Below are 72,089 nucleotides of genomic sequence, written 5' to 3'. Positions count from 1 at the left end.
ATAATGTTGTCAACATAATTTCAATAATTGCCTTTGGAGGAATGCACTACATTATATGTCGTCAATACAATCTAGGTCATACATAGTCATTTAATATCATACATTAATATTATCATGCAAACACTTCTTAGTTTAATGTAATTACCATCTATGATTCTCTTAAAGGTAGATACTAAATCATTCTATCATAATAATTAATGCATCAATCACCCTTCAAAAAAATGAAATGTCATAAAATCATCAATGTGGGTTTTTTTCTAAGGACATATAAATTTATTATTCAATATGGTCTAGATACATCAACCGAACATTATCAAATAGGAGATGTAATCATGGAAATAGATGAAAAGCTATATTAGTATCAAATAAGTTCCCACAACTTATCCATTGTTGTAGGAAAGACATACAAGAAATCTTAGAAATATTCTCAATGACATCCCTATAAGAATTTTCCACTTAAAGAACAATATATGATTCACAATAATATTCTCAAGGAAAACCATCACCTATCTCTCACATGCAATGTCTCATCTCACATACTTTTCCTTTTAACTCTTCTAATAGGGGCATGTTTGCTAAATTAGGCTTTTATTGAGTGCATAAGAGGAGGAGCATTACATCCTCCACCCCTTGGTCTCAACTTCCTCCTGGAAGTTGGTGTACCCCTCATTCTAGGTTATTACCTATACTTAGTTGGATCTTAATATTATTGGTTTGAAATTTCAAATCATCAATCATTTATGCATCCATACTCGATCGAGATGTAGTTCCTAACGTTTAGTCTTTCACAAATCCTTGGGGGAGGTATAATACAATGGAGTGTGTCTCCAATGGAACATGTTTTCAATATACAATATAATTGTTTCATAATAAATTATAATCGTATCACATAAACTTAATTCCCTATTTTCAGAATCATCTCTTATAAGAATTATTCATCCCAATATTATATCCTTCCTATTCAATTTACCATTCTTCAATGTACTAAAAATAACTAAATAACTCACCTTTGAACCATAATCGTATTATTTTAACTAAACTTCCTTTCGTTTTCAAAATTCTCTTATGCATCATATTCATCACAACATAATATCTATCCAAATCAATTAATCATAATGAAATTTCTAAAAGCATCTAATTACCATCAAGAGATAACACATAACAATACAAGGCACATAACCATAAAGTCATTTAAGTTATCAAATCGAGATGTATCAATAATGTTGTCAACATAAGTTCAATAATTTGCCCTTACCCTCGGAGGAATGACAGTCTAGGTCATACATGGTCATTTAATATCATACATTAATATTAGCATGCAAACACTTCTTAGTTTAATGTGATTTCCATCTATGATTCTCTTAAAGGTATATACTGAATCATTCTATCATAATAAGTATATGCATCAATCACCCTTGAAAAATAATGAAATGTCATAAAATCATCAGCGTGAGTTTTGTTCTAAGGACATATAAATTTATTAGTCAATATGATCTAGACACATCAACCTGACATTATCAAATAGGAGATCTAATTATGGAAATAGATGAAAAACTACATCAATATCAGATAAGTTCCCACAATTTATCCATTGATGAAGGAAAGACATGCAAGAAATCCTAGAAATATTCTTAGTGACATCCCTATAAGAATTTTCCACTTAAAGAACAATATATGATTCACAATAATATTCTCAAGGAAAACCATCACCTATCTCTCACATGCAATGTCTCATCTCACATACTTAATCTTTTAACTCCCTTATAGAGACACATTTGTAAAATTAGGGTTTTATTGAGTGCATAAGAGGAGGGACCTTACACTCTTTCAGTTTTCTTTTTAGCTTTAAGTCTCAATTGTTGAGGCCTCCACACAGTCAAAAAGATCATTTTGAACTCTTTCAAGTTCAAATTGCCTTACAGTTGGTGTAGATACCTTAAAAAGTCCTCTTGAAATCAACAAAATTCATGTATTAAGTAAATAAACATTTATGTTTACTTAACCAATTCATTACCCTATTCAACCATTATTTACATAAATATCCCTATTAATTTAAATAATCATAAGCCTTTTCTATCTTAAAAATGAAATAAAGGCCTATTTATTTAATTAATCCATTTTCCATTTCTTAATTCTACCATTTTTGGAAGAAACACTTTTGCTTATTTTATAAATCTCTACATCATCTTCTTTTCATTTTCACCAATCACCAACAATCACATGGATAAACTCCTAAATTTTTACTTTGTGTCACTTGTTGCATTTTTCTTTATTGACATCTTGTGGCTAAATTCAACCCCTTTCTTACCTGCCACTTAATCCCAACCACTCATTTCCCATTGCCTCCGAGTCTCATTGACTCCTAACAAAACTCTACCTACTATTCAATTTCCTTTTTAATCTCCTAGCAATTCTTAATCTCAACATCTAGTTTTCACAAGGTTATAAATACATCTTCTCCTTGTTTTGGTCATTTTAACTTATCACACTATCTAGCAACTTCATTATCTTAAGAGATCTTCAAGATCTTAGGTTGTTATGATCTTGAACTATCTTGTGTCCTCGTTATCTTTGATAGTGCATTACCATTCATATTATAATATATTGTCATAGCTTTGTTACATCTACCATCACACTCGATTAATCAACCATCTCCACCCTCCATAACCTATTGTGCTCCGTACTACAAAATTGACAGCACCTACATTCCATCCATACAAGATCTTGGAAGATAGGAGGATAAGGGAGTTAAGCATTTTATGAAGGTATTTGGTTTCATTTAGTTTTTATCTAACATGCATTTTTAACTTGAAGAAGAGTTCTCTTTATATGATGGTTGAATGTTTTGTGATTTCCTTGCTCGTGGTTGGGATGGATTAGATTTCCATATGTTATTTGCATTGTTCATTTTAATCATTGTTAGTTAGAGATTGGTTTACACAAATCCTCTCTTCACTAGCAAGTCCTCGTGTGGGTCGTCTCATGTTCGATGATCTATCTAACACTATCAAGATCTCTTGCTCTGATACCATTTGAAGCAAGTGTTAGAAAGTAAAGTCCACAAAGACAACAAAAAGGAGGGGGTAGATCAGTTATCAGATAAATATAAATTTTATTAACCTTGATAAACCTTGAACATGTGAGCAATATAATCAACAACCATAAGAAGATACACATACACAAGAAAACCAAATATGTTAATTAGGGAAAACCCCAATGGGGATGGTACCCACAAAATGTTGTACTATTATAAAAGTTCATTGTAAGAGGATGGACTCTGTTAGAAGCCAATGAAATACATTCAGTACATATCAGTCCCAATTAGGAGACTTTGAATCCCTGTGAGGAGATTTCAACCATGTCAAGAGTTGTAGAAGGCAGATGGACCCACTCTCCAAACAACTTCAAGTGAAAGACCATTGAACTCATTGTCCAATTGGCCTCTATATTATTCCTTTTAGAATAATAGAAATGCAACTAATCTGCACAACTTGTACTCTTTTTTTGTCCTCTTACCGTGCCAATACCGCACCAAATACTTCTCAAATCTCAATACCGAATCTTCAAATTTGCATCACACTGATCCCTTTGATTGCTTACTCACATTTACCAACTTCGCATATCACTTGTGTTTTCACACAATCACACACTTACTCACAATCACTTGCTTCTTTCATCACAAGGAAAATAACTATCCTTTTGTTGATCTCAGATTGGTTTTGATAAGTGAGTGTCAACACACTTAAGTTATTTACTTAGTTCATGCCGAACAAGTAGTACATGTCGACCACAATATGTATATTATAGAGCATGTCGAGTCCATGGTGAGTGTCGAGTCATTCAAGTGTTGAACAAATAGTGTATGCCAAGTGATACGGGAGCCGAGTAGAAAGTGGATGTCGAGTGATATAGATGCCGAGTCACAATATAAAGATTAGTGTATGCTGAGCATCAGAGACTTCAGGTGTTGAGTAAGACAGTTTTGACATAATTGTTTGTAATAGCACAAACAACTATGTAAACCACTTTTGAGCCGACTTAAGGATGAATTATGATATTTTGGAGATAAGGACAAATCTTAAGTTGGATTCCCAATGCAATTACATGCAACCAATCAAAAAATGGGAAGGATTAAGCAACAAAATAGATGAATCTCAACCGTAGATTCATACCTAACCCAAAGTCACCAAAGTCTTCTTAAGGAGGATAAACCCTAAACTCTCTAGTGTGTGTAAGGTGTTGAAGCATAGTATAGAGAAGTTTGCATGTGCAAATACAATATTTGTGGTGGCTAAGGAGTTATGATATGAGACTACATTGTAGAATTAGTTAGAGCATAATAGAGGAAAGAATATAGTATACAACAAAGAGACATCTAATCAAGAAGGATCAAGAAGAAATTAGTTTAGAGGTGATATGTTATCAAGCAAACAAGTGCTAACTACAAGATCAATGCTGAGACGTTTTAATAGGTGATTTCAGTCAAAATCTCTTAACAGAGTATTCTTAATAGGCTGTATTGAAATCCTCTAACAAGGTGCTTACTTAATTGTGGGTTAAAGTCCTTTAGCAAGGCACACTTTTAACAGGGTATTGAAATCCTTTAACAGGGTGAGACCTAATAGTCTTTGTAAGCCTTTACCAGGGCAGACCTTTCACAAGGTAGATCATGTTTCATGATCAAAACATTGTAACCTTCATTTGATACACTTTATTACTACAGTAGTGAAGATCTGTGGGTGTCATCCCCACCCTAGTTTTACCTTCTCACTTGGAGGGTTTATGGGTAATCATATCTGGTGTCATATGTGTGTGAATGTTTACTTGCTTACATGTTTTAGATATACATGCTTTGCATGTTATTTCAATTTATACATTGAATGTATGAGATGGATGTGTGGTGAAAGTTTTATGGGTCCAAGTTTAAACTACTGATTCAACCCCCCCGCCTTAGAAGTTTACCTTTCCTATTGTAATTCCAACACCTTTATATCGTGTCCTCAAAAAAATTCTTTGAGTTGGCCTTGAGGTTTTCTCAATTAATTATAATAGAACCTTATTAAGACAATACAATTCATTACAACTTTTCAAAATCACAAAACATTGTCGGCTCACAATCTTCACAACTTTCACACGTGTGACCGCGAACCTTGCACACTCATTGATGTCATCATTAGGCTATCTAATGTCACCATCTAACTTCACTTATCACGATTCTATCCTTGTTAAGAGATATAATCTGAACACTAGAAATCATTTCTTAGGTACCCTGTCTGCAAATTGTCTTTTGTAAATCACAAATAAATTTCACATGCCTTTGACTTTTTGTATGCACACTTGTCCACATCATCAAGACATATTATAAAACATATCCTCAACTGCACTTGACCTCATCACTAATACTCAGTCTATACGACTTCATTCTTTGTTTGCTGCTCTGCCAATCTTTACAGAAATAATATTATGTTGACATCAATGACAAGCACAATCATGAATGCAACATGTTAATCTCCCAAATGTTCCAACAATGCTTAGGATACTCCCCCAAAGGAATACCATCAACATTCATGCTAACATCAAGATGGTAATCCCCCCTTTCGAAACCCACAAATTCAAAACAAATAGGCATTGAACCAAACAATGAATACTTTTCATTTTAATTAATCTCTAGATTGCATCAAGAAACATAACTATGTTCTTATTAAATGTACAAACATATTAAAATATACATATGCAATAGCTTCTGAATTCAACTATCTATATATTACTTCCTTTGTTCTATGCATGCCTTTATCATTATTGGCCCATGGTCTCCTTGAGCACAACCACACCACATTTTCTTCTTCCCTTGACTACTCACTCCACCCCATCTTCTCTCTATGATCATTCATACCTCTTGGCTGATACACCCACACCTTTCCTCACTTTACTCTCCTTCCATCCACTACTCCTTATGCATGAATCACTTGTCCTTACATTGCCTCTATTTTTTCATTCAACACCTCTACCCTCGAGGTCCCCCTTTGGCCCAAGTCCATTAAGCAACTAGATGGTGTTCAATTCAAATCTCTCCAAATATTAAAATATAAAATGTTAAAGCGATTTCAAATAATATTATATTATGATTTTTCATGGTGCAGTTATTTTTTAGTAATGAGAGATTAAGTTTTAAACACAATTTACAACAAAAATAAAAAGGATGTAAGAGCACTTGGTGAAATCCAACATATAAGACCCAAAAGTTTTTATAATTTAGAAACACTTTAATTCTCGTAAAGCAAATAAAGAAATAAAAATAAATAGACAAGTAAACATTAATATTGATCTATTAAGAAATAATTTAATAATAATAATAACCTTTTAAGATTTAATGAATGAATAGTAATAGCCTAAGAGAACAAGTTTAAAAACATGATAATATTTACCAAGATATTAGAAATCTCTCCTATCAATTTGAACACTTCTATTGATGAAGGGTGCTCCCCTTAATACTATAAACCATAATAGAAGACAAAGAAACAACAACAAATGTGAGAACAAAATATGGGCTTCTTACTTGCACTGTAAATACAGAACTATAGAATTCACGAGTACAATATGTTGACCCACATGGCCGCCTTCATTACAGTAATCTGAAAGACTATGCTACATACTACCACCTAGAGCTGTCCTAGACAATGTTTGGGCCTTTCTTAAATAAACAATTTTATGCTGCTCGAGAAGGTTCTAGACAATGAAATTTAATACTTAGCGCCAGCAGACCCTAACAATACATATAGAGTCGGCCAAATACATCTTTGACAATTATTTTAGATATTTTAGGTAGCCCAACTTCAGAAGGTCTTAACTCTCAAACCGTTGCTTCAATTGGCTATTATAACCACTTTTCGAAAACGTCAACTTCTAATCTATAGACTTTGAACAATGCAAGTGCCCTTTCATCGAATTTTCGGACCTCATCTGGGCAATCTAAGGCCTCCAATGGTGAACCTGAAGATTTTTCTATAAATTTTTCCACCGAAAAATCTGCAATAACTTCCCCAATACTTGAGATGGAGCAATGAGATTTTTATGGTAGGCTTATAACTCTAAAATGAACCTTCATGTAGAAAATCAGAACATTCTGAGCTCGTATGACAAACTTACTAAAAATAACAAGTTCCCATAAATAGTAACCACCTTATCTACTAGTCCTTATTAAAATAGAAAAGGCTAGAATGAAAATATTTTTGGGTGATGCAAGATTGCTCTTACACCCAGGATGCTCCTGCATCAGACACTTGGGGTAATTTGAGAAGTGACTCTGTCACGTCTCAGGTGTTCAGAGGAAAACCAAGATGGTTAACCTCCTCCTTTCTAGCCATGATGAATCCTTTACTAGCCTTCCTTTTCATTTAACCATATATTCCTCATAAGTTTTTTTCTTGGTACTTTTTCCAACATGATTGTCCAATATCTCCTCAATCTCCTTTGTTGCCAAACTAGCTACTAGAATACTCCACTGCACTTTTGCAACTTCATCTCCATCACCTCCTTTATAATACTCTATCAAATCTGAAATATTAAATACTAGTGAAATATTCAATTAAGTAGGTAACTCCACTTCATAAGCATTTTCATAATCATGCCTTTTCACTATCTTGCATGGTCCAAACTTCTTCATCTTCAGCTTATTATATGTACCCATTAGAAAATGCTCTTTTAAAAAAAATAAACCATGACTTCATCTCCAACCTGAAATTCCTTATGCATCCTTTTCACATCTGCTTTAGCCTTGTACTGTGTATTCATCTTTATGATGTGCTTCCCCACCTCCTTATGGATGTTCTTCAAATATTCAACAAATTCTTCTACTTCAACACTACTTATCTCTCCTTTATCCAGCTGCCTCAATTCAGAAGCATTTATGGGACTACTCCTATATACATTTTGGAATGGTGACTTACTAGTACTCCTATTGACATAATTATTATATGCAAATTCTACCTATAGTAAAATCAGATCCCATCGTTTTGGCTTGTCTCCAACCAAACATCTCAGCAAGTTTCCCAAACTGCGATTCACAACTTTTGTCTATCCATCAGTTTGTGGATGATGTGATGAACTGAACTTCAACTCTGTCTTCAATTTCTTCCACAATGTATGCTATAAATATCCAACAAATTTGGCATCTCGATCTGAAATTATACTCTTTGGAAGACCATGGAGTCTCACCACTTCTCTGAAAAATAACTCTACCACATGAACAACATCACTAGTCCTTTTGCAAGGAATAAAATGTGCCATTTTTGAAAACCTGTCAACCACCACAAAAATAGAATCATGCTCGCATTGTGTCCTCAGTAATCCAAGAACAAAATCCATGCTGACATCCTCCCACGATTTCTCTGGTACACGTAATGGCTAATACAACCCCGTTTTCTGCATCACTCCTTTCATCATTTAACATACTCTACAACTCTATACAAACTTCTTCACATCTTGTTGCAACTGTGGCCAATAATAATTCTCAGCAACTAAAGCAATGGTCTTATCTCTGCCAAAATGTCCAACCAATCCTCCACTATGCTTCTCCTTGATGAGATTCTCTCTCATTGAACTTCTAGGAATGCACAACTAGCTTCCTTTGAACAACATACTATCCTAGATTATGAAATCCAACCACTTTGTCCTGTCAAATGTAACAGGTTCTATACAAGCCTTCCACGCTTCACCAAAATTAGGATCATCTAGATACAAAGTACTGAGTTCCTTGAACTCAACCACCTCTATCTACATTTCTGTCAGCAAAAGTTGTCTTATACTAAGAGCATTTGCAACCCTGTTAGACTTCTCACTACAGTGTTTCAAAACAAATGTATAACTCTATAAAAACTCAACCCACTTTAAATACCTTTGGTTCAATTTTCCTTGACTATTCAAATATTGCAAAGTTTGATGATCAGTAACAAACTCCTTAGGAAGATGATAGTGTCTCCACTTTTTCAATGCTTGAACTATAGCATAAAATTCCTGATCATAAACATAATATTTTATTTTTGCATCATTCAATTTCTCACTAAAATAAGCAACAAGTCTACCTTCTTGGCTCAAAACAACTCCTATTGCAGTACCATTGACATCACAGTCTAATTGAAACACCGTGTTAAAATCAGGAAGTGCTAAACACAGGCTGCTTGGTAACTTTTAGTTTCAACAGATTAAAACTCTTATCTGCTCCTACAGTCCACTTAAATTATTTTCTATCCCCTCTCATTGTTTCAGTCAAGGGTCCACAAATACTGCTAAAACCTCTTATGAACTTTCTGTAAAACTAGCTAGTCCTTGAAAAGATCTTACCTCTGTCGCACTCTTTGGAGTAGGCCTTTCAAGGATAGTCTTCAATGCTAAGACTACAGATCCCAGGTACACCAACTCCTTGTTTACAAAACTACCTTCTTCAAGTTTATCAACAACTTTTCTTTCCTCAACTTATCAAACACCTTGCAAATATGGATCAAATGCTCCTCCAATGTCTTACTAAAGACCAAAATATCATCTAGGTAAACAATGACAAACTTACCTAGAAACTCCTTCAATACCTCTTTCATGAGTCTCATGAAAGTGCTTAGTGCATGGGTCAACCCAAACGATATGACTAACCACTCGTACAATCCTCTTGTCTTGAAAATAGTCTTCCACTCATCACCTTCTCTAATATGAATCTAATGGTACCCACTCTTCAGATCTATCTTTGTGAAATACTTAGCCCCGCTCAAACAATCCATGATATCATCCATCCTTGGCAATGAAAATCTGTACTTGATTGTGATCTTGTTGATAGTGCAAGAATTGATGCACATCCTCTATTCTCCATTCTTCTTTGGTGCTAATACGGCTGGTACAGGACATGGACTCAAACTCTCTCGAATCAACCCCTTCTACAATAGCTCATGAACTTGCTTGTTCAACTCTTCACTTTTTGCTAGTGTCATACTGTGCATTGCCTTGTTTGGCAAATTGGATCCTGAAACCAAATCCATTTGGTGACTAATCTTCCTCATTGGGGGCAATCCATCAGGTACATTATCTGATACAATATCAGAAAACTCTCCCAATATATCTGTAACTTCTACAGGCACCTCCTCTACTTCTTTTTACTATCTTTTGGAATTATAGCAAAACACATATATGCTCATGCTTCATACCTTTGATAAACTCTCTTCCATCAACAAAACATATTCTGGCAACAATACATACCTTTTCTTCTTTATCTTTTAATGGCTTCAACTTATGTTTCACTCCATCCTTGGTTAGAGTGTAGGTATTTGCTCGCCCATCGTGTACAACATACCTATCAAATTGCCACAGCCTACCAACAACATATGACATATGTCCATAGGTATAATATCACATAATACCTCATCCTGGTAGCTTGCAATCTTGAACTTCACTGAGCACTGCTCATTGACCATGACCTTGTGGTCATCTTGCACCCAAGCAATATGGTATGGACGTGGGTGTTTCTGCCTCTTCAGCTTCAACTTGGTGACCATTGTTTCTGACACCAGATTGTCAGTACTTCTGCCACCAATGATCACATCACAACACTTATTTTCACATCTGCACCTTGTGCGAAACAAGCTCCTTCTTTGGTCAGGTTCATTCTCACCACTTAGCAGGACTCTTTTGTTAACTAGGACTTCTCCTCTTTCAACATCTTCAGAATGTGATGACTTGACATCTTCATCAACATGTGCAACTCTGGCCTGACCTTTTGTTCTTCGATCTATCCTTCCTTCGCACTAGGAACATTCAAATGCTCTATGACCTTCTTCTTGGCAGTGAAAACATTTCCCATGGAAGCCTCCTCTTCCAGATCCTTGTCCTCTGCCTCTTCCCCTTTGATCTCTATTGTTTTGAACTTAGAAATGATTATTTCCCCTCTAGTTTTGATTACTACTTCCACCGTCATTATTGTTCTTTTGATCATCATTATGACCTCCATAAGATTGCCCACTAGATCTTCCACTACGACCTCTTCTACTATTCTTGTTGTCAAACTTCTTGCTTAGTTTTTCCTCAACTCTTAGGGAAAATTGGCTTGCCTCCTCAATACTGTTCATTTGAACCAGACTCAACTCATCTTGAATACTTGGCCTCAAACCATGAAGATAATAGGCCACTTTCTCTTTATTACCTTCTGCATGGTTGGTTCTAATGAGAACTCGGTAGAACTCTTCGATATACTCTTGAACAGATTTTTCCACTTGCTTCAACCCTTGCATCTTCTTTAATAGATCAAGCTCATAATGAATTGTTGCTTCAATTTAGCTATCGTCCACTCCCATCTGATGATTTTGTCCTTTCCCTTTCTACTTCGCTCCAACTAAACCTCCTGCCACCAGATCTTCACATGTCCTTTCAGTTTTGCCTTCACAAACTTGACCCTATCAAAATCTTCAATATCTTCATACTCAAAGTACTCCAGTTCATTGATCTAATCGATCAGCTCCTCTGGGTTAAGATTTCCTAAAAATGTGTGAACTTCAAACTTAGGTCCTTTTCCAATCTTGGAGATGATTCTAAAAAGCCTCTCTTCCTCTAGGTTTAGAACTACCTCTACTTCAACATTTTCTTCTACTTCCTCCCCATCCTCACTTTCATCTCTTATAGGGAGATTTATTCCTCTATGCATTTGTTCTTCCAATGCTTGCATTTGTCTTTGGAGGGCTCAAAAACCCCTAGGTGTAACACCTATAGCTCTCCCGCCATGCTCTCTTCGTGGAAGCATTTTTGTGCTTCCACTAAAACCCTAGTGCAAACTACCTTACAACCGATGATCTGTCTACATGCTTAGCCCAAACCGTGGTCTTGGTGCAAACTGCCTCACAGTCGATGATCTATCCGCACACTCAAGAACTCTAGCTCTAATACCATTTGATGAAGGGTGCTCCCCTTAATACCATAAACCATAATAGAAGACAAAGAAATAACAAGAAATGCGAGAACAAAATATGGACTTCTTATTTGTGCTGCAAATGCAAAATTACAGAATTCACAAGTACAATATGTTCACCCACATGGACACCTTCGTTACAGTAATCTGGAAGACTATGCTGCATACTACCACCCAAAGCTGTCCTAGACAATAGTCGAGCCTTTCTTAAATAGACAATTTTATGCTGCTCGAGAAAGTTCTAGACAATGAAACTTAATACCTAGGGCCGACAGACCCTAACAATACATATCGAGTTGGCTAAATACATCTTTAACAATTATTTTAGATATTTCGGGTAACCCAACTTCGGAAGGCCATAACTCTCGAATTGTTGCTCCAATTGGCTATTATAACCACTTTTCAAAAATGCCAGCTCTTGATCTACAAGCTCAAAATGATGCAAGCGCCTTTTTGTCGAGTTTTCAAACCTCATCTAGGCACTCTGAGGCCTCCAATGGCGAGCCTGAAGATTTTTCTACAAAATTTTCTACCAAAAATCTGCAATAACTTCCTCGATACTTAAGCTAGAGTGATGAGATTTTTGTGGTAGACTTATAACTCTAAAACGAACCTTCATGTAGAAAATCAAAACATTCTGAACTCGTATGACAAACTTACTAAAGATAGCATGTTCCCATAAATAGTAACCACCATGTCTACTAGTCCTTATTAAAATAGAAAAGACTGAAATGAAAATATTTTTGGAGCATGCAAGATTGCTCTTACACCCAGGATGCTACTGTATCATCTATTTATTGTGATATTGCTACCACAATTCTCCATTTTCATTTTCATGAGTAGTGGTTCATACTAATCTAGCATTACATGTTTAATTTTGATGAATAATTAATTTTGATATTGCTTGAGGTTCTTTATCAACTCCATGTTTAATTTTGATGAATAATTAATATTGTATACTTCCAAACATAGACCATATGAGTTTCCCATCTTGTATCCCAAACTTTTATACATGTTTTAGATTTTACATATTATTATTATTATTTGATAGAGGGTTTTGGGACTTGATAGAGACCCACGATGCACCTCTTCACCGTACAACCAAAGATTGAGAGTCATCCACACTATAAAAATCATGTGGGGATCTCAATTTGATCTCATTGTGAGCTATTCAACTTCCTAGTAAACCAAGAACACATTGACATTTTTATAAATAATCTTTGTACCATCATTCTTACCAATAACTGCTATTTTTGTTTATTGAATAGAAATACCAACTTTCCTCTTACCAATTTTCCAACTCGTCTATCTTTCCATATCTTCTACATAGATTTTATTTATAAAATATAAGCACTAAATATTAATCTTTATATTGCTTAAAATCCGCTCCCATATAGAGAAATCGAACAGTCATCGCACGCCAGCGAATTGTGAGCAAGCGAGCAAATAAAAGCGAGAGCATCATTTTTCTCTTCCGTAAACAAAAAAATAATTATCCGTCCTCCACGCTGCCCTTCAAGATAAGCAAAACACTGATATCACACCAGAGAACGAAATCATACCATCAAAATTTTTGGGCAAGCGTTCGAATTTGGGGATTTCCAGAGAAAGAAATTATGGCGGACAGGGGAGAAGGGCAAAGATACTGGTGCCATCAGTGTGATACAATGGTAGCTCCCCTGCCAGGAGCAGAGGAGGAGGTCAAATGTGCACAGTGTCATGGGGGTTTCATGGAAGAAATGGAAAGCTCTCTTCCGTCTCCGCTCCCACCAATAAACAGCGCTGCAGAAGGAGATAATCCGCACATAACAATCGGAGATGGACGAATTGGCGACTTCTTTAATCGGATGATGGAACGCCACATCGGTGCTGCCTTTGGTGCTCCCGATTCGGCGATGGCTACAGGAGGCTCTGGTTTCAATCACACGATGTTCATGCCAGGCGGCGGGAGCATACAGATAGTGTTTGATCATGGCGGCCGAGGAGGGGGCGGAGGAGGAGGAGGGATGAGGTTTCCTGCTACAATCGGTGATTATTATCTAGGCGGCGGCCTGGAGCAGCTCATTCAGCAATTGGCCGAGAACGATCCGAATCGGTACGGTACCCCGCCGGCGTCGAAGGCCGCGGTGGAAGCTATGCCGGTGATCAAAATAACGCAAGAGCATCTCAATTCGGACGCCGGACAGTGCGCCGTTTGTAAAGATATCTTTGAAGAAGGATCCGAGGCGCGGCAGATGCCCTGTAAGCACATATACCATCCTGACTGCATTTTACCCTGGCTCGAAATGCACTCCACTTGTCCAGTATGCCGCCATGAAATGCCTCACGAGGAATCGTCAAATCCTAGTGGGGGTTTGAATTCGAGACAGGGCGATACAGCTGGTGGCACTGGTGGTGGTGGTGGTGGTGGTGGCGGTGGCGGTCGGAGGTTCATGTTTCAGTTTCCATTGCGCTCTCGAGACGCTGCCCCCGGCGGGAGTAGCTCCGGCCAAGGCAGTACGATGCCGCCGCGGAATGGTAATGATAATGATAATAGTGGCGGGGATCAGTCAATGTCAGATGCAAGGCTTGAAGATCTAGATTGAACATGTATTGGCAGCTTTTGACTGGTAGGTAGCTCAATTCTTATCTCGAGAAATTTTTAATGCCATCCCGAGTTTCTTTGAAGAAACGTCCAGGATTTTAAATTCTTCGATTTCGCAACGAGTTTCTTTCCGGGGCTGCAAATTCTTTGTATTTACTTGTGTGGAAATTTGATAAAGTTTGAGTTGATTCTCTGTTATGTTATTGAAGCGTGTGGGTAGATATTCTTTTTACTGGGCATCTTATGCAGAATTTGCGAGTTACTGTAATCATTATGACTTATTATTCGACGTATTGAATAACATTGAAATTATTACTTATTTGTTTAGGCAAAAAGAGATTTCTTATGGACACGACTGGCATTTCTGTTCATGTTCATTAAAACTGGGTTTATAATTCTTTGTAATGTGACATCTTACCCAGAATATGTGGATTCTTGCAATCAGTATGCTTTCCGTTGTTAAATTTACTCAATTGAGGTATTAGAAAAAAAATCAAAATAATTACTTATTTGAGAGAAAGGCATGAATTTGATTGATTTTTTTGCTAAGACCCTTACATTTGAACCGAAACTATGCGTTCACACAATCATTAACGTCAATGCTTTTGAAGAAACTTTGTCAGGCCATAATTTCAATAGCTTTTTTATTGATCAAAGGATTTGCAGGTATTCTATATTTCTAGCAAGAGAAGATTAGATATGCTCATGGGTTTTTATTTAAATTTAGGGATAGAAATTCTGTGTTTACCTCTGTTCTGTTCCACACGAATGTGTCCGCCCTTATGCCACCATATGGCTACCCCACCCCCAACAAAAAGAAAGGGTTTGCATTGGGGGTTTGGGAAGTCCCTGGGAAGCGGGGACATGGAGCAATGTTCCCTTGCCTCTGTCACTAGAGTGGCCGTTTCTGGGATGCTCCCCTTGGACATTGAGGGGTTACCAGGAAGTCCTTGAGATGGTGCAGAAACATTATTAAGTCCGTTCACTGCCTTGAAAACTCCATGACGTCAAAAGGTCATTTTAAGAAAACATTTATTTGAAAATCTAATTTTGTAACGCAGACCATAAAATGCTAACAGGCCACAGTCACACCCCAAACTCTCAGAAAATAACTACAAACATGCATATCTAGTGTCTACCCTCAATCCAAATGATCACTTACTCTGGCATTGCAGTCAGCAAGTTCGATTGGCAATGACTTCAATTGTCTTCATCGGGGAACCACTGAAAGCATATATCAAGTCTACAAAGGTTAGGCTATACAAATTATGAAATCCACCTTTTGATTTTGACATTACGTGTTCTCCTTCAGTGATCATTGTTTCAACTTTTTATTTTTCACTTCAAATATTCAATAAATACGTTTTTTTCTTGATATACCTTGGGTTAAGCACCCAAGAGCTGCTAAAGACTTATTATCCAAGTGTGGAGTTTGGTAACTTCTGGATCAGTAATTGAGTTAAAAAAAAAAATCAATTATCCATCTGCATCTTTATCAAACTGAGAAGTCAAATTACGAGAATCAGGGTTATACTTGACAATACTTTATCTTGCAATAATTGCTTCTTGATCTGAAACGTATCTGTGCTTTGCCAAAAAAGGATCTTAAACTGTGAAAATTCCCACAGATTTCAGCTCCTTTATTGAGGAATGAACCTTGTTGTAACTGCATGCCTAAAACCCCACAGGACTGGATTCATACCAACTACTAAAAGACACATTAAAATAATACAACTTTTCCTATCCATACATACATCCAGTTTTTTAGACTCATACATAGTGTCAGCTTGTCTATGTCTTTGACAAACATCAGGGCCCAGATTGAAGGGAGCAAGAAAAAAAACCATACTGCTACTAGCAAATTGCAAAATGTACAACTATTTCCAACAATATAAGGTTAAATTGCCATTGAGGTGTAGAGCTATACATACACATAAACCGTTCATCCAAGGGATAAGCAATATCATCATCACATAGGAAGGCTTGTATGTTCTTTTTGGTAGAACTAGCATACCTTCATCATCCTCTTTCACTCATATGATTACACCAATGTTTGTATTTGTTCTTTATATATGTAAATTGAAATTATTTGTAGGTTTTAGAAATTGTTTAATGATGTTTTAGTTTGTTATTTTATAATTTAGGAGTTTTATAACAACAATTGTTAGGATTGTCTTAAATGTTTAGTATTTTGGGAGTTCAAATTTATTTATAATCTATGTTGAAATGCTTATTTACAAGTTGGCATAATGGTATAGCTGACCTTTTGTATTTCTATTTGTCTTTTGCATATTGTTTGCTTCTATGTCTTGTGCAATTTGAAGTATTAACTAAGGATCTCTTAAATATGCCACCAAAATAGAAGTGAAAAAATTGGCACGTTGTTGGGCATGGCTAGGCTATGGAGATGCCCTATTTGTGATTTTGAATTACAAGGTAGCAGTAGCATTACTAGGATTAATGTGCATCTTGTTCTCATCTTAGGCAAATGTATGGGGTATATGTTTAGTTGTCACTTAAATATAGGGCATTATGATGGCTTCACCAAAGCCTACTTTCTAAAATTCGGAGCTCTCTTTGTATCAGAATACCCTATACAAAACTTATCCCTTAAAAGCAAAACTCCTCAAAAAGACTTTCTTTAAAAAACATATGTAATCCAACCCAAAAATTCTACTACACTTCTAGAAGACATCCAAAACAAAATCATCAAGGGCTCGTTTGGTTGCAAGCATAGGAATAGAAAATTAGAATGCGTATGTGGAATAGGAATGGAAATGAGGAATGGGAATGGAAGGAGTAATCCCATTCTTGTTTGGTTTGCCTAGTATTTGACTGGGAATATGTTACTCTCCTGTTTGGTTGAGAGAAATTGGAATTGGAATACAGTTAAGTTTCTTCTGTAATTCAGTAACAACCTTCTCTGTGGAAAGTATCAGTGAGAATGGAGGTGTTCGTGGTGATGCTGTTACTGTTTTCAGTCATTAATGCTGAACCAGAATGCCCTATGAATCTCGACTACGTTACTATAATTCAATGGAGCCCATCAAATTGTCATTCAATTTAGACCTCCGAAGACCTTGAAATGTGCAGTAACACAATGAGAGGTTTGTTGGGAGTTGGCCTTGCTCAGCTACTCCGAGATGAATCCATCTTTTATCTCCCCGACAACGCCTCCGCCATTGCATGCCTCAGAGATTTTCAGAAACAGATGAGCTTTATGGGTCTTCCATCAAATCTGGTTTCTCTATGATTTAGTGATATATCAGAGTTTGTATCAAGCCCTCGTCTTTGCGGCGGCTTAAAAAGCAAAAGAGACTGAATGGAGAAGCAGGGGCTGACTCCATTAATGGACGCAGCCTGCAGAGGAGATCTCTCTGTGTCATCTGCTTGCAGTGTATGCCATAACAGCAGACAAGTGGTGTTGAAGAGATTGGTGGGGAGAATAAAAAATGCCACAGCTGAAACAAATATGTAATGCAAGTCTCTGGCAGTCCTGTATGATATTGGCATAGCCAATGAATTTGGACCCATGAGCCAAAAAGCCTCAAGCTGTATTCTCGGCCTTCCCTTTCATCCCAACAAGTGGAGAGTTTGTTTGGAGATGGTTTTATTTTAGGTCTCGAATAAAATTGATCTGGTGATAGATTGGAGAATGCGCGAGAGGGAATTAGCAGTGAAATCGCTGTGGAGCCCGAAAAAACCCTGCTGATAAAATCCTGCCAAAATGCACACATATTCGCTCATGGACCCTGCCCTTATGGGCTCGCTCACGGACCTGAAAAATTATTAAATTTGGGATAATAGGATTGAGAATAGGAATGGCTTATTCTAATAACATGTTTTTTTGGCATAGACTTATGCTTGTTTTAGGGGTCAAATTGGGATACGAAACCCTATTCTCTATTCCAATTTGGTCAACCAAACGGAGAACTGAAAACATATTCCGGAATGTCTATTCCTATTCCTGTAACCAAACGGGCCCTAAGGGTCTGTTTGGTTGCTGGAATACAGTTGGACTAGGAATGGAAAATTGGAATTCATTTTGTATTCTTTGTTTGGTTCCCAGAATGGGAATGGAGAATAGGAATATGTATTCCCATTTTAGCCCCAAAACGAGGATATATCCATTCCCAAAAATACCTGTTATTGGGATGGAGAATAGGAATATTTCACTGTTATTCTTCCTTGTACCCCTAAAACTCTTCTCTCTGCCCGCCCATAGAATAAATTTCTTGGCATTCTGCCCCTGAATCTGCTGCTCAGAGAAATGAAGAACAAATCTGGAGGGAAATGGAGGATAAACACAGGATTTAGCTTGAGGAGGAAGAGCTGGCAGGAGAAAGAGGCTCAAGTTTACCCTCTCATCCCCCAGCATCTCTCATTTGCACGTCAGATGGCCAGGCCCTACAGGCCTTCTCTTGTGCTCAATCTGGAGACCATTAAGGAGGAAGATCCCTAAAAAATGCCTTCTTTGCAGTACGAACACCATGGAGATCTTGATCCGACTAAGACGCCCCTGTATTTTCCCAAGGGCAAGAACAGATCTCACACATTTCGTTTTCAACGCTCTACGAAATTGACGTGGAAGGTGCATGCCAGGAAATTCCAGGTCAAGCTTAATTGTGCGCTGCGATTCTTCTGGAAAAAGAGGCATTCTTCATGATTTGGCTTTGTTGATGTGTATACGAGGTCCTTGGTTCGAACTTCGTTGGTAACATGCTGTAAATTCAAAGGCGAGCTGGTTGATGTAGCATCGTTGAAAATTAAAACAAATCCCTAATTAAATTTTAGGGGAACCAAACAGGACTGAGATTGCTAGTTTCCCATTCCCATTCCCCATTCTCATTCCTATTCCAATTTTCCATTCTAATTTCCTATTCCTATGCTTGTAACCAGACGGGCCCTAAAAGGAAAGAACTCCTCTCCCCTCTACCATGTGTTACTAAACAACATGATGTAGACAAGGACAAAGGGTTCTCAACGAGATCGGTCCAACCATGCAACAAGAGTAACACAAGGAAGCAACAAGAAGAAGATTTAGGGCCTGTTTGGTTGCTGGAATATGATTTAGGAATTGGAATTTGAAATTCTGGAACTTGAAATCCAGATTATAGTTTGTTTCAAATCCAAAAATATTTGATATTCCAAATTTTGTTATTCTGAAACAGTTTGGTTCAAAAACAAAAATCTAACATATATACAGAACTATTGAATCTATGGGAGACCTACAATTTTTGCAAATCTATAGCTGTCGTTCACTTTGTTCCATTTTGCATTAGTTGAACAAATATTACACTTAATTTCCTACCCTTATTGTGTCCGAATGAGCCTTGTGCTGACTAAAGTCTCACTGTCTAACTAATTTTGACCTTTCAAGTTTACAACAAATTATAAAAACATTCATGTACTCTTACATATTTTGGCTGATTATACTCTACAGATTTTACTGTCTATAATCATAAGCTTAAATATTGCCAAACTTCCATGGTTACTGGTGTGTTAGAAAGCAAGGAAAATTTGTTGTCAGTTTTGTCACATCCTTTAGAGCAATTCAATGGATTTCAACAATTCTATTACATCCAATGGAGATATTCAAAGGGAATCAACAATTCTGACATATATAAGTACCACAATAAGTAGAATTACTTGGATAAAACTGTTACACTGGAAAAATCATCTTAAGGCAGTGTGGTTGTGCCTGAGCTGGACACCAAACAACTCCATGCAAAGTGACATAACAATACTCATCACTGCATTGCATGGTATTGCCAGACACATACACAACTATAGGCATGTTCAGTGGAATACAAGGCAACGAGGCTTCAAATCTTAAACCCTATAAAGGACAACATTGATCTTTACAGCTCTGACGTGCTAATGCTTGAGATTTTGAGCGGAAGGAAACACAAGCTCAGTGTTGTGATCTTTGAGCAGAGGGAAAATGTGATCAAATTATGTAAAACTTTTTCATTTCAATTTATATATAATCCAAGTTTTTGGCAAATTGGAATTAAAATGGGAATTGGAGCAATCCCACCTATAGATCGAAGACCAAATCTTGGATTTGAGGGTAATTGGGGATATCGAATTTTATTTTATTTTTTTCCAATTTCGATTTTCTGCACTTAAACAAGGGTCCGTTTGGTTGCTGGAATATGATTTCAGAATTGGCCTCCAGAATCCTTGATTTGGGATCTAGAACTTGAAATCTAGGTTTTGGTTTTGGGAATTTGATTTGGGCCTGTTTGGTTCACCAATTTAGACGACAATGAAGATTGAGGCTTCTCAAAAACTTGGCAAGTATCTGTCTCAATGAACCTCACAAAATGTATGGAATGGGTATCAGAAAATTTGGGACGTTTCTAAAAGCTGTCTCATACCCCTCATTGTACACGTGGGTTGAAAGTTTTTGTGTGTTTTATAGTTCCGCCCACAACAAGATTTAGGAAATTTAAATCATATATAAGAAAGCCCATCTAACGTACTCTGCAACCAGTCTCAGTTCTCGCTGTTGGAAAACATTGTCATTACAGTAATGCTCAATTAAATCGAACCGCTTTTTCGTTTAAAGACATTTGAAATTCAAATCAACTATGGAAGGAGGATAAATTCATGGCAGCTCACCCAGAGTTCTCACCGTTTCTAGAAAAGAAGGGTTCAAGTTTGCAAAGAAATGGTATGGAACCCATTGAGAAAGCCCTACCCGCTGATGAAGATTGCAATCAAACTAACTCGCGTCCTCACCTCTGCTGTAAACCTTTGCAACGTGAAGAAAATGATGAATCGTACGGAGAAATGGAGAAGTAGAAGCCTTAGCGCAAAAAACGCAAACACATACCTGGTCGAGCAAATCGAACAATGGCAACGGATACTTTCGAGCGGGAAATGAAATAGCTCCTAGCGGATGTGAAAAATTCTCACTTTCAACAAATATTGTATGCCCATTTTAATAAAAATTGGAATTAAAACGAGTTTATCGTCAATTCCAAGTATTTCGATGGAAGACGAAATCCACGAAATGTAGTATAATTGAGGATACGAAATGCCATTTTTATGAAATTCTAATTCATGTTTTGCACACCCAAACAGTGGATTGAAAAGTTTTTAGAATACGGAATTCTAATTCCACCTCAAATCCACGATCCAAACGGGAAAGGATTATAATTTTTTAGGAATTACAAATGCCAATTCTTGTCTAATACCAGCAACCAAATGGGCCCTTAATTCACTTCCAATTCCCAATGTAGGGGTTAGAATAGATTTTTACTCCGTATTGTTTTGTACTTGCACTTTAATTGTCTCCTTATTAACTTCCAATTCCCAATGTAGGGGTTAGAATAGATTTTTACTCGGTATTGTTTTTTACTTGCACTTTAATTGTCTCCTTATTCACTTCTGTTAGTACTCCCTTCTCTTATTAAGGTTTGTTAATTATTGAATTCCCGAACACCCATTCGAATCTTTCTATATATTATGCTATAATATGGGAGGTGACAACTTATACTAATATTCCTTGTACTTTTTCAGATATTCAAATGTTATAATCCCCTTTCCTTATTTTGAACTTCCCCCCTTAATACCTTTTCTCGTCTTATATCCTCATTTGAATTAAGTGCCTTTATGCCTTCAAATGGCTTCTGTTTGCTCCTTTTTTGTCTTATTAATTGCTTCCAGTTCCTTTATAATCTTGACCTCCTTTATTGAGTTTTGATGCAAATGTGGCTAAGGGACGTCTTTTTATATTTTTTTCGTTGCCGCTTTTTTTTAAATCTCCTCTGATGTTCTATACCCCTATAAATTTGATGGGTGGTGTATATGGTAGTACTAACTGCTTCCTTATTCATGGGGGCCCCTGACCAAAAGGGTGGCAATAAGTAGTTTGAAATATAAATAAGGGTTATTGTTAGTTTTAAATATTGGTTAGTTATATGGATTATTTATTTTTAATTAATATTGCAAATATGGATTATTACTAATTGAGTTGATATGAATATTTTGATCAATTGAATATATTCTATTATTTACATAGTGAGATGTAATATGTGTGTGTGTGTGTGTATACTCATTCCTTGTATATTTTTTTATTAATATGATGAGCATATTGTATATAATTTTCATATAAATAATGCATGAAGCAATTTTTTGAAATTATATTGCCTTTTTAAATCTTATTTCAAATCGAGGATATCATAAACCTACCCTCCCTAAAATTGCTTGTCCTCAAGCAATTACATGTTTTCTTAGCATTTTTGTAACATTTTTTTCTTTTCTAGAAATGATTTTAGGTCAACTTGTTGCCATTGGAATGATCCCAAAGTCCTGAAATGTATTCTAAATAAACTTAGTAGAATAGATATGATGAAATAGGTCCTTGTTGATTAGTGCATGTTTGTCCATTTCAGTTCTAATTTTGCATTTACATTGAATTTCCTTAATCAAATTACATTGAATGAAAGAGGCCTTGCTTGTGTACTTCCTTGGTATAACTTGGGTTTAATGTTGACATCCCTTTATCATACTTGGATTTTTCTAATCAAGTCTAGGTCATATTGAGAGTTATGCTTGGAAGCCCCTCTTTCTCTTGTATTGAATGGCTCAGGTAGAAAGTGTTAAACATGTCTACCCCTTTAAGATATATGCATGAATATGTAAAGACACGAAGTCGACACGAAACATACACATTGATGCATGGAGACACATAGTAGACACAAATCACACTCAAAAGATGCTCGTTTGATTTACAAAATTATCTTTTCGATCATGAATCTTGCAACCACAAAGTGAACATCATTACACACACATTTATATATATAAACTTCAAAGTAAAATTGAGTCATGATAATTTAGCCCAAGCTAATCCCATGCAAAGCCCATCAATAGAATTGTGGTTACCTTGGCCTTAGTGACAAGTGTTAGACATCCACACAAGGTGGTCTACTTATTGGAATGCTTGGTTTACTTATCTATTTATGTCTCATATCCTCTATTAGAGGGGTTCTTACAAAAGGTTCCCTTAGTGTCTTTCCTTTAACTAGTACTACAATAGGGTCTCTTAGCGGTTCTTCCTTTTGTAGATTCTGTAGGAAAGCTTCTTGCATTAGTGTGCCCTTTAGTTATCTTTCCCTTACCTAGTACTACAATAGGGTTCCAAGCGGTTTCCCCTTGATTGCAGGCTCCTTAGGAAAGCTATTTGCAGTAGGTTGCCCTTATTGTCTTTCCCTTAATTAGTATTGCAATAGGGTGCTCTAGCAATTCTCCTTAAGTGCACACTCCATAGAAATGTATTTGTAATAGCGTGCCCTAGCCATTCGTCCTTAATAGCATAGCAATAGGGTGCCTTTATAGCAGTTGTCACTTAACTATTACCACAATAAGGTGCCCTAGTGATTCTCTCTTAATTGTGAAGTTTGATAGAAAATCTATTTGCAATAAGGTGCCCTATCCATTCTCCCTTAATTGCGAAGGAAGAGGGTGCCCACTTAGCATTTCTCCCTTAACTGTCACTACAATAGGGCGCCTTGTCGATTCTCCCTTGATTACAACTTTTTTTTTTCAATTGATTCAGTTCGTAAAAATCACATTATAGATTACATAATTATGTTCTTAGTACATTACCAATTAAAGATTGTCGTTACATCTAGGGTTGAACTTCCTTGAATCTCCATTGGTTTTTCTCTTCGTTTGTTGATTAAAGGTTATGAAGATTCCGTTGATCACATCTTATTTTCTTTGGTCAAGTATTTCTTTTATTGTATGAACTTGAACCCTCTTCATGCACTTACGTTCTGGTTCCCATGATTCTTTACATTGGAAACATAAAATTTTCTTTCTTAACTCTTCTTGTTGTTTTCGAGCTTTCTCATCTTGGCATATATGTGCGTGTTCAAAGTTCTCATTGCAGTGGAACTACTTTCTTTTTGGATATTCATGCTTATGCGTTTCATGTAACCATGTAATTTCTTGTGTGGTTGCTTGAGGATCTATTGTTTGCTGATGAAGTTTCTAATTTCAAGTTTTGTCAAAGGCATCTTCAAGAGATACTTGTTTTGAAGCATTTACCAATCCTCTTTGTGGTTCTTTCAACCCTTCCGTAAATAGATAAGTAAGTCAATCTTCATTTACTCTTGTTACTTGTACCGAGATTCTTTGGAGCTCATTGATATAACTTTCGATTGCCCCTTGTTGCTTAATACAAGTCAACCTTTTGAAGTCTTCTTGGGATGTTTCCTATCAAACATTTTGATGACCTTGGGTGTGGGTTTCATGGTACCACCATTCATGTGCATCTTCCTCTGTGATGGGACTAATGGTGAGGTCAATGTTTAATGTTTAATTTTGTGACCTTTCTAGATCCATCAAAATTTGGAATGTTTACTTTGTGTTTAAGATCCTTGTTTGGGTTTGACCTTTTCCTTTTTTATACTTCTTGTCTTTGGATTTCACAAAATTTGCTAAATGATATAAGTTCTTTGATTTCTTGTTCCAAACTAGCATAGGTTCTAACATTCTACACTGTGCTATTTGTAGGTTGTTCAAACCGTCTTCCTCTCTAATATTTCATTCCTTGGTTAAAAGGGAGGTTTGGGAACTTCGGTCAATTAATGTCCATTATGATTCTTAGAGTGATGAGAGTTCATGTCTCTCCCATGTTAATGTGTTAGTTCTATCAGGATGATATTATTATTGAAAATATAAATATGTTTGTGTAATATATTATGATAATATTTTCAATATATATATATTACTAAAGTGTTATGTTATACATCTCATATTAAACACCGATTGACCAAAATGCTAGTTTGACCGGCTATGTGAATTAGCGACTGAGTTGGTCAACGTTTATGTTTTAAGGAAATTTTGTTGGTAAAACTAACACCGAGACATGATGGGACGTGAATCCACAGTGGAATCACTCCCATCAGGGACATGACTCCCTGTTTTCATACATATTTTGCTCACCGAACGTTGCAAACAAAGTACTGACAGATAACTAGATTAGTCTTCTACCTATCCGCAGTGCTTGGGCATCAACATCAAGACATATAAGTTGTCTGTATATCTGCAACTTTCAGGCATTCTCAGTCTTGGACAAATCTGCTATTCTTCTGCTGAGATTGACCAAGTCTTAGGCCTCTGTGTATTACATTAACTCAATCAAATTGGGATTGCAATCACCTTGATTAGTTTGCTGAATATATAATTTGTGATCGCAGTCACCCAGTTCAGTCTGCTGAAAATGTAAATCTTTTATTACTCTGTTTATCATCAAGCATTCACCATTTCATCTATTTGAATATATATTCCTTCTTTCTAGATTAAGGTAAGAATATATTTCTCAGATAAATCTGAAAACTTAATATGGTATCAGAGCTAGTCTAAGAGACGATTCTGATCAGATCTATTTAGTGCACTCAAATATTCTTAATTCCTTATCTATCAAAATGGTAAGCGGTATGAAGGTAGAGGATAGACTCGACATTGACCTAAATTACATAGGGTGGAAATTACAAATGAAGTTAACCCTGAAAGAGAATGACCGAAAGCAATTTATTGAAAAGGCGACCAACCACCAAAGGGAAGTGATGAATTGAATAAGTGGGAGAAGGATAACACTAGAGCCATTGGAGTAGAGACCCCGAAATTATATAAAAAATGTGTTACTTAAAAGTGCACAAAGCCGCCACTCTCCACCAATACAACCTAAGGCTCCACAATGGTTCCCAAAACCCACACTACCTAGACTAGATCCAATTCAAAGTCTAGATCACCTCTTCAAGGCATAACAAGACACAAACTCAAGACCAAATGTTTCAGGGATGGAATATGGTCTTCTTCAACACTAAATTGCGATTCCCAAATGTTTGAAACACAAACTCCCTAATATTTGCTTTAGAAAATCAATCTACACACTTAAACCTCCACATAGGGCTACAAGGAGAAATCTTGGATTTATGAAGGCAACCTTCTTGGAACTCCACCACAGAAAGCCTTAATCACCTTCAGACACTTCAATCCATTAATCAACAACTCTCACCAAGTTAGGACCCTTGACCAATCACCTAACTCAAGTTGTTCACAAATCTCTCCTAGGCCAAATAAGGCTAATTAGGTCACTTTTACAAAGCAAGTACTAGGAAGTTAATTCATCTTCCAACCAAACCTATTGGATGACTTTAGGAATATGTCCAAATTTCTAAATCCAAGGATTTAGGTTTCGACTCCACCCCTAGGCCAAGTTGTGCCTCAAGAACCCAAAATTGGACAGTCACATGTAGATGCCTGTCCAAAGGGTTTAGTATTTACTCTCCACATCTTTTGCCTTTTGGTCTAAGACCCAAAAAGTCTTAAAGTACACCCTCCCCCCTTTCTTTCCACCAAAGCTTATATTTTTCCGATGGTGGAATTTTTGGGAAAAAGAGATCTTCTCTCGAAACCCTAGTTAGGGCCTTCCTGTGACCAGCAAGCACACAAAAATGGATTTCTCCTATTCAATCTAACTTGAAGTTGTCAAACCACTTGCAAATCCTTCATAAGAAATTCACTCAACTTTTCCAATCCCTCAGAGGTTCACATGCATCTGTACAATTCCGTACAATCAAGTTTTCAGACAGTTTTTGTACAAAAACAACAGATTTTATTGATTTCAATGCAAATTATACATTAGATTCTTCTCTTTTGTGTTGAGAAAGGCTTCTCAACCTTATTTATAATACTCCCAATCAGTTCCAACCGATAAAGATGGTTGTGAATGTTGGGATTTAAATCTTGCATTTTTGCACAAAAGTTGCATTATGCAACATTGACAACATTAATGTCATTAAACTCATCTAAACTTTAATCCTAGACCCTACCTAGGAACTTAGAAAGGTTATGATCATAATACAATCATTATTCAACCTTCTAAACTACCTTTTCCTATTTCTACTTAGAAATTGCCCATAAAATGAGTAAGGTAGACAATTTGGTTTATAACACACCTAATGTCTCTATGTCTTACAACTTGGACATTATTTCTATCATTGGATTCTAGATCCAACTACTACCCCAACCCTTTGTTTTTGATCCTCCTAATGTGCTTGCAATGGATGGAATTGAAGGTGCTCCTGCACCAGCCATGAAATTGATTGTGGATGTTAAGGATCATCTACTTCCTATTATTTCTAAATTAGACATAACACATGAAATGTTTAAAGAACTTCAAGAAATGTTTGAGATAAACAATACCACTAGAATTTTAACTTTGAATGATAATGTCTCCAACATTAAGATGAACAAAGGAGAATCTGTTACTTCATATTTCATGTGGATAACAGAACTAAGGAACCAACTTTCTACGATTGGTCACATCTATGAGAATTAGCCATGATTACTCTAAAGGGGCTGCCACCATCATGGAAAACTTTTAGACAAGGAGTATGCACTTGTTCCAAGCTTCCTCAACTTGCTCGACTAAAGGTTGATTGTATAAAAGAGGAGGGCATGTTAATGTCTCAAGATGATACTTTTACTAGAGGTGATGTTCAAGCTCTCACAACCCAAGTTGATAAAAGGAAGAAGCCTAATTTCAAAGGGAAATGGAAACATATAGATTACTCCAAAATACAATGCTTTAGATGTGACAACTATGGTCACTTAGCATCTTAATGCCCCGATAGATTGAAACATCAAGCATTTTTTGCCAAAGTAAGCAATCCGATTATAGATTCATGGAGATGTCTATTATTAAAGAACTTCAAAATATCCATAACATGTGTGAAATATTGGATTAAGAGGGAGTTCTCGATTTTTCTTATCATCTTCATCAAAATGTGAAATAAATGTGAAACGCTTTCAAAGTGAACTTGGCATAATCACAATTGCTGAGATAGTCTCAGAATACCAAATTATTGCAATATATTTCTTATAAATATAACTTTAAAATTACATTTATTTGTTTGTATTTTCAATACATACTATAAGAGTTATGCACTTTTATTTTTTCTTCTGAGAATGATATTGCAAGAAGAGGGAGTCTGATAGTTCTTCAAAGGCAAACTTGAATGAGGAGCTTAGAGAATTGATGTTCAAAAGGAAGTTCAAAAATCTTTCTGAGTGACTATGATGTTAATGGGCCTACCTCCTATGTACATCATTAGGGAGTGACAACTTCCAAATGATGTCACTTGTATTTGCAAAAGTTATTGAAAGTTGTGTTGATGCGAGTTTTGTATCACTTACATAACATATTAGGATTTGAACATTCGATATGGGATATCAAACATGCAACTCCTCTCTTGAAAAGTTAATGCTCATGAGACATGAGTATAACTCTAATGTTCCTTACACCGTTTTATCGATGTGATTCACTAGTAATCGCGTAGCTGGCCTTATGCAAATTGTTGAGGATGACTTGGACTTTGATGAGATGAAGGTGATGGTGGCTCGGTTTGTGAAATGTGCGGAGGCAGATAATGTTGATGGTGATGATGATGTAGGATGTGTCTGCCAATGATGATGTTGATGGGAATGCAGTGGTGGTGGAAGGTGAATGGATGTGTTCTAATACTTGACTAACTTCTCTAACTTCCTTCTCTAAGCTTTGACTACCCAGCTACTCACTATTTTACTCCTACTCCTATGAATGGAAGGTTAGCAAATGGACGGGGATCGAACCTAATAAGAGTTGACCAGCGGCCTCACTTCCACAGGTGCAATGATTCAAAGGAAAAATACACTAGTTTACCACACAAAGCTTTCCAACCAGCCGCTAGGATAGTAGTGGTCTAGTATTGATCCCTATCAAACATTTACCAATGTTACCATACAACTATCCATCCATTTTACTCTCACTTAAACAACTTGAAATGAAATTTGCTTCAACAACTTGAAAGGAAATCTAACTAAGTGGAAGTAGAAAACATGCAATAATACCCAATGTTCTTAATCAACATGCAAATCACAACAATGAAAAAGAGAGCAATTTTGGTATTATCTTCGCAACAATTTATCCAACAACTTTACAAATGAGAGCAAATGGCCTTATATAGGGGCCAAAAATACAACAGATGATGGAGATCAAAACAAGATCAACGATCCAGATTGGATCCTCAAAACCCTAATTAGGGTTGCCACCCCATCGGCCAATGAGAAGATGCCACCTCATCAATGGACCAATGAAAAAGGTGCAAAAAGTGGCAACCAATGAGAAGGCACCAAAATGGCGGCCAATCAAAAATAGACACTTGTCCTATTTTAAAAGAAAGAGAGAAATTTGCCACTTGGGCTTACATCAAATGATCTTCTAATATAACTCTTCCTTTTTCTATAATTTACTTAGCTAAGGCAATGAACTTAGCTAGCCTCTTGTTAACTTCTTCCATAGGAGGATAAGGTGTGTGCTTCACCCTGAGTTCTGCTGACTTCACCACGCCGCTTGCTGCTTGTAGTATCCTTTCGTGATCCTTCTCATATTCCTTTGCAAATCCAATAAAAGCACTGAGAGAGGAAAGGGTGCCCAAATGCTTTTTCTTGATAGCGACCTTTCCCAACTCATCCAACCTCGATCCAAAATCTGTCTCATTGATATCCTCTTCTCTGATATCCTCAAAATCAAGTGCCACCCCAACATCGCTCATCATGGTTGAAATAGAAGTGTCAATGCTTGGGCTGTGTCGTGCAATCTCATTATGTATTTCTTCAAGTGTTCTAAATCTGGTAGTCAATGCAACAAACCAAGATTCAATTATCCTCAATCCTCTTTCATCAACCAACTTGCCCCTTTGCAAATATGCCTCTGGTAGCCCAATGAACGTTTGTAGCCTAGGAATAGCCAAATCATTGATGGGAAAGAAATCTTTCCACTCCTCTTCGAATAATTTGAACCTGTCTCTAACAGCCACTAATGACTGGAATGTCGAGATGAAGGAAGGCAGCTTGGATTGTATCATGGATCCAATCCCTGACTTTATGTGGCTGAGCTGATATCTCTTCTGAATTGCTCTCGCTATCTTGAGGAAGGGTTGCCTGGTGCAGCTGTTGGATGGGTTGGCAATCTCTCCAATATTTGTTCTCTTCCTCCAACTTTACTATTATTTCATTTGCCTTCCTTAACCTTTCTCTAATTGATGCTATACCTTCCTGGACCTCCTCACACTCCATATCATCTGTATTCCTTCCTAAATTATGTTCCACTATCTCATATTCCTGGGCCACAATCTCATCCACTGCCTTGTTGATTGTTGGAACAGCAATTTGAACATTTCGGTGACCATCATTGTCGCTTTTGATTACCCTTGCCATTGTTTTTGCTATTTGTTTTTGGTTCTCGCTATCACCCTTTTCCATTAACCCTTGGATGTCCTCAACTGTATGGGCCGTTACCACCTCGCCTCTTGGCATAAGCATTTGCCTTAACCATAGTGGTGCAGTGCATCTCCCCAAATTTGGATTCGGTTCGACTAACAAAGCATCACTGGCGGCCTCGGGTGCCTGACTTTTTTGCGTTAACGTCGATTGACCCATCCTCTTCTCTACTAGTTTCTACCATATCGTTTCCTTGTTGGTTCTCCGAGAGAGGGGAGTACTCGGTGCTCTCACTATAGCCACTTGATTTCGAATTAGAGCTCACCTCCACTGCGGCTCCTTTATCACTTGAATTGACCTCTTGGCTTCTAGCCTCAATTATACTCTCTCTTGATGGCGTTGCGTGCTGTCTCTTGGCTGGAGGTTCCAGATGTTCTTTGCTCTTCTCTACCTCCAAAACTTTCTTCTTTCCGTTTCTAACCATCTCCTGTTGCCGGCAACTTCCTTCGTTCCTCTGTCCGACTGATTCTGCTTGTCCCTCTTTTGGCATCATCATCTCATAGGTAAGGGGAATCCTTTGCCTTTGCAGCTTCCTTAGTCCTTCATTATACCACGACTCAGTATGTAAATCTAATGCCCTTGTAACTGCCTCCAAGGAAGGATCCTGATGGTCATCCCAATCCACTGGATTCAACTCCGTTCCTGCTACTGTATCGTAATCTTCTCTCAGCATATTTCCATCATCCTCCAGTTGATCCGGAATATCAAGGCCTCTCCATTTGATAGCCCTCACCATGTTCATTGATAGCCTTGAGAAAGCTAGCTTTCTCACATGAAAGTCATCTTTGGCATTGGCCCAAAAGTCTTCTATGGTGGGAACATGCTTGAACTCATTTCCATGAGATACCCTAATAAGACCATTGGGATCAAATCCTTGCCTTGCTCTATACCATCCTAGATGATACCATTCCAATTCCTTCTCCGCAGCTTCAAAGGAGGCCCGATTTGGGCAACTATCATTGCCAATTATGATTCAGAATGTAATGCCTGTTTTTCCTTCATTTCTCATCATTCTATCATAGTGCTCAAGTTGCCTAGCCAATTCCATTAAAACTACCTTGTCAGGTGGGTACCTTGGAAGCCTCTTAGGACAAATTGTACTTCTTGCCACTCTAATTTATGTAAACTATGGAAATTGGATGAACAAACTCCCAAACTTTCTAATTCTTGCTTCTGCTTCCGGTGAAAGTCTCTTAGCAGGTGTCCCTTGTAATACCCTTACTATCTTCATGGCGAAGGCATCACAAAATATCTAGTAATCCTTGTTGTTGTGCAAATGGAGTTGCGGATAGCATTCATGTACCAAATATTGCCTCGATCCACTACCAACTTCTCCTAAGGCCTTAAGTCCTGAACTCTTGTACAATCTAGCAATTAGGTAGAACAGATAGGAGCCCATGTAGAATTGCCTTTGGTTTTGTACGGTTCTGAGTTGCAATTCTAAGTTCTTGCTTATGATCTTAGTCCAACCAAATCTTCTTTTCCCCTTTTCAATCTCATCAATGAAGAAGTACATCCAGTTTTCAAATTGCATCGCTGAGAAGAACAATGAGATCACCATATTCTGGTTTGAAATTTGCCATTGTGAACCTTGATGATCAACTAACACCTTTCTTTCCCTCATGAATCCAATTTTGCTTTAGATGCGTGAAATAGGCCTCTTAGTTATCTTGAAATGATTTGGTTGCCTGATCCATCATCACAACTGTCATGCCCTTGTATTGGGGAATGTTGAATGTTTCTTCGATTGCTTGTTCACCAATGTTGGCCAACACTCTCTTCCCTTCACCAAAAATGATGGATTTACTGTTTAGATCAAATCTGGATGCACATTCCATGATCAATTTCGAACATGGCAATGTAGTAGGAAAGGTTGCCGCATGTACGATTCCACTTTTGTATATCCTCTTTACCAAGGGGGATTGTCCTTCCTTCATCCGTATCATGTCCACTGTACCGATATTGGTGTCGGTTATTCTCTTCATTTTCGAGAAGAAGGGCGTTTTGGGCATCATATCCTCTTTGTCTTTCTTAGTGTTCGTCCACTTGGGATTCTTACTTGCACTAACATCCTCCATACTTGTCGCCCTATTATAGGATGGTAGAGTGGTGGACCAGAAGGCAAGTAGAACCAAGGGAAGCAATCCTTAGACTAGAACGAAAGAAGGATGTCAGCTTGAGGACCCCTTGCAACTCTAAATGATGAAAAAATACCTTAACCAATAATCTTATAGCGAATTTTCGGAATTAGGACTAGACCTCAAGAACTTCAAACCCTTTGCAAATCAGAAATTTAAACATCTAAAGCTATCCACCACTTGTCCACAAAGAAAAAATTATACTTTCTCATGTATCCTCTCTCCCAACAAAAATCACCCAAGTCTGATATGAAAAGTGCAGTCTTTAAATGGAGAAAATCAGACCTTCACACAAATTGCCCATGGCACATAAATCAGATCTGCCCTAGCAGAAATCGCCAAACAATGGAGGAAATCTGCCCTTCACAAAGTCTTCAAACAATGAGAATTCTGTCCCAAGAGGAAAATTGCCAAGGAGTGGAGAAATCTGCCTTGAAACTCAATCGCCAATCACCAAAAATCTGCTCCTCAATAAAAATTCGCCTAAGCATGGAGAGGAAGAAATGAAATGTGAGGAAGAAATGGGAGAGAGGCCTCCTCTTATACCCAACTTCCCACTCCCTCTAAGCCAGCCGACTTGGTCCTAGAGGAGAGAAAAAATAAAATTAAATCCAAGTCAAGGCCCACAATTAAATACTTAGCTTAAAATTTAATTTTGCCAAAAGGAAAATTGCATTTTTAAATTGCCATTTAGCTCCTAATTGCAAAAAGAAATTAAATGATGCCTTGGAGATGTTAAATATTTCCATTTAATGAGGATTTAGTAATTAGTACGTCATTAAAATTGGATTCTGGCTAACCAAAAGCCATTTTTCAATATTAAATTACCAATTCCATTAAAGGCAAAAAGTTTCCAGAGCAATTTAAATCTATTAAAGCCAATTTTTTGCAATTTTTCTCCAAATTGATTTTGTTATGCCAATTAGAAATTTTTGACAAAAATTAAAATAAAATTGCTTTTAGAACCAAAAATCGATTTTTGCAATTTAGCCCCATTTCCACAAAATTAAAATTTTCACCAAAGAAAAATTTGAGATTTTCCAAAACTTAAGTCTAACAAAATTTTTTCTTTTGAGAGATTATTCAAATTTACACAATTATATCCGGATTTTCAAAAGAAAACGTCTAAGTACAAATTTACAATTTTATCCTGCCAAATATTGCTCTTTAAAATTTTGTCCGGCCTAAGGATGAAATTGGTGGCTTTGAAAAATCAAGCGAAGCCGGGTGAAAATAAGCCAAGTCTCCCCACATTTGTCCTGAAGGTGCCAAGGCTCAAAATTTTCTAAAATTGAAAATTGTTGGACAATCCAAAAAATTGCCAAGGCGACTTAAAAAAGTGGGGGTCCCCAAAATTTTGGGGCGATGGTGTGAGAACCTCACAACAAGGTGATGATCTTACAATAACTTACTTTTCTATTATGATGGATATCTTATGATATCTATGCAGAACATAATAGATTATACCTTGCATGGTGGATGTTTATATGGTACACATTATGAGAATGCGTGTGCATATACCTTATAAACATTTTTTGATTACATGGCGAATGTAATGCAAATTGATGTTCTGGAGGCCATTATAGAGAGTATTTGGTGAATATCATGCAACTTGATGTTCAAGAGACCATTACTCACAGTACTTGGTGAGTATCTTGCATCTCAACATCTGAAAGCCATTACTCAGAGTATTTGGTGAATATCATATATTGTTATTTTGGAGATCAATACTCAAATGTCAAAATGGTGAATATCATAAGTTGATATTTTGCAGACCATTGCCTTATTGAGTATATGGTGAATATCAAGTGTTGATGATACTCTAGAGACCATTACTGAGAGTGTTGGTGAATATCATATGTTAATATTCTGAAGGTCAATACTCTTGATATCACATGTGATCTGAACAAAGACATCCTTAAAAGTGGGCCAGTCTCAATATTACCAATGGTGTTCTATTTTCATATGTGTTTATCCTTCTAAACTAAGAGGGAGTGTTAATATGTTAGTTCTATTAGAATAAAATAACTATTGAAATTATAAATATGTTTGTGTAATATATTATGATAATGTTTTCAATATAATTATATTGTTATTTTTGATATATAATATATTAGATTATTATATATATGTGTGCATGTGTGTTATATTATACATCTCATAATATAACAATTCAAATAAACACTGATTGACCAAAATGCTTGCTTGACCAGTTATGCAAATTAGTGATTGAGTTGGTCAACGTTCATGTTTTAAGGAAATTTGGTTGGTCAAACTAAGCACCAGGAGCCACGATGGGATGCGACTCTACGATGGAGTCACTCCCATTGGGGACATGGTTCCTTGCATTCATACATATCTTGCTCACCGAATGTTGCAAATAAAGTACCAACAGATAAATACATTAGTCTTCTACCTATACATGGTGCTCAAGCATTGGCATCACCATCAACACATATAAGTCATTTGTATATTTGTAGTGTTCGGGCATTCTCAATCTTGGACAAATCTGCTATTCTTCTGCAGAGATCAGCCAAGTCTTAGGCCATTGTGTATTACATTAGCTCAGTCAAATTGGGATCGCAGTCACCTTGATTAGTTTGCTGAATATAGAACTTGTGATCGCAGTCTGTTACAACAATAGATAAGTCGTCTATTATTAGTTAATGGTTATCTATTGTAAATATCTAATAAGCTTTAGTTTGCTTTCGTTTATTGCTTTCTCTAGAATAGAATGTTTCTATTCTTTACAATCGTTTTCTAAGGACACATTGTCTCATTCTTTTGTATATATTGACCTTTCGGTCTCTGATAATATCAAGCAAGTATTTAGCAATTACTTCGTAATATAGTATCAGAACATTTTTTCATAATTTTTTCGAAAATTATAATTTCTTTTCCAAAATTATCAGAGTCAATTTTCAAAATTATTCTGTGATCCTTGCTTTCTAATCTCAAAACCTTGAGATTTTTGACTAGGGTTTTTTGGTTGGGGTTTTTGAAAATCGCAGATTTTTCCTTGCAAAATCGTGTTTTTTTTAGTGCTGTTTTTTGGAGATTCGCGGCTTGCAAATCTTGTGTTTTCTCACCCCAGTTTGCAGATAGCTACATCTTGCTTCCATTGCCGACCTCGTCTCCTCTGGAAATTGTGGCAAAAGGCAACAAAAGCTATAAAAAAAAAAAAAAAGTCTGAAACAAAATCGACGGGAGCCGCAAAACGCCTGCTAAAACACGTGTATTTCAAATAGCTGAAGGGTTGTTTTTGTATATTCAGCACTCATGACTCTCTTTGTTAGCAAAATCTACCTGTTTTGGGTGTTCATTTAGCACAAATCCTTTTGCAGATTCAACTTCCATGGCCGCCATTGATTTTTTGCCCGAAACCCTAATTTTTGGGTCTGAATTTTTTTTTGATTTTAGATTCTTGGTGGGTTTTTTGAGCGTTCAATTGGGTTGTCGTCCGTTTTTTTTGGGTGCCTCAATTTTTCATGCCTCGATTTTCGAGCCAGTGGATTTAGAAACTGACAACATATTCCTTTTGGGTTTTTTGAGCTCTCTTCTAGGCCAGTCTCCAATTCTTCTGGGTCTTTCGAATTTTTGCCTCGAAGAACGTGCCTTCATAGATTTTCATAGAAAAATGTGCCAAGGGATCTTTGAGAAATATTCTGCTAGAGCATAACTCCATATTCAATGGTCGCAATTATGGCACTTGGAAGTAGTGGATCATCGCTATTTTTGAATATCGGAACACCGATCAACTTGTTCTAGGTGTTACAAAACGTTCGACTTCTCTAGGTCCTGATCAAGATACATGTGATTTGAATAATCGAGAGTTAGTGATGCTTCTCAGATTGTCCGTGGTTGATGATCAGCTTTCTTAGATTCCATTGGGCAAGACAGTTGCCGAGATATGGACACATCTCAAAGGCCTTTATGAGACTTTTGACAAAAGCAAAGCCTTCTTTCTGAAAAACACTCTGTTTTCTATTGCCATGGATGAGCACACCTCGCTCTAGGCACACTTGAATTGGATTCAGGAAATCCGTGATCAGTTACTTGCCATCAGTTGCAAGATGGAGGAAGAGAATATTGTGGTTATCACTCTTCGGAGTTTACCAAAATCTTATGAGCATTTTATCGAGGCTCTCAACATCACATCTTTTGGTGTTGATTTGAAGTTCACTGATCTGTGCACCTTGTTGCTTTAGCAAGATCGGTGGAAACAACAGTTTGGTAGCAACGCTCCAGTTCCACCTCCATAGAGCAAGCCTTTTTTGCGAAATCCTTTCAGAAGGATAAGGACAAGTTTTAGCAACCATCTCAGCAGAAGTCTTCTGGTCCAGCACCAGATGGTTCCAAAAAGAAGAACATTCAATGCAACTACTACCACAAGTTTGGACACATGAAGGTTGAATGTCGAAAATGCTTAGTTGCACAGTCTAAGCAATTAGGTTCGTAGCCCAAAGTGAATAGTGCAGAGCACATTGAGTATGCGGACTTTGCCTTTTACACCCTCATGGCTAAAAGACCTGCAGATCATGTGAAGTCATCTGCTTGGTACATTGATTTAGGTGCCTCTCGTCATTTCACTCACCGGAGAGACTAGTTTACTGACTACCAGCCTTATTTAGACTTTGTTATTTTTGGTGGCGAAGAAGAGTACACGGTTGTTGGTAAATCCAACATTCAGATTCAGTCTATTGGGAGGAATCTCATATTCCTTGATGTGTACTACGTTCTAGGGATGGAACTAAATCTACTCTTAGTCAGTCAGTTGTTGCGACATTCTCCACACTTAGCAGTCACCTTTAGTTTACATCAGTGCACCATCATTGATCGGGCGACTAAGTCTACTATTGTAGTGGATCTTGAGGATTATGGTTTTTTCAGACTTGTTGATTCTGGTGATTCTCAGGACTTAGCTATGGCTGCTCAACGATCTTCTGTCAGTACACTTTGGCATTAGCGATATGGGCACTTAAATGTGCATTATCTCTCACAGCTTGCTTGGGATAAGCTTGTTCTTGGATTGTGAGAGATTCAGAGTCAACACCTTGGAGTTTGTGACGCATGCTAGGTTGCGAATCAACATCGCACACCTTTCACCAGTGGCGATTCTTGGCGAGCTTCTCAGGTACTTTAGCTTGTTCATGCCGATATTTGCAGTCCTATGGCCACTCCTATGCTTGGGTACAGGTATTTTCTGTTGTTTGTTGATGATTTCAGTGGAAAAATGTGGGTGTATTTTCTTAAAAAGAAATCAGATGCATTTCTTGTATTTCAGAAGTTTAAATCTTTAGTTGAAAAAGAGTCTGGGAAATCTATTATTACTCTTAGATCAGATAATGGGGGGAATTTTGTTCTAATGCTTTCTCCAGCTTCTTGGATACACATGGCATCAAACGCCAGTTAACCACACCCCACACGCCACAACAAAATAGTGTAGTTGAACGTCGGAATAGGACAATCACCAAGATGGCTCGTTCCATGCTCGAACACAGACATGTTCCGGAGCAGTTTTTTTGCTGAAAACATAAATCTTTTATTACTTTGTTTACCATCAAGCATTCACCATTTTCATCTATTTGAATTTATATTCCTTATTTCTAGATTAAGGTAAGAATATATTTCTCATTTAAATTTGAAAACTAAACATCCCATTAGATTGATTACTCTTTAATCTGTTGATTGAGTTTTCCATGCTTTGTAGTGTTAAGTAATGCTTGGTTTGTTTCATGTGCTTGATCCATAAATGCTCTCATTTCATTTGCTAATTGTGCATTCATCTTTATTTTATTCATTGTGCATTCATCTTTAGTAGGTTTGCATACACATTCCTCACAGGATGGCAGGATTATGCTCTCATACCACTTGTAATGATCCCTCTTGGGATTCACCCTTAATTTGCATCTGATTCCCAACTTAGGGTTTAGAGTATATTTTTACTTTGTATTGTTTCGTAGTTGCACTTTAATTGCCTTCTTATTAGCTTCTGTCTATACACCCTTCTCTTATTAAGTTTTGTTAATTATTGAATTACCAAACTCCTATTCAAATCTTCTTTTAATATTGTGCTATAGTATGGGGGTGAACAACTTATATTAATATTCTTTATACTTTATCAACTATTCATATGTTATAATCTATGTACCCTAGGGACGCGTCCTTGGCCAAAAAACCCTTGATTTCGATACGGGGATGTCCTCGGGATGGGGGGACGGGTATGGGATGTTCCCAATTAGGTAAAAAATGTAGGGGACATCCCCGGTTCTTTGGGACTTTTGGAAGAAAAAAAGGGGACGGCTGGTTTTCCCCGGTACGGAAAGGGGACGTCTAGAAGTCCCCTAACCGTATTGGGGATGGCTAACTGTCCTTGTTTTTTGTGAAGCTTAAAAAAATTTTTAAACAAAAAACTTTATTTTGTTTGTCCCTATTTGGTCGTCCAGTGGGCTCTACCCCTTCAAATGCCCTAAAAAGTCAAAAGAAAACCACATTGTGGTTGTTTTGTCATTTGTTTGGTTTTGCTTGTGTAGTTGGAGTGTGTTGCAGCTAGTTGGGGTTTTCATTTGGTAGGAAAAAGTGATTTTTTTTGCTTCCAAGAGCTTGAGCAGCAGTCTGCTTCATTTTTCAATATTTTGTTTTCTATGTTGAACTTGAACATGATGATGAAACTTTATGGCAGCCCTCTAGCTTTTGGCATATTTAGATTTCCAGATTTTTATGATATTGTTCACTGCTAAACTTATATTTAAATATTTTTGTTTACATATTGATATGCATATTGACAATTAAGTGCTGAAATTGGTTATTATTTCCTAGATGGCATTTAAATGGTGTATGTTAAGGTTCTATAATGTTTAAATGACATGCTTTGGTCTTAGTTTCATATGAACAACATGTATATTTTGCAAATTTCAGTGTATATTTTAAAATTTCTTTGTATATATAGCCGTCCTCGTTTGCCGTACCCCTCATTCCCAAAATTGCCAAAATATTTGCCGTCCTGAAAACTCGTCCCAATTGTTCCCCGTAGTCCCCATCCCGGAAACTCGGGGGAACATTAGTTATAATCTCCTCTCCTTATTTTAACTTTTTCCCCTCTTAATGTCTTTTCTCGTCTTATATCCCCCTCTTTTGAATGAAGTGCCTTTATGCCAAGGTTGCATGGGGACTGGGGTACTTAGGGTACTGGTATGACTGTTTTTCAAAATAGGGGATGGGGATACTTGGGTATGTCAAACTTATTTTTAATATAATTTAATATTTATAGAAAATCTGAAATTATGAGTCATGACAATGGGTTTTCAAAACAAGAACAGTGATAAAATTTGCAAATGTAATGTATTGTTTTCAGTTTGAGATTTTCAAAATGTTTTTGTAATACTATATAATTGTTTAGATGCATAACGAAGAAGGCGGACTTTAAACATGAAAAAGAAGATCATAAATCATATAACAATGACATATTGCAAATGATAAATTCTGACTCGAACAGTGATAAAGTTTACTTTTAATCAGTATTGTATCAAAGTTTCAAACTGGTTATGTATTGAAGTAAGTTTGATAAATGACAAGCTGATATGCAAACAAAAAACTGAAATAAAAATCAGAAATCTTAATCAACGTCCTTAGCTTTGATGCTCTCCAGTGAGTGCTCAGTATTTGGGGTATGTGTACCAGGGGTGTAGGTACGCCTACCCATGAAACTGAGCTTTATGCCTTCGAATGACTTCCTTTTGCTCTTTTTTTGTCTTACTTAATTGCTTCCTTTATAATTGTGACTTCCTTTATTGAGTTTTGATGCAAACATGTTTAAGGGACTTCTTTTTTTATTTTTATCACTGCTGCCACTTTTTTTTGAAATTCCTCTCATGTTCTATCCCCCGTAAATGTAATGGGTGGTGTGTATAGCAGTGCCAACTGCTCACTTCTTCACACGGGCCCCCAACCAAGAGGGTGGCACTGATCGGTTTGAAATATAAATGAAGGATGATTGTGAGTTTTTAATATTGATTAGTTATATGGATTTATTATTAATTAATAATGTAAATATGGATTATTATTAATTGAATTGATATGGATATTCTAATCAATTGAATATACTCTATTATCTACATATTGAGATTTAATTTATATATTTTTCTTGTATATCTATTTATTCATATGACGAGCATATTGTGTAAAATTTTCATGTTAATAATGCTTTAAGCAATTTCTCAAAATTATATTATTATTGAAGTCTTATTTCCAATTGGGGATATCAGATTCGGTCAGAATCTGATTCTATGTTATTCTAATTACTGAATCTAATTCTCTCAAGAACTACACCTTGTTTTAATATATAGGCATTACGACACACTAATCAACCCCCAAAAAAAAATACTTTCCTCAAGAACAGAAAACATACTAAAACAGGTAGGGCAAGTCTCAAATCATAAGGAACTTGATCCATAAGCCATGTAAGATCCACTGATTGGAGATTTGGGTCTAGACGTGATCCAAGAATATAGAATGACACACCAAGATTGTTGCAAGTCATGGATTTTTCATTGCAAGGTCAGAATTCACCAACGGGTCATAAATGAGCAAGAAAAAGCCACCTGAGAGAAGATGAATCACAGCACAAGCTACAATGATCCAAATGAGCTGTTTTGGGAACATGATCCAAGATAGGTTCAGGAAAAGATATGGTCACTGCAAAAGCCAACACGAATACACAAAGAATTGCCATTTTGATCTCCCAAACAGGAAATAAAAGCAATATTGATTAAAACTAGTCTTGGTTGATGCAAAATTGCTCCAATCAAAGATGCTCCCAGATAAGACCCCTGGGGTTATTAAGAAAGCGAGGCTCTCACTTTCCAACCTGAGAAGAATCAAAATGATCCAACTCACCCTGAGAAATCTAAGAAGAACTCTCAACTGGTTTGCCCTTCCATTTCACCAAATGCTCTAGATACTTCTTTCCTCTGGTACTCTTCCAGTTCTTCTGTCTGGAATCTTTTTTATTTCATCCATCTACTTTGGATGCTCTTGTTTTACCTCTGAATCATTCAGAGGTTCATGATACTCATACAAATCGGTAACATTGAATATAGGTGATATTTCCATGCCCTCAGTTAAGCCCACTTCAAAAGCATTTTCACTATCAAACTTCTTCAGTATCTTACAAGGTCCAAACTTCTTTATTTTCAACTTTTTGTAAGTCCCAATTGGAAATCTTTCTTTCTTCAAGTGAATCGTAACTTCATCTCTCATTGCAAAATCCTTATGTCTTCTAGTTCTATTTGTTGTCTTCTTATACTTTTGGTTATTATGGTCCAAATGATACATAACTAACTCTTGTAAAGACTTCATAAGATCTGCATGACCTTGTGCTTCAGTGCTCCTCTTCTCCTCATTACCAAGATCCCTCAATTCTGTTACTCCCTTCGGATGGATGCCCGTGACAACTTCAAATGTAGTTTTTGCTGTGCTCATATTCATTGAATTGTTATATGCAAGCTCTGCTTGTGCAAAAACTAAGTCCCAAGTACCAATTTTATCTCCAACTAAAATCTCAATAGATTACCCAAACTCCCATTTACAACTTCTGTTTGTCCGTTGGTCTTTGAATGAATTGTAGAACTAAATTTCAAATCAGTATTCAGCTTCTTCCAAAGTGTCCTTCAGAAATATCCAACAAACTTACTATTTCTATTTGAAACTATGCTCTTCGTTAATCCATGCAATCTCACAATCTTTGTAAAGAATAAGTCAGCAGTATGCACAACGTTTGATGTCTTCCTACAAGGTATAAAGTGTGACATTTTGGAGAATCTGTCCACCACCACAAATGTAGAATCATTACCTTTCTGTGTCTTCGGCAGACCCAAAACAAAATCCACACTAGCGTCTTCCCAAGGTCTACAAGGTATTGGCAAAGTTGTATACAATCCTCCTTGCCTCGGTAAGCACTTTCTTCTTTCCGTTCTGCCTTTCCTATGTTCCATTCAGAGTGTGATCTTCCTCCTGCATCCGATCTAGCTCTACTTATCTGAAATCTGCTGCCTCTTCCCCTTTGTCATTGTTCATAGACTCTTTTTTAATTTTTCTTCTGCCTTTAGGGAAAACTAATAAGCTTCCTGAATGGTATCTGTCTATTGCTCTGCAAGTGTTCCCGCCATAAAGATGCATGCCCCTTCAATTTTGTTCTAGCTATCTTCACCTTCTTACCTACAGGAGTGTTTTCATACTCGAAATACTTTTCCATCTCTGAGATCTAATCAAGCAATTCATCGGAATCAAGCTTTCCATCATATTCAGGTGGGTTGAAATGTGGTTTTGCATTCACTCTGGTCAAGGCTCTCAAGAATCTTTTATCACCTTGCTCTAGGACAGGTTCATTATCTGCAACAGCTTCCTTAACTTCATCTTCACTCACATCTTCAATAGTTCTTCCTCTTCTTTGAGCTATCTCCACAACTTCAAGCCTAGCTGTAATCTGTTTCAGCATATCCATCACGAAAGGGTGTGCATCTCTCCTATCACCAAGTATCTTGGCAACCCTCTGCAATTGCAGGTTAGGTCTTCCAGTCTGCCACCCTACAACCAAATTCAATTAGGGCTTGTAACAACCTCAAGTTTGGCGATCAACTCCACAAGGAACTAAACTAAGTTTTGATACCACTTGACACAGACAAGGATGGAGGGACCTCAATGAGATCAGTCCAACTATGCAGCAAGAGTAACACAATGAAGCAACAAATGAGAAGTTGAGATAAATAAGCAAGATCCAAGTTATTAACAAGATCAAACTGTTGGCAACATGCCTTCATACATACCAGGCTAATCAGGTCTGCCTGGTTGCAGCCTCACAATCTTCGGTTAGAATCTGATTCTATGTTATTCTAATTTCTGACATTTATTTTTCTCTCAAGAGATACATTAAGTTACAATATATAGGCATCACAACACACTGGTTGGTCTCAAGAAGGATTTCATACCCCAAGAACAGGAAACATATTATAACAGATAGGGCAGGTCCCAAATCATAAGGATTTTGACCCATAAGCTGTGTAAGGTCCAGTGATCTGAGATTTTGTTACACACATGATCCAAGAACATAGATTGATGCACCAAGATCATTGCAAGCCTTAGATTTTCCATCGCAAGGCCGCAATTCACCAATGCGTTGTAAATAAGCAAGAACAGATGGGGTTGCAAGCAGAGTGGGTTTAGCCATAGAGGAAACTCTGTGGTTAAGTGCGCTCGAGTCATAGTATTGGGATTGCTGACCTACTGGGAAGTCTTGGTACTTCACCTTTGTGAGCATCACCTTGATGCAATGAGTGCTAAGTGTTCCATTGTTCTCATGAGAGAGGGGTTTGTGTGAACCACTACTCATGAAACTTGGGTCAATGAGTTTGACTCAAAAAACTACACAGTTGAATCCTGATACCTATATAACATTTTGACTTTCTGTGTAAAATATCTCCGACTTATCGTAATACTAGTTATTTTATCGATTTGTTATGTAGTTAACGTTGGTATGTAAAGGTGCCATTAAGGAAGAGACGTGTCTTCTTAGGCAACCCTTCATCACATACTTACAGGAGCCAAATTTAATTGCCAAGGGACTACACATACTATACATACAGTAATTTTCATGTGGCAAACACACACAGACAATATAATGAACTGTAATTATCACTTAGGGGATTGAGCAGAGGAGATAGGGAAAATAGGAGATGGACTCTGTGCATCAATTGAATAAGGAGTTCATTCACAAAAACCACTGCTCTAAAACATCCAACGGTGGATGTCTATCTAAAGATTATAATATCAACCACTGATATATAACAGATACTATTTTTTAGCGGAGTATCGGGAGAGCCAAGGAAGGTGGAGTGTCCACCCTTTTGCACAGACATAGATGTATGAAAGGAGTAAGTAAATATATCATTAGTTATAAAATATTGATCATGGAGATTATGAAATACAATTGCAAGGAATGCCTGAGCCAGTTGAGTCCTTGCAAGCAAACCATATTAAGCAGATAATTCAGAGCATTGCTAATTTAGACTACCAATCAGAAGTTTAAATAACTGGTTTTAGGAAATAAGGAAATCTATTATAATCAATTATTGTATGAAGCCAGCCCGTGATATGATTGCTTCCTTGGAAGATATACAGTACTTTGGAGAATGATTATGTTTAACTGTTGATCATACCTTAGTTTGATCCTAATATCTCTCTATTGCTGTAGCTAAGGTGTTTGCTAAACAGACATGTAATGAGAACTCCCATTCAAACAATTTGCAATTATTTATGGAAGCAAAAAGAATAATTAGGTATTGTGTTAATTCAGGCAACAAGAGGTAATTACATTCTTTCCTGAAGATTGTCAGGCTGAAAAGTTCCACCCAAGAAAACACACGTAAAATAGATCAATGAACTATATTTCCACATACAGTTTTAGTCAAGGTCGCATGGGTACTCGTACCCACATCCTTGGTACTCATACCCACATACCCAAGTACCAGGTACACGTATCCCAAATACCGGGTACTTGGTGGAGAGCATCATACATACCCAAGTACCAGGTACACGTATCCCAAATACCAGGTACTTGGTGGAGAGCATCATAGCTAAGCACCTTGATTAAATTTCTGTTTTTTTATTTGGTTTTTTGTTTGCGTATCAACTTTTTGTTTATCAAGCTTAATTCAATACCTAATCAGTTTGAAACTTTGATACAATATTGATTGACAATAAACATTATCACTATTCAAGTTAGAAGCTTATCATTTGCAATATGTCATTGCCATATGATTTATGATCTTCTCGTTCATGTTCAAAGTGTGCCTTCTCTGTTATGCATCTAAACATTTATCATATATTATAATTACAAACATATAGCAAATCTGAAACTGAAAACAGTACATTACATTTCCAAACTTTATCACTGTTCTTGTTTTGAAAAACCATTGTCATAACTCATAATTTCAGATTTCCTATAAATATAAAAGTATAATATAAAATAAAGTTTGACATACCCAAGTACCCCCATCTCCTATTGTGAAAAATACCTGTACCTTTACCGTAAGTACCCCCATCCCCATGCAACCTTGGTCTTAATCTATCCAGATTCTTATGACAGTCTAAGAATCATTTCCAGATTTATAAATAAAGTTACAGGCTATTGCAAATGTTCCACCAGTAAAATTGTGATTTTCTTTGTTTCCATACAATCACTAGTAAGTAGGAAACTTGCAAAGAATACCCAGTTCTGTGTATTGAAAGATCTCTGTTACAAACTTCCTCCAGTGAATATAGATGGCTCTCCCCTTATAGGGAGTCATAGTTACATTCCCAGTCAAGACAAGGGTGCTTGGCTTTGTAAGCAATTTGCTGCAGTAGGAATTGAGGATTGAGCTGTAGCTGTATCTGTCTTTGCCATCTAGTAATGGTCAAATTCTTCTAGTTCAAATTGCGACTTTAATTCTGTGCAATCTCTGTAGCTCATGTGTTCATCATGAGTTCCCCACAATTCTCTTTCAGGTCAGTTGCAGTTCCAGTGTTATACTTCTGTGAAATAGGATGAATCAGGAACAATAAGGCATCAAATCTTTAAATCGTAGAAGCAAGGGTAGGGGTAGCGTCCTACATTGCCAGACCTCCAAGATTGTTGTCCCAGCAGATCAGACTTGCGTGCAAGGCATTCTCATGTTTTTCCAAGCATACATTCACATTACTCGAGCTCACCATATAGAGGAATCTCATTTTTGCTGACTTATATGACTCAGCTCATAATAAATCATTAATAAAATTATTCTACCAAACTATTTTTATTTAATCAATTTTAATTATAAGGTAATAATTTAATTAATTTAAATATTATATGAAAAGCATATAAAAGGGAGCTGTATAGCACTGAACGGCTGGGTTTACCAGCCCTATTGATTTGGGCTCATCACAGGGAGCTGATGGCACGGATCAGGAGCAACAGTAAAAGAGTATTAAGCTGGGGTCCCATGGAAGGGGTCTTCCAATGAAATAGAGTGGAATTCATTTTCTATTATTAGGGAATATTTTAAAGCTAGCAGTCCCATGACTAATGTAGTATAGTTCAAGCTAAAAAATTTAGCTCCGAAATTTAAGGAAGGTGGTGGGCTTATGAAAACAATAACTTCATCTTGTAAATATTGTGCATTAAAAATCAGTAAAAAATTAATTCCCCTTTAATTTTTGTTTTAACAAAAATTCTAAAATTCAAATGTTTGACAAGTGGCAAAAAAACATTCCTAAGCTGGTGGGGCGATTTCCAGCCCCATCCCTTTTTCACCCGCTTGCTAAAATTAGGGGCTTCTATTTTTGAGGAAAGATTCCAAATAATCCCGTACCAAAATAAATGCTCATGAAACCACCCATTTCCTCAAAAAAGGAGCTATAAACTTTGTTGTTTAATTTTTCAAACCTGCCTTTCAGGTTGTTTCTATGAACTCTGCTTTTGTAGCTTCATTCATACCCATTACATTCACTGATTTTTCACTACTGAATAATTCATTTTTGACAGTTCGGTAAAAAATGAAAAGCCAGTGTTACCATAAAATCAAATATTCTACCCATGGGAGTTTGAATGACTTAACTTTCTATGAACTCTCAATTGTGTTTTTTTAAGTCAGGATATTTGATGGGAGGATGTATTTACTGCTTCTACGTTATTGTTTTGGATGGGGTTTTAAACTGCCCATCAGAATTTGGATGCGGAGTTGTTCGGCTGGAGTAATTCATTAGCAATGGTTGTAGTATTTGACATATATGTATGTATTTAAATTTCAGATTGTGGTAGATGGTCTATATATGATTTTTTGACCTGCTTGTTTTATATGGCATGTAGATGATGTGAATGGCATCGATGAAATTCCTAAAAGTTGCCTGTTGAGAAAAGGATCATATTGAGTTATTTGACAGTCTTTGGTGTGCACGTATGCTTTTAAACAACAATATGTGTGGTAGATTACTGTTTTGACAAGCTATTATTATTTCAAACATAGATGCTTGGTTTGAAAACAATGATTACTGGTGTTGATGAGTCTCTTTTAATTCACCCCTTGAACAGGAGACTGTATAGAGTTGTTTGATCCATGGACAGATGGAAATGAATGTCCTCAAGTACTTGCAGCTCAGAAGGATAAAAGTTCTTTCACTTATGGTCAACCTTTATGAATGTCCTTTATGTTGTACAATTAGGCATTAGACTGAAATATTGGTCTCCAGCTAAGAAGGAACTAAATTTCCAGTCTACAATGAACGTATGAAATCTGAAGAAAATGTAGCGGTTAGCATTTGCACCTCGTCATAATGATTGAATGTATAAATATTAAAAAGTAAACACATGACTAGATATCAATTCATTATTACCATAAATATCATTTAAAAAAATTGATTCTCACAATCATTGGTAATTCTGTGTGGCATATTTTTTGAGCTTTGTTCAATATTTTTGAGATAATTTGACCTTGAAAATTTCGATGGCTGGTTTGCACACAATTTAGTCTTTTAGGTTGCCTGTTTTAGCTTATGTTGCTGTTTACATTTTGATTTTGTGTCATTTCAATTTTCTCCCTGTAAGGAGTTTCTATATTTTCTAGGTTGTCTTTCCAATATATGCTGTGTTCACTATTTTGTATTTTGTATTGGTAGTGTGGAGATTGATTTTCGAGCAAGTTATAAGTGCAAAACAATGAGACAAGGGACAGGCGTTTTCCACAAATTGATTTGTTTAAGAAGTTATTTTAGTTTGATGAAAAGGTATTAGTAAGATTGTTTAATGTTTGACAGACTGATGGTATTTTTGAATTCATCCTGGACTTCACTGATGCTTGTGCACATGTGTCACCAGCCATTTATAATGTTTAAGGTATTGTTTAGATCACAAGTTCTTCCTGCAGCTGTTTTATTAGTAATGAGGTAGTTTCAGATTTTTCAGGATATGCATAAAGGCTCCTTCAACCATTTGAGGCTGAACTAGTCATTAGAAAAAATTATTTTGCTGCAAAATTTGTAAATAAGTGCAAGCTTTGTGGAATTCTTATCTTGATGTGTTTTTAATAAAATATTCCAGCAATAAATAATCTTCCTAGTTTTACTGCAATCTCTTCCTGCAGCCATTTATTTAAGAATGAGGAAATATCGGGCCTTTCAGATAATTATTGATAATACATAAAGGCTTGATTCAACAATTTGAGGCTGATGTAATAGAAATAATTTTCTTTGGTGCAAATGTGAATGAGTTCAAGCTTGCTATTGTTCTACTTTTGATGTGATTTTACTATTTTCATTGAGTTTCAGACTTTTCTTTGGAAAACAAAAGAGGTCATACAAGTAACAATTTTCTTTTCAGATTTATAATATTTTTGGGTATTTCATTTTCCAGTGGACCAGGAGTTGACTTGCCTGTTGAACATATTTGATACTGTGAAACTTGCTGGTGTTTGCATTTGTTTTTTTCTGATGCAGTATCTGTGTTATGTAATCTGTTATGTCTGGTCTGAGGACCATTGTGAGATACAGATTTGCAGCGTTCTGGGTGCTCCAACAAAAAGGACCTATAACTGATAAACATGATTCTCTCAATCCTTCGATTTTTTCATTCAGTATAGGCTAGCCAAATAAACTAAGTCACGTTTATTATACCTGGGTTTGATAGCATACTTCTGGCTTAATCTAGACCTTTGAAGATAATGTCGGGGTTGATTCTTTCTGTTTTCAATTTTGTACAAATGAAGAGATGATGTGACTAATTGAGTTGAAAAGGAAGGTGGATATACAGTGACAAACTCTCCTGTGAAAAAGTGGTCTTTAATTTTGAAGAAGAGAAAAAAGACTATGTGCAGATTGCCTGCTTTTTAGTTTACCATCATATATTGACAAAAATATTTTTTTAGCTTTTGGGGGTTTGTTTACGTTGTAACAAATAATGGCAAGTATCTGAATGTTCCTCTTTGCTCAATCTGTTGCCATTCGTCTATATTTTTAGAATTCAAGGAATTTATTGTCAGAATCTATTGAGCTTGTGGATATTAGCATGCTATTACTAGTTACTAGTTTCTGAAATGTAATTTCAACTTCACGATTGCTTTGTTTGATGTATGGGTCAGCATTTCTATATAAGGAATCTTCACTGGAATTTGCTTTAAAATTCTGGAATAGTTGTACTTACAGGCCTTGTCTTGATATATTACTATGATGTAACACCTTCAGTAGCAGCATGTGGTGGACTTGGAATTTGGAAGTAGTTTAGTGGTATTCATGGCTATGTTGCTCTTAGATTCCATTTTTTGGAATTTCATGAAGATCTGATATTAAAGATCATTTTTAAATTCTCATCCATTTCCAAGATTTGTTTTTTGTACAGTTATTCATCATGTAAACGTATTTCTTGATATGGAGTTTTGATTTTAAATTTAACAGCTCAATTTTTTTGGCATTAGCACATAGTTGCATCAAATGCCTTGGATTTTTATTTTTATTTCTATTTTAGAGTTTTTAGTTGTTAGTTGATTTTCAAGAGTGGACAATTTTTATGAAGGTACTTTTGTTGGTATGAGATTTAAAACCTAGCATTTCATGAAGACTTGGAAACTGTCTCTGCAGATGTTGTTATGTAACATCTTGCTTGTTCTTTTTGTGATGTTTTCTAACAGTCCAGTTTCTAATTTTCTTCTCCTCCCATTCATGGATTCACAGTAAAGTTTTGAAGAGCTATTTAGCAAGGTTATTTGCTTGGGTTTCAGTGTGCTTTTAGGTTGACCATCTTAATCATTAGTCATGGTATGGCTTAGAAGCAATTTATAATAGGCTCCAGTTCCTCTTGGTCTCAGCACATTCTTCATCTTTGTCATAAGTCATCATGGTGTGGCTTAGAAGCGAATTATAATATGCATATAATGATTGAGTGTGCATTTGTTGAACTGTGTGTCACATTGTTGTACAGGAAACTTCTCGAGGACTTCAAGATATCAATTTCAGAGTCAGGACATGATTGCTTCATGAGAGACTGATATACTACTTTTTGCATTATTCATTGGAGTTGTCAATCGTCTTGTAATTCATTTTGTTTTTAGTAGAACTACTTATGGCGATTCAAGCAATAATTTTAGGTTTACATTTTTTATGCAATTCCAAAAACCCAGCAGGCTACTTTGTCAGGACTTAGCTGTATACCATCCAAAAATTATTGAAAAACTTAGGGATGTGTGGAAAGTGTTGGAAGGATGCTTTGTCCAACAAAGTTCTCCAAAAGGCTACAAATTGGGAATTATATCAGAAACTCGCCTTTTTGGGAGCTTCTTGCTATGACAAATGCTCTTGACTTCTTGGGAGAAGGTTGTCTCGTGGGCTTCTTGTATTTGAAGGCAGTACACATTATTTGCTACTTTTAGACTGTTCATAAAAAGGATGTAATTTTTTTTTCCCATCTGAATATACACAGTAGCATTTTGTTGCTTCACATCTCTCCTCAAATACTGTAACCTCTTACATTCCTCAGTTCCGATATAATTTCATTATGATATACCCTGTTGCCCATTAAGTTTCACTTAACTTGGAAATTGCTTGTACAAGATCTGGAATCTCATGCATTTTACGGGGTCTTGTAGCCCTTGTGGGAAAGGCTTGCAAATTTAAGTGCCATATAAAAAAAAATAAAAACTTGGCTGTTTTTAACACCCCAGTATTATTACAGCTTGAAGAGAACTGATTCACAAAGTGACAGTTGCAAGACAGGACTTAGGTGCATGGAGTGGGTGGCAGAAATGTTGAAAAATCATTCCCAGTTTGTATAATTTGTAGTCAAAGGAAGGATACAACTAAGCTATGCAAAAGTAGCATTGGCTGCCAGGTTTGTAATATAAAATCATCTAGTTTTTAGCACCTTCGTTATCTATTAGATTCATTCTGTTAGGTTAGGAAAGTAAGCCGAAGAAATAGCCTCAAAGCTTTAGAAGAAAACAACTAACCTTGGCTGGTAAGTTCATGGTAAGGATGTTTGGGTAGTATGAAACATTTTTTTTGGCAGAAATGAGACCAGGGAATCATAGTATTCGAAACAGAGGATAAACTTCTTCACCCACCATGGACACGCTTGTGTGGCCTTTGTACTGACATAATTCGGTATAGAACAAATGTCATACTTCACTTGTGGCAGATGATTACTTTTGCATGACAATGCCTTGTGTTCATAGAAATTAGAACTAGAAGCAATGGGGGCCATTGCTTTCTAATAAGGGGTACAGTTTAAGACAATGTTTTGACGATTATCAAAAACCTAGTAGGTCATCTTGTTAGGTCCACGGCATTGCAACTATGGTTTGATTCGACCCCAGTCAAAAAGCCTTGTGAGACGTGACACGTATGCTATTTAATAATGAAAGGGAGTGGAACTTTGTTTGGCAAAGATTGATCCCCAAAAACAGTAAGTCTATCCTAAAATTGGCAAAATTAAATAAACTATGACAATTTTTTTTGGAATGTTTAATACCTTCATAACTTATTGGAGAAATTCATTGTATATTATTTTAACAATCGATGGAAACACAAGTCACTTTATATAATAAATTTTTTGAAATGTTTAATACCTTCTTTTTTGCAAAAAGAGGGGTAAAAATTTATTAAGACAGAAAGGAATGCAACAAGGAGAGCTCAACAAGGAGCTCGATCCTGAGCAACAAGATCATCAAATTCTTGCACCATCTCAAAGGACAGTTGCCTCCTATCCCTAATATTTCAACCCTGATCATGACTAGATGCCCATTTGGCTAAACAATCAGCAGTTCTATTCCATTCACGAGGAATATACGTGAACCTAATGAACTGAAAAGAGGAAGAGAAGAAATGAATCTGCTTAACAACAGTGGCCAGCTGCCAATTAACATCCTCAAGCTCTTGCGAAGAAAGCATGTTCACCACCACCTGGGAATCAGACTCACAGATAATCTTACTCCATCCCCGCAAGCAACACTGTTTCACAACATATAAAATAGCTTGAGCTTCCATGAGATTGTTAGTATAATCACCCTTATGAACTGAGAAGAAAAATTTAACATCCCCAGAACTACAACGAGCCACTCCGCCAATACCAGCCGGACCAGGATTCCCACGGGAAGAGCCATCAGTGTTAATTTTCAGAACTCCACAGGGAGGAGTCCAGTGCCCATCCCAATTAACCCGACCCTTCTTTTGATGGTGAAGCTGCCTGGACATAGAATGAAACCTATGAGTTGCAGCCCCATCCTACAGATGAAAATTGAGGCGATTACAGATAGCAAGATCAACCGGATCCATACCCCCATCAAACTCACACTTCACAAGAATAGTTTCCTGAAGAGAATGTGATATTTTCCACCAAAGATGCAAAACACCAAGCCGAACATCTTGGAATATGCGACGATTCCTCTCCAACCAGATATGCCAAAGCATGAAAGATGGGCCAGCAATCCAAGCAGCATCTTCATAACTTATTGGAGAAATCCATTTTATATTATTTTAACAATCAATGGAAACACAAGTCACTTTATATTTTAACAATATATGGAAACCCATCTTCGTGTTTTAAGCCCCGTTTGTTTGCTGGAATTAACCTAGAATAGGGAAACGGGAATAGGAAAATTGGAATAAATTTATTCCAATTTTGCCCAAAATGAGAATAAATCGAATTTAAATTTTTTTTTGGAATTCGATTTATTCTCATTTTGGGCCAAAATTGGAATAGATTTATTCCAATTTTCCTATTTCCGTTTCCCTATTCCAGGTTAATTCCAGCAAACAAACGGTTAGTGTTTTTGAATCTCTGTGATCGTCTCCTGCTGTCTAGATGCTCGCGTATGCCTCTCATTGCCTTTTTGTTTCGAAGGACGTGAATCAGCGTTTTCAGAGTTTTGGAGTGGGTACATTTACTAATTGATTTTTAACTTGAACCTCCGTGCAATAATCTGCCAATCAGTTCTTTTGGACCATCTTCAGCACACCAATGGTTGCTAAATTGTTTTTTTTAAAGAAAGCGTAAATTCGGAGCTATTAATCAGTGAATTCGCCAATGGAGGACCTCAAACATTTGATAATACCACACCATTAATACCACACAATTAGGAATTGAGCCTCAATGGTAACAAAAGTGCAAGTTAATTGCCATGCCCCTATTGGCATATCACACAATTGGAGCTATTGGCTGAAATGTGCTCAAAATTGCGTCCAATCAATTACCCTATTCTCCGACGCCGGTTATGATCATAGTTGCTAGAAGCAGAAGGGGAATGTTTGCTGACGCTTTTGAAGACGACAATCCATTACCAAAAGGAAAAAAGACATTGCCCTTATCTTGTTATTATCTTATTGTTTTTACAGATCGTTAATAATGTGTTAATGTTGTTTATTCATGTAGTATAGTGAATGCCATATAATATAATATTTGATTTAGTGAAAATAGAAATTATTATAACAACAATGATATATAGTTGGTATAATATTTATTTATCATGTATTATATTATTATAAATATTTATAAATTAACGTAACGAAAATATATTAACTTATAAGTACTATTTCTTATATGATATTTTATAAGCTGTTCCCATTGAAATTTTCTCGAGGTTATGGTATGTGAAATGAAATAAATTAATTTCATCTTGCTCTGTAAAATTAATTTAAAATTTCCGATTAATGGATAGCAATATATGGACTTTCCATAGAAATGATTCGTATATTAGTCCCTGTAGGTCCCTGCCTACAAGGAGGAGACTAGTTTTTGCCCTATTTATATTATTACTATTTTTTCTGAAAATCTGAAAAACATTACTAAATGTTAAATTCTGTAAATATTATTATTAAAATACATTTTTTCACACTTAAATGTTATTTTTTAATTGGTTATTACTATTTTTGTTAGTGGTTTAAACATTTTTAAAAATCTATTGAAATTCTTTTATTGCTATGTGAAGGGGAAGTGGTTTAAATAAAGGACTGGCATTTAATTTCCCTTAGTGGTTGCATTATATTCATTAAACTTTTTTATTAATTGCATTTCATACCTAACATGTGATTAAAATTTATTGTTTTTATGAGTTTAAATTTATCAGTTTGAAATTTAATTATAAAATGCATAGTTAGATGCAAGTTTTTAAACTACATAATTTTTATTAAATATTGTTTAAAGATTTGATCAGGTGAATAGTTTTGAGTCTTATATGCACAAGATTGAAGTTAAATATTTTTATTTGTGAGTAAGATCGTTTAGATGTTTATACTTTCAATATTCTATTTTCAAGAATTAATTTTTTTCATTCCACTAAAATATTATCTATACTTATATAATATTTTAAGAAATGCCATTATATATTATTATTGAAATATTGTTATTTTTGTGTTATAATTTATTTATAATACTATATATGATATATATGAATAAAATTTAAATATATAAGATTTTTGTTGATTAAAATATTTTTATATACTATGATAAATTTATTGTTTTAATATTAGATTTATACTAAAAACTATTAAAACTAAGGCAAGTGCTAAGCCATTATATGACACTTGTTTTATATTTTATACTTGCTTTATGGAATACTCAAAGTTTTGGTGTTTTTATGGGTTGGGTTGGAGATAAGTAAAATCAATGTAGTTGTCTTTTTCCGTTTTCTCCATTATATTCTATGGCTCATTTCGCCTTATGGCTTTCTTGTCTTGTATATCATTTGAGTTTGTTTTTGTTCATATCACATCAATATTGGACTTATATTGTATTGCAATAGCCTTATATATTTTTATAAATGGTTTTTATTTGTTGTAGGGATTCCATTCTCAGTAACACATCAAACTAGAGTTATATAGAGTTCATATTCTTCAAGTAATGAAAACCCAAGTCAGAGTGGTATGTTATGTACTTCTTGGATAAAAATGGTGTTCAACGTTATACGTTAGCAGAGGATGTCTACTCTCATTATGAAATTAATAGTACATAGTTTTTGTCACTGTATTGAAGACTCTAGACATTTTCATTATTCTTTTTTTCGTAATTTGCTATGTTTTGGGCATTTTTTAAATATTTGTAGTTACTTTCAGTTTGTGCTACCATTCAATGTGAAGCTCCTCCTTGGCCACATATCTATTCTCCTCCTTAGCCAAGTACATATTCTTTGACATCTCTTTTTAAAGGAAATATTTTTTTAAAGATAGGGCTTTGCTTTCACAATGAATATTCTAGTGTTTGGCCCATCTTGTAGTAAATTTTATAATTTCTTTCTGCTATTTTATTAATCTTTTTTTTCCTTTCAAAATTTTAGATTGATTTTTACATGTGATATTTTGAGGGACAAATTGGTGTATTCGAATATCTTTTCTCTAAAAGATCAAAACATGGTTTAGTAAGAAAAAAGGTCTGATAGATTAAGCAAGAGTTAAGTAAGAGTCATGGTCACGAATAGGAAGTTCTTCCACATACTACATCAACTTCTGTTGCATGCCCTAGGACAAAAATGCCTTAAGAATTTGGATGCAAAGATGAAGATGAGAATGGAAGTGATGGAAAGTTGATTAAAAATGAAAGCCCTTGTTCTTAGGTCTAGTTTGAACAGTTCATCTTTCCACCTAGTCCTTATAAAGGCCTTTTGATTAAGAAATAAATTGAAGAAGTTATCAAAAGAAATGATGCTTATGTTGAGAGTTCTTTAGAAAATATGAGTTTGGAAGATGTGAAAGTAGATGATCTTGCTAGCCAAATTGGCAATCTAGGGAAGCGTTTAAATAATCGAGAAGATATTTTCAAAGGTGTGAAGATTTTTTCAGTTCTCATACAATATTATGATACGGAGCTCATTTGAAACCCTCCATGAGGGTATAGAAAATGTTAAGAGGCACTAATTTTTTTTCGACAAAGTTAGATACATGTCTCTGAACAAATAAGTTTTGTTTAGCCCTATAATCGAAGTGATCTAACATAATGTAGAAAAATCTCTGTAGACTCCATGAAAGACATTGAGTAAACCTTTTTAAGTAACCTCAATAGGACCAAATACCTCCATGGTGCCAATCATTTTCTTGTGGATTTTAGAAATAACTTAAACACTAAAGGAGATAAGTATTAAATGTCTATAAAAATCCATATTTTTAAGGCTCAAATTGTTGTCTGTGAAATGAGTCTTCTTATGATGTGGCGTTTTTGCATGAGAAGAGGAATTTTTGAGACTAGGAATGATGAGGCTTGCATATTTATTTGCAAGTTGTGAAGAACTATAATATTGTGGATTCTAGCCATGCCAATAGTGTTGCCAGATCTGATCACTCTGACGCCTCTGTTATTAATGGTGGGGGTGCTTTTGGATTGTTAGGATTATCTCTTGCTCTTGTAACTATATTTGATATTTCTCCTTGTTTGTTTGTCACGCTTTCTCTAAATCTTGCTTTACACTTTGGAAACAATTGGCCCTTACAATAGCTAGAATACTGGTATTTTATGCAATTTACTATGCAATGATTTTCTAGACTATTTAGAATACTCGGATAAATAATTCTTGAGCTCTATTATTTATTAGATTATGATTCAGAGAACTTGGTTTGTCACACACAATGTTACATTTTATTTCATTATTATTATCAATCTTCCTCAACATATACGATACCGCCCATAACAAATTTTCAGCATTATTTAGTTTGCAATAATCATATTACCCATCCAACTTGATAATTGTTTTGTGAAATACTCAAAACATTCCTTTCAAAATATTTTCCTTTTTAATAAACAATACTTGGTAAAATATTTTTTCACGTACCGTTTAAGTTATTTTTGTTTTACACACAATAACTTGTTTTTTACAAACTCTTACTATTTTATTATAAAGGGTGATGTAAGTTATTTTTGTTTTACACACACAATAACTTCTTTTTTACAAACTCTTTACTTTTTTATTGCAATGGGTGATGTATGGTTGAGTCTTATGTTCTCACTAACTCATAGTATTTGTTTACTGATAATGAATTTCCTTGGCTACAACTGATAAATAGTTAGTTTTGGTTACATATTTCAAGTCATGGAAATAGCATATGTTTTAGTGTAGTTAATTGGTTGTATGACCTTAATTGAAAGCATTTAATATTTTTTTTTAATATTTATTTCAAAAATTTATTCATTTATGTTTAAATAACTGTTCATGATGTTTCTCCTTTTTCTATTCTCTCCACAATGATTTTCAGGTAGATATTAATTTTTTAAAGGTTTCTAGCCTCCTATTTAGATGTTAACAATGCCTTCAGAAATATTCTATAAAAGTCCCTCATTTTTTTAAAAATCTGAGCACAAGCAACAACAATGGTCTTAACTATTTTTTATCTAATTGTTTTGGGATTTACCAATACACAACTAAAATATTTTTGCTCTTCATTTTAGGAAACATATAGAGGTGTTTCGATGCATTTCTTTACTATTTTCCCTCTTGACAAATGGAGAATATTGTTGCTACTGTCTTTAAAATATTATGGCCTATATTGCATATTCCTTTCAATATTGCTGATTTTATTTCAAATAAATAATTCAAATTTCTTCCAAGTTCAAACATTATTATAAATATTGTCTATTTATTGGATTCTATTTTGCAATGAAATATGAATTTTGATTAACAGAAAAATATGATTTTTTTTTTGCACACAACATAACTTGCCTTTTCTATTCAACATTAATTTCCCCAACAATTTCAATTACGAATATATATTGAAATAAGTATATACAATTATTTTATTATTGTCAATCTAAAAATAAATTTATTTACAATAACCAGTATTAATTTTGTGAAATGCATTGGTTCTTATCCACACCATATATTTGTATATTATGTTCTAATTACATACTTACGGATTAATACACACATACATACATACATACATACATACATACATATATATATACAATTAATACAAAATTTGACAATTCAATCATTAAAACAATCATCTATTTTTTCACCAAAAGGCAAGGACTCTAGCTCTTGCAGAGCCCTTGTATTTTTCTTGTCATCATCAATTTAGACGCAAATATTACTTGCATGTAATGATTAAAAAGTGAGGATACCTTTCCAAAAAAAATATAAGCAATATACTAGTTCATATTTGTAATGAAAGTTGAAGTTTATCTATTTTGTTGAGCTTGTATTTTTTTGATCTTATTGATTTGTGCGTTGAAATGATGTTTAGACAAGAAGCAATATTAACTATGTTGTAAACATATGACGAACTTTATAATAATATGCAAGTTTGGAGTTTAAATGTACAACATTTTGAAGAAGAGTTGTTTTGCAGTAAGATGATCATATGATTTGTTAATAGATATACTATTCACAATTTGTTTGTTCATTAATTTATGCAAACTAAAGATTAAGGTTTTTGTTTACCCTCCCTCTTTAAAGAGGATTTTTACTATCAACTATTTGTGAAAAAATCTTATGCATACTAAAGATTAAGGTTGTTGTTTACCCTCCTTTAAAGAGGATTTTTACTATAAATTGCGAAAAAATCTTGCTTAGAAGGCTTATTTTACCATGTTGTGACTTTGACCAAATTGTTATTTCATTTGATATTATTTGATTGTCCTCACAACTTCTTACTACATGATTGAAGAATTCCCTTATTGCTCAAGTTTATTTTATTCCTATCAAGCTTCTATAAGGAAATTAATCTTGAAACTTTGTCTAGTAACTTTCTTCAAGCATGGAACATGGAAGATAGGATGCAAGATCTTTATTAGTGACTAATATCCAAGTGGTACTATCCCTAGGATCCCCACAAGGGGGAGCAAGTGGTGAAGTCCCATTGGGGAAATTGTTGGCTCAAGGGGCAAAGTGCTAAAAAGGCTACACATTGCCAACCAAAGATTGAAGTAGCACATGAGCAACAAAAAGAGAAGGGTTCATATGCCTAGAGGGGTTCAATTGATAATAGGAGGGGCCATGTAGGCCACGCGAGTTGCAGAGGTTGTGACATGAACATCATCCAAAACTACAATAGGAGCTTTGGAGGAAGGATGAAAAGTTGGATAGTCAAATGTTCATCATTACAATCTTTACACAAAGTCACACTTCCTTTACATTACAAGAGAGAACAATAAGGTTGTTAGATGATTGCTAGATAAACATTGATGCCCTCATACCATATCAATTGACTCCACAACCTATCCCCCCCACGAGAATTACATCTTTAGGGAGAGGTGTGGAAATTTCAATGTCAACTAGAATTCGTGGAAAGTGTTGGTGTTTGAAAACGTTACCCATTTCCAATTACCCTGATGAGAACAAGATGCATCTAGGGGCAACTAACTCCCATTATCAACACATCCATTCAGACACCAGGCCAACTATAAGGCTATACTCCTTCTGCACTTCAGGTTCTACAAAACCTAGGCGGGTGAACCTATAGATTCCTTATATGGTACCAGTTATCAAAGCATACACTGAATCTAATACAAAGAAGATAGAAACCCCTAATATCTCCTAATGGCTTATGAAACAACACAGATTCTACAATAGCTAGGTGCAAACCTATATTATTCATAAATTGAGTGAGGGTTTAAACTTTAATGTTCACTTCAACATGAAGGGAAAATGATTGATTTAAGATGTTGATTCAACAAAGCCTCAAAAATGCAACAGTATAACCAGTGATCCTATAACTGATCAGTGCCTAATCCATTGGGCAATTCCACGAATTCAAAACATACATCTGTGACATAAGGACATATCTCATATATCCAGACATCAGATCTATCCAACCACCTTGTGATTCAGACATCAATGTTCATTCAGGTCTCATTCTCACAAAATATCTTTCTCAAACAACCAGTAACCTTGTTTAAACATATTGAGCATTTATTTGGCCCTTTGGTCCAACAGCAAAATACATCAAACATACAACCTGAAAGGGATGCAGATGGGTCTCAAATCTTTGTTTCAAAACCACATAAGAATTATAGATTGCTGAGACAGGAGACAAGAACTAGAACAAAACTAGTGAAATTGTTGCTCATATGTATTCATTTCCTTGAAACTATACATTCAGATGCATAAAATTAAAACATGAAACAACCTAATATATCAGAACTATCTATATTATCTCTACAATGCTGTTCACATGAGAGTTCTGCTGAAGAAAAGCGTGTCACAGTCATGGAAACATGTCAAAATACTGGAACCAATGGTCTCACAGTGCAAAAACTGGAATCCTTAATGGTATCACAGCACTGAACTTTTTCTTCCCAGAAACTGGAACCACCTAAATGAGAAAGAATGAGAGATATATAGGAGAAAGGAAATTTCGGATTGAATCTGCACTTGACATCTGTACCCTCAGAATTCCTTCCCAAGAAGGCCAAAAGCCTCTCTCTACCTTCTTTCTTCAACTGCAAATCAAAAATCTCCTCATTATGGCTCTACAAGGTAAAAATATCTAAGATATTTGATTCACCATCGTAACTGATTTTTGATGTTAAGGATGAGTTCACGGTAAAAGGTGAAAAACCAGTTACAAAGTGACTTCAAGAAGCCCATATAACCTTTTCAGATCATTTTTCTCCATAGTCAAGCTTCAAAAGGTTTGCTAATCTGCCCTCTAACAAACTATAATGCTCAATCATCAAATCTGTTTGTTCTATTGCCAATGCCCCAAATTTTACAAATTGACCTATACCATGAACTGGTAATTACCTGTGCAAAAACCGACCTCAGATTCAAAAGGTTCAGCTCTTCCCGATTCCGGTGGTATATTGGAGTGCCCATTTAGCCTAAAAAGTACTCCAGTTATGGCCTTCTGAAGATCAGCCCTCTGTTCATGGTTCCATGGCATTATTTCACAAATATTTAAAACTTCATAAAGTTTGGACTATATTAGCATTTCAAACTTTATTTTAAAATGGCCTATACGTGATTCTGAGAAAACTTTTAAAAATAACCTTTTCTTAAAACCCTTTTGAAATTTTCCTTTCAAATTCCATCCGGGTCAAACTTGATTTGACCATCCGCGCCACGTGTCACATTCTGATTGGACATCCCATCAGCGCCACGTGTCACCTTCTTGCTAACTCGCTATGGTAAATCTCGTGCATCTTTCGCTTGGCGAGTTAGCGACAACCCTCCGATCTGGACACGTGTCGCGATCTCGTTGCAACTGATTTGAATTCGCCACAGCACCTCATGTTCCCTGCCACTTGGCATGATCTAATTTGTTGCTTGCACCATATGCAGGACCACAGGCTCATCCACCCCTCGCCGGATTTCAAGGTTTTTCCGATAGGTCGCTATGTCGCTACCGGAAAACCTTGCCATTTTTCGATGGCGAGTTAGCGAACCACCAAATTTTCTACTCTTTTCGGCGCATCCTATTGCTGACATCATCAAGTTTTAAATGCGAGTTTGTTCAAAATTATGACCTGTCGCCTTCACAGCTCAGCACCCGAGTTGGACCCACCACGCACGACCACAGTCTTGAATTTCAAAGGCCCATCTCTTAATTCACGTTGTATTTAGTGTAGACTTCTATTTGAACATCATAAGACATATCCACGTAACAAATGTGGGATATTATGGAGCAAAGGATTTTTCAAAGGCTTAACTAAAGCTTTCCTTTCTGCGCCTTCGATGTTGCTCTTGGTTCCTTTAACTAAGTGCTAGATTGCTTATTTGGGTGACTTTCAGTATATACACACTGATTTCCCTTTCTACTAACTGTGTACTTCTTCCATTTTAGCGCAAGCTTCTCCTTATTTGGTGTGAGAGACCTCTACATGGGCAGATTCCAACTATATCTGATTGGCGCCTACATCTTTCATTGACTGCGTAGATTCCTTTCCTGCTCAATGTTGGCAACTTTCCTTTGTGCAGGTTGCTCCTCCCCGGACGTCTTTGGCAGTTTTCTGCACTTTGGCGTGAAGTTCTTTTTGGGCATGAGCTATGTTAAACACTGCCCCCTTTCCTTTGCATGGTGCATTTTTTTAACCTTGCATGGATCTGCTTTAGAAACCGCGGATTTCCCTTTGGATGCGTGAGACATTGTTTATTAACCTGCTCCTCTGTTCTACTCGGGAGTTTCCCTTTTATTCTCAGCGTGTGGAGTTGCTCTCAATTTGCTGCCTCCATTGTTGCTTGCGTGGTCATCCTTCATCCTCTGCATGGATGCGTGAGGCTTCATCTACTTAAAATGTGTGGCCTTCTTTCCACACGCAAGAGCGCCTCTTTGTATTCTACGTGGAGTAACCTTCAGTTACATGTGCGAGTTGCCTTTATTTTGCAGCGATTCCTTCTTTTTCTGAATGGAACTGCTCTTTTCGACATGTCTTGTTCCTTTTAATGCTTCACATGGGCTCTACCCTACAACTGGTGATTTATTTGTTATGCTGCTTCCCTTGCTTCACACTAGTCTATGGTTGCTCTCTCACAAGCCGTGGGTTCTTCAAAATGTGGACTTTTGATTCAGCGTGTGGGGCTTTTCCTGTTCTGTTGCCTCTGCCTTCAGACATGCTGCGGCTTCTTGTTTGAGTGCATGGGTGGAAATGCTCTGATTGTGGCTAGGTATTTAAACTTTGATAACCAACAGTTATCATATGCGTGAGCCTTCTTTTTTGAATGGCGTGGAGCTTTGCTTCAGTTGGCACCTTTCTCTGCAATGGACGGCTTTAAATTTGCTTTGCGTGAATGCTAGGGAGTGCATGGAGATAAGTCTCTTTGAAGCAACTTCAACCCTTTTATGCGTATTAAACTTGTCCCTTGCAATAACCTTTTCTAGCTAATTGCACTGGAGATGGAAGTTCAGACTTAGCCATATTTAAAATGTCAAAATCTGAAGATGAGCAATCCTTAGCGAACCCCATTTCTTGGGCACATTCTTCGAACAATGGATTAAAAACTACATGAAACTGTTTCTCATAATCATTTAGAAAAATGCCGGCTAATTCATATCAACGTCTTCATCAAATAGCACATTAATAACTTCACAAGACCTGTCATCACATCCATCTTTACAGACATCTTCAGCAGAGAAAGAAAATTCAAAAATCTGAATCAGAACATAGCTCACCACTGCTGCTTCTCAGACTGATCATAATCAATTTTGATCACAGATTGATCGTTAAAACTCAATTTGTCACTTTCTACTAACTGTCACTTTTATGCCAGGAGGTCCCTTAACTGACTTTAAAAACTGACCCGGACAACTGACCAAGCTCTAAAATTTGGCACACTAAATCTCTGCTCCACATTCTTGCATCCTGTCAATTCTCGTCTCATGAAGAGATCACAGTCAAAAGATATTGACTATCAAAGTTGCCTTCTGAGATTTACCTGCAAGCAAACACGTCAGAAAACAACAAATTGGGTCTGGAATCAGGTTGGAAAACTAGGCAAATGAGCACATGAGGAAAAGAAAACTGGGACACTCATTCTCTGTCATGAGGACATTACGGATCTATGATTTGGGCTTATGACGAATAACTGGGCAGAAATGGAGGACGTTCAAAGTAGTCTACCTAGATTTGCAGGACATAGGACATCAGTAAAATATCATTTTTTGTGAATGGAATGACCCTGGAAAAGTGTGCAAACAGATTTGTCAAGTTCAAAAAATTGGCACACTTGTAGTATTTTCAGTGGACAATACAAGGGAATAAACCATTTAGTCCTACCAATCACAGGTACAAAGATATGATATCTCAAACAGGGATTTCAATCGATCTGCAAATACTGACACCAAAAAAAAGTCAGAAATTCCATTTGGAATCACGCTTGAAAACTGATCAAACGAATTCGTCATGATATGAAACTTGAAACATAACAAGTCTTTGACGCCTACAATGCAATGTAATAGGAATTTTAACATTTGGATCAACTGGTCAAAAGTTATTATTCGTCAAACAGGGCTTCCCAGAATTTTGAATATTTCGCAAGAGCATGAAAATAGTAACTGACCAACTTTGAGGGATTCAAAACCTAATCAAATGAACTCAAAATGACTCGAAATATGAAACATAGGTTCTCAGGTATGGACACTAGATTCTCCTAAAATGGCGAGTCATGAAACATTCCTGGGTAAAAGATATTGAGATGCAATCTGGGCCTTTGATCGCTATTTGACAAGGGTGAAAATGCAAAATTGATACTATCTAGAAACAGAACTTTGCCAAATGACTCAGAAACTCAATTTAACTTCACGAAGTGCTTAGGCATGCTGAATGAAAGGTGCTAGAAGCATTAAACACCTTAGGGATCTCGAATGGACAACCGAGTACAACCAAGCACATATGCATTTTTAAAAGCGTTTAAGGGCTTGATTTTTTCAAAATGTGACTAAAAATGAAGCATGCAATTTTTCAGTCCCAACAGAAAGGTTAAGACCCATGACAATCATGGTATTATCCCACCTTTGGAAAATAACTAGTAGAGTTGTATATGATGTCAAAACAAGATTTCTCTTAGAAATGAAGGGTAATATTAGGCAAATGAACCCACATATGATGCACATTAAGAGACTTAGATGATTGATGGAGATTGCCCAAGGTTTGGCCGAAGAGAATGATTCATCTAAGCCAATAATTTGCTCACCACCAAAAGATTATTCATAACATGCACATGGATATGTGGCAATATGAATATAACCTTGAGCAAGAATAAGGTGTCTTGAGTTCTATGTCATGCAAACAAAATCATTACAAAAGGTAAAACAAAAACATGGGAGAGAGTTGTGTGATCCTCTTTAGAGTATGTAGCCTATATAGCATAAAAGTCTAGTGATAAGAAATTTTAAAATCCTCATACAACCCATGGTGATGAGATGGTTGCACCCCATTGAGGGGTTATTGCAAATTAAAAAACCCAAGGAATGTGAGCTTGCATATAAGAAAGTGAATATGTTAATGATTCAAAAGTTACAGAAGGGGATGATGCAAATAAGGCTTTAACTACAAATGGATTTCTTTATGACTCCAAGTTGGCAAAACTTTCATAGTTGAGTTATATGAACAAAAATTGACATGCAAGAGAAAGAAACAATTGAGGCATGTGAAGAAGGGTAGGCATTTTAAGAGAAGTTAATTGGGTAGCAAGTTGTTTGGTGAAGAGTATGCAAGCCATTTTATCCTTTGGTGAACATAATAGACCTTATTCTATTTTTTACTTCTTCAAAATCAACAAAGGAATATGTCAAAAATATTATTGCAATATGTTGATTAAAGAGGAGAGTTCATCATGTCATTAGTTGTGAATTCACTAACATTTTCTGATAGTCTGATTGGCATAAAGCTACCTTTAGACATCTATTTGCAAGGATCACACTATTGACATTATGATGGAAGATTGGTGCAAAACATAATGAAGATGTATGGTTATCATTGATGGCAAATATGATGGTATCTATGGTGGCAAAGTCAAGACAAATCACATGATTAGTGAAGGAAAGAAAACAACTGATGAATAAGCCAATGATCGACGACTGCAATAGAGCAACTAATAATATACATAACACTTTCAGAGTAGTTGTGGTAGAAGAGGAATCAAGAGATTCAATCACATGTACAAAACCTACGTGATTATTCCATTGTACAATTATAGCCACAACCTTATTGGTTGAATGGTGTAAACAATTTGAATTATCCTAGATGTCAAACAAATGAACACTCGAAGAAAGTTTGAGACCATTGAAATGTACAATATGTGTGATCCTATTGGATAATGTGAAAATCAAGAGTGATGGTTATGAGACGATGAGTTGACATCAATTGGTTTGTTGAATCAATATAAGGTAGTATTAAAACAATGCATCGGGCAAGGTAATACATTTTGACTGTTCAAAGAAATTGCTAGGGAAATCTAGTTGAAGGTTGACACGGTCAAGAAAAATCATATTGAGATATCATGATATGTGAAATATTTGAGGATATTGAGTGAGAAGTTTAAGGTTTGAAAGAGTGATCAGGATTAAGAGGCAAAAATTGGTCCTAACCAAATAGTTTTTAAAGGATAGTTAGTAGTGAATAGAGAAATGTGAAGTGTATGAAAGTTGCAATCAAGATATAGAAACATACAAGAGCAGAGAGCGATTTCAAAAGAGCAATGAAGTAATTGGATCTAACATGCAATGGGTTCCATATCCAAATTAGTGATTTAGTTGCTTCCTAATAGTCACAAAAAACAAATCCTTAAATTGACTGTAACCCTAATAGGTTCTAGTTGCAAATCCCTTGATTAGGTAAGCTCTTGAAAGAGTAGTTGAAATCTTTTAACAATGTGGATTCTAACATATATGTTTGTACCTCTAACAAGATACAAATCACTATTATGTGTGATGATCGTGAGGTGGTTTAATCATCTTGTCTTTTTGTTTGCTTGCATTGGTTACATGCTTTATTGTTCTGAGGTTAATATTTCAAGTTAGCAGATCATTAGTTGAAACTTTTAATTACCCATTTGTACTGATTCACCCCCTAGTACTTAAGATCCTAACAATTGGTATGAGAACTCTAGTCCTCTAGATAATAAGCCTAACAAATTGAGGGAAAGATCCACAATCATGGAGAGTTACAAGTATGAGAAGCAACTTGAAAGTGCTAACTAGATGATTCAAGAGCTATAGGAAACACTTAGATTCCATAACTGTGAGAAGAGAACTCACTAATAGGTTAAATAAAAGTTAGGACTACATTGATCAACTATTTGAAAGAGCCACATCAAATGAATATGAAAAAGTAATTGCATAATTGATTGAAAAGAATAAAAGGGTCAAAGACAAGGTGAAAAAGTTGAAGAGAGAACTTGAAAGTCTGTTAGTTAGGATGTGTGAAGATCTTGAAGGAAAAAGAGTTTCGAAGAAGCTGGGAAATTTGTTGAAAATGCAAAGAGAATTGCTAAGAATGTATTGGAAGAAAAGGATTAATAACTTTTTAGTATATCCCAAGAGAATGTTATTATGCATGAGCACCTTCATGAAAAGACTATGGAGAATCAACAGATTGTGACTGAGAATCAAAGGTTAAAAGAAGAGAATGATAAATTGAAGAAGGATATGCAAACTAAGAAAGATACAAATGCAAAGATGAAGCAATAAAGTGATAACTTGCAAAAGCTTGATGATCAATTCAAGAACCAAAGGGGACACAATGATACAGTTGCTCTTGGTTACACAAACAAAGGAACATACATGATTTGTGAGTCATCCAAAGGTGAATCCAAGAAGCAACAATAAAACTAGAGGGGAACCACAAACAAACTGGGTAAGAGGTCTAACAAACCTACTTGTTTTAGCTATGGTAAGATTGATTATACAGTAAATGTGCATAGAAGAAAATTAGTGGATAAGTCCAATTCATTTGAAGGCCATTGTTACAATTGTTATATATATGGCCATGTTGCATATGAGTTAAGATCTAGTGCTAACAATAGATCTAGTAATAGTAGTCTCAATGGATATTGTTACACATGCAACAAGTTTGGACACAAAGTTGAGGAATGCAGATCTAAAGTGAAATCCCTTGACTCACCTGTGCTGAACTCCTATAGAAGAGGGTGATAGTTTAATCCTATATACTCGGTGTATGGTAAGTTTTGAGATTTAACAAAGAATTAGAAATTTAGATCACAAAGAGATAATATTAGAGATTATCTTTCAATACTTTTTTTTTTAGTACAACAAGGTTGGTCACATTGTCATAAATTGAAGATACAATAATCAATCTCCTAACTAGTCATAGGAAAGGAAAATGAAGAATCTTGTAATTCTTGATGAGATTAGAAATGAGATGAAGAAGAATTGGCTAAAGAAAGAAGAGAATCAAGAACAAGTCAAGTCATCTGAAGGAAAAATGTTGTCCTCTACTGCAAATGGTTCATCTTTGAACTATGTATAACATTTTCTTAAAGGAGAGCACATAAAGAAAAAACATTTACTCATCCCCTAGAGCCAAGAGTGGTACGATATATTGCCACATTATGGTGTTAAAGTGCATTATGTTGATTGTTGCATAATTTTAACACAAGGGAATAACTCTATGATGATCACTCTAAAAGATATGCATATGGTTGTTATCAACCATAACCATTGGTAAAGCACTAACCAATGCATATTCATTAGCCAATGACAAGACAATATTGCTACTGTTAGTAAAGATAGTGTTTAAACTATTGACTAGTACAACATCTACTTCACAATGATAAATAGAGGAAAGTCATTTTGCACCTTTACTTCCATTTGTACATTTGTGAACTATTTTGAGCATTTTCATTTAGTGGTTGGGATTGAAAAGAGATTATTGAGAATAATTGCTATCATATTTTTGTGAGCCCTAATCAATTAATCACGTACTACCATTTTTGTTTGTTATTTGATTCTTACATCATTTCTGTTGAGCAAAATGACAAAGAATATTGATACTAATGCAAAAGCGTCTTGGTGTAGTTGGGAATCTTGCATGCTTAGAGTGCTTTTGACCTTGGAGTGGGTAGACTTTGTTGAAATATGGTGATACTCGATTACTATTGGGAGTTCTTGGGTGTAGTTTTTCCCAAGGGGATTAGCGACTGAAGAAGCTCAGTAAATCTTGTGGTGCTCGGTTGATGATCTTCTCGGGGAAACCTATGCTCGATGATGCTTGTTGGAGCTCAGTGGACATGCTTTCTTTGTGTACTTGAATATGCCTAGCTTGCTCGATGGTTTTGGTGACACTTGGTGGTTTGTCTCATTGAATGGTGTTCATGGGAGATTGGATCAATCAACTTGGTGCATTTGATTTATGTTGCACATGATCATGTGGATTGATCGTGAGATGTGCGAGGACCTATTTGGGGCCTTAAGTCTTTATCCTAGGTTCACTTAATAATTGTTGTAAGTTGACTTAAGGGATTTTGTATTCATTTGGGTTCTAGATGATTCTAATTGTAGTGGGTCGACTTGTGACCATCCAAGTATAAAAGAGGGGTTTGGGTAGTATTGTTGGAAATTAAGGAGAATGGGAGTGGAGCACAGATTCAATTAGGAATCTAGAGGTGCAAATTTAGTAGAGCTAGTAGCTAAGTGCGGGATAAGGAAACAAGAAGATTGATTGGTTTCTTGCAAGTATGAGTTTAGATCTTACTTGGTCTTTCCTCTAGATCACTGTGTTGTTACAAATCTGGGCTAGCAGGGATTGGGTGGGATCTTGTGATGTCTTGTAGAATTGTTACTGTAATTTTTTTTGTATTTGACTGTAATTGAGAATGCCTTACTATTAGCCCCAAACATTAATGTAATTGGTAATCCTATGAATGTATATAAAAGAGTCATATCAATTGTTATGTTGTCATTGATATCAAGTCTTAGTTGGCTAGACATTATGCTAATTTAGTTTAGTGCTATATCATTATGATTAATTAAGAAGATTTGAAGAAAGTATGTTGAAGACAAGATAAGTATGGTATTTAATGGGCACTTGAATGAGTTTGACAATGATAATGTAATGTGGGTGTCATTGATTTATAATCATGTACTATTGTAATGTATCAAGGTATACAAACTTAATCGAGTGACAATGTTAAAGAAGGAAGACTGTATTCGCCGAGTGACTATAGTGTTCATCGAGAAGTCGGCAAAGTAACTTGGAAGTTGAATATTTCCAGAGTGAGTTTAATACTTTTGAGTACTTTATTACCCGAGTGAAATGTTATGTTCACCGAGTAACATCTAGAAGAACAAGTATAAAGATGAAATCTTAGGCTAACTTTTGATGAAATATGGAATGTTCAAGATGTTAAAAGCATGAGTCAAAGTTTGTTACAAGATCAACAATTGGGAAAATTTGATAAAAATGTGATGATGGAGATTACATAAGGATAATGAACAAAGTTTTATGAAAGTTCTATTTTCTAAGTGGCTAAATTCATTTAATTTGAGATTGACGATTGTGATTAAGCGACCATAAAAGGAAAGCTCAGAAATGTCTATTCAAGAAGACGTTCAAGACAATTTTTAGCTTGCTAATGTTGTTGATGTTATTGGTTGGAAGCTAATTAAGTAATGATAAGGTTTTTGTGAATGCAAAGTTATTGCAAGAGTTGAAAGAAGATAGTTGAACCGGGTGAACAAAGCAGAGTTGAGGAAGGAGAAAGAAGGAGTGATTTAGCTAGTCAAGTGAATAGAGAAAAGAGAAAAGAGCAAAAAGTAGATCTAAGAAAGGTAGTTTAACACATCATTTTACATTGTTACTTTCTAATCATTATAGCAGAAAATATTGCAAATCGAGTGGGGCTAATAAGTCTATGAAATCTTATATGGTAACATCGATTAGTAGTGTTTGTAAGTCCTTTAGACCATGCCACTCTTTAGACAAGATGAACGAGTGATAAGGTCTAGATGATATTTTGGTTAAATCCTCTAATAAGGTCACATTAACAATGTTTTTGTAATGAAAGACAAGAGAAAATATGTCTCTTGCTCACGCTCCCGCTGCTTCCACTCGCGATGCATTTCAAAATGTAGATGCTTCCGCCCACTATCCTCTTGCTATTGCAACTACTGTGTTTAAGGGTGATGATCATGTGAAATCCTATGCCCATGCTTATGCATCTCTTGGTGGGTCTTTTGGGTTGTCTCACACAACCCTCACTAGGTCTCGAGTTGCTGTGGGGAGGTCAACCATCTCTTATGTGCATGTGGTTGCATTTGAGGCAAGTCTTAGTGGTCATGCTTCTGTTGGGAGAGAGGGACTTTGTTCAGTTGTGCCTATCTCTGTATGTAGCCCATTGTGATTAATATTTATTCACAAACTATTGATCAGATCTCAAAAATGTGAATGATTACTCTTCTTCAACTACTATTTTTCATTTTAGGGGTTTTTGGCCCTCCCTTCTGGATTTACATGCTTGGATTTCCAAACATTGGGAACCAATCATAACTGATACAGTTTAGATTTACCTTGTGGCAAGGGCTTTTTTATTATGAAATTTACAAATGTTACAGATAGGAAAACCATTTTGTATAATAATTGTTTCTCTTGGGAGGAGAGGTTCCCCCTGATGGCCAAACCTTGGCACTAGGGATTTGATTCGGCTAATGAATC

At 35.9% G+C, this 72,089-nt stretch overlaps 1 protein-coding gene across 5 annotated transcripts; it reads left to right on the top strand.

The window, feature by feature from the left end:
- The first annotated feature begins 13,416 nt into the window (after positions 1–13,416).
- Positions 13,417–51,500, top strand: LOC149553948 (E3 ubiquitin-protein ligase RING1-like). 5 transcript variants are annotated; one of them, XM_089789282.1, is made up of 2 exons: positions 13,417–14,547; positions 50,985–51,500. In XM_089789282.1, exon 1 carries the CDS (start codon positions 13,555–13,557, stop codon positions 14,521–14,523), a length of 969 nt encoding a protein of 322 aa, XP_089645408.1. In that variant the 5' UTR covers positions 13,417–13,554; the 3' UTR covers positions 14,524–14,547; positions 50,985–51,500. The 5 variants fall into 5 exon arrangements, with proteins under 5 accessions (XP_089645408.1, XP_089645411.1, XP_089645409.1 ...); XM_089789285.1 differs by lacking the exon at positions 50,985–51,500 and adding an exon at positions 49,425–50,000; XM_089789283.1 differs by lacking the exon at positions 50,985–51,500 and adding an exon at positions 48,692–49,142.
- The last annotated feature ends 20,589 nt before the right edge of the window (positions 51,501–72,089 follow it).

This window comes from Cupressus sempervirens, chromosome 6 (assembly GCF_028749045.1).
Source record: "Cupressus sempervirens isolate cs-2001-9-10 chromosome 6, ASM2874904v1, whole genome shotgun sequence".
Classification (NCBI taxonomy): domain Eukaryota; kingdom Viridiplantae; phylum Streptophyta; class Pinopsida; order Cupressales; family Cupressaceae; genus Cupressus; species Cupressus sempervirens.
Note: the sequence above shows the minus strand (reverse complement) of the source record. Positions and strands in the feature narration are given on the sequence as shown.

Excerpts from the sequence above, each read along its gene's own strand:
- LOC149553948 (XM_089789282.1), top strand. The coding sequence starts at position 13,555 with ATGGCGGACAGGGGAGAAGGGCAAAGATACTGGTGCCATCAGTGTGAT.